This window comes from Zingiber officinale, chromosome 7B (genome assembly GCF_018446385.1).
Source record: "Zingiber officinale cultivar Zhangliang chromosome 7B, Zo_v1.1, whole genome shotgun sequence".
Lineage (NCBI taxonomy): Eukaryota > Viridiplantae > Streptophyta > Magnoliopsida > Zingiberales > Zingiberaceae > Zingiber > Zingiber officinale.
The window spans coordinates 23,522,113-23,594,201 of NC_055999.1; the positions used below are offsets into that span (position 1 = coordinate 23,522,113).

Sequence of the window (72,089 nt, forward strand, 5' to 3'; positions counted from 1 at the left end):
GATCTGGAAGAAGAAAGCCACAGAATACCTCCTTGTACAAAGACCCAAGGGCGGAAGGAAGAATCTCCTGAAGAATACCAGGACCTAGAGCTTTACGACCTCCTGCGCACAAGAGACCAGCCAACACTATTGTCAGCGACCTAAGACCGGGGTGGGAATCCCTGGCCAGGCCCTCCGACGCTCAAGTTAGTGATTTCACTTGGTGGGGAAGAAGGAAGAAGGAAGAAGATGAACAATAACTCTAAATTAGGGGTTGTAATAGATGACTATGTGTGTTGTGAGCATGAGCATACCTGGCCAATGGAGAGGATTCTCCTTTTTATACCACTTCACCTAACCTCCATAGTTATAAAGTGGATCCCGATTTGTTAGAGTTTGTTATGAGATGACATAAGTCATGTACTTACAGAAAATAATTTTTACGGAATCTTTCTTGTACCCCAGATGTACCCTCTTTGTCACTTAGTACATGCAGAAGAGTCTAGAAACATCCTTCCAACCAAATTAATCAACCTGTTATACAATCACATGTTGCAGATATTTTCATAAGCTATTTATGAATATTCCTGAAATATTTGTTCTCCCCCTGTTTTATAAGTCATGTTAAGGTATATTTATCGCCTATGCCTGCTTACCCTGTTTTTACTATGTTATGGACAACCCGATATTATAGTATGATTTGTATCGGACGGAATTGAACCTACGTTATGTCTGAGCGGGTTATTATTACTATTCAACATATGTCCTATTCGTCCAATAATATACTATAAATTCTGTAAGGCTTTGTTTCTTTATATACCCAAACGATCATATACATCCGACCCATACTAGTCTATATCCAGATGTACTAATTTAGACAATCCCGACCATCTATCTTAAAGTGCAAACCCAGCCGACATTGACCAATTTTTCTTAAGGTATTATCCCGGCCAATATTCATGCTTGCTTAATTCTGCTATCTCCTTTCTCCTTTCCACCGGAGACCTACTAAACCTAACTCATATCAGCTGCAAAGGCATATGCAACTTCAGAAGCAGAAGTCACCACAGTGCATGAGCTTCCAAAGACACCATCTTTCCATAAATTTGTAGGTAGTATTTTAACTTCATTCTCCTTGTCTTGAACAGAACCTATGGATGAAGGTTCTTTCTCTTTAACTTTTCCATTGCTTTCAATAGGGAAATTATCAGTGCTCGAAACCTGCAACATGATGTCACCAACTTCATTGACAACCTCATCCACTTCATCATCGTCATAAATTGGATCATCGAATAATTCGATCTTGTCATCGTCTTCGCTGCCTCCAGCCATCAGACGATCGAGAGAGTAGGGCTGGTCGTACTCGATGTTGTTGAGGTCCGCATCCTCATGGTTGTCTCTGAGGCCATGAGAGGAAGGAGGGATGTAGAGGCGCTGCAGAGTCTACATTATCTCGAAGTTGTAGGTGGTGGGGTGATTGATCCCGTATTTCTTGAAACCAAACTTGTGCTTGGACATCTCTTCTTAATTGTAAATTAAAGATTTTTCAAAAAAGGAAAAAAGTAACTTATGATCTTTACGATTTTGTGCTGCTAGATGCCGAGATAACTTTGTGACTTGTCTCTGTAGATATTGAATCTCATCTTGGGTGCTACGACCATGGTATGAGGCTTCCTAAGCCAGAACCTGCCTTTCATAACCATGACCACATCCACGATGACCCTCCATTGGATCGTAATGAGCTCTGATACTAACTAACGCAAAGCATAATATGTATATTATTCTGGGGCGTGAAGTTGTAGAGGGATTAATAAGAAAATAAGAGAGAAGTAATACAAAAAAAGGAATAGCCAAAATTAGGCTTAACCTGTCACGCCCCAGAGGAGTCCCTGTCCGAAGAAATTTCGACAGCATCTCCCCTATACGGCGGACAATCTGAAACTTCTACATAACCCATATACCTCAGCCACAGACGGCTGGAATAATAACAATAAATAAAAACAATCACCACGCAGTTTATATATATATTCAACCTCTGGCTGTCACGACCACGCAGTTAATAATAGTAATCACAATACTACACTGACTCAAAATCCACCCTACTCCACTACACTCGTAAAACTCAAATCCGACGAAACTCACCTCTTCTGCCGTCCAGGCAGGCATGTAGTAAAAACATATCGAATAGAACATCCATCAATATCAAAAGAAAAACATACGATGTCCAAGTATCCAAATAACCAAGTACACACATAAGCAAATAAAAACCAAACCAAATGGTAAATAAATCCTCGAGGTCTGCAGGGATCTAGCACTACGTGCAGTGAGGACTAGCGACTGGAACTCCCTCCGGACAGCATCAACCTGAAAATAACAACAATGGAGGCGGGGTGAGTCCAACACTCAGCAGGTACAATTGATATACAAAGTAGGGAAACAACACCTAACACTAATCATGCGTACAATCTCCTGATAAGAAAGATAAAAATGCATCTGAAGTAAACAGGAGAATACTGTACTAACCAGGTCCTGAGTATAAGGTCAAACAGTCCGAGGGATAAGGAAATCCTGTATGCATGTCAAACATAGGTATCCAAACAATATGCAGCATATAAATGCAGCAAACACAAGCACAAGCAATAAATGCATCATGCATATGATGCCCATGATGCGTCCTGGTCACCCCTGACGCCAGTCGATCATCTCACACAATAGTGAGGCCGAGTGGGTAGGGCTGTGACAACCGTGCACTCTGTCGTCACTACTCCTGATGAGTGACCGAGTGGACGGGATGCTGTCGGAGTACACCTATCCTCCTACCCCAAATCATAAATGGGGGAGCGCAATGCTCTCAACTCCCGGTACACAGTGACGGGGAGGAATCCCTGCCGGATAACACGTTGTGTCTCACTACCCATGAGTGGACCAACGGTGCCTAACAGAGTCCCTGCTGCAACACACTCTGCCTGAATCGACCACTAACCCATGAGTGGTGGTGTGTGCAGATCCATGTAACTGGCGATGTGCTCAACAATAATGGAGCGGACTATCGCACAGCATGCAATCATGCAAATGGTGCATGGCACTAACCACAAAATATCCTGACCTAATCCATATATATATAAAAGTGCATCATAGGTCAACGAATCAAATCAAATCAAAGGTACACAGAAGGTATAAAAACCTAGGTCCTGAACATGGTGAAGCATGGTATATCACTACCCCCTATAAGCATGTATAAACAAATAAAGTATACATGGGATGCAAATCAAGCAATCAATCAATCATGTATCAGATAATGGGTAGTGACTAACCGAAAGAAATAAAGGACATAATTAATGTAACTTGTTAAATTCACTACTATGTATATCAAATGACATAAGTCAAAATTACCCGCCTCCAATAGGAAAAGTCCAATCAGTCCAAATCCGACGTCGAGATACTCGTCTTGCGTCAAGGTCCTGTATAGCAAACATAATGTCTAGTTTAGCTATTTCTATAACACCACAATTAGCCAAACTACATTCTAATCCAATTAAAGAAACTCTAAATTGGATCCCACTAATCCTTCCAACACAATTAATGAACCTTAATCAAATTGAACTCAAAATCAATTAGGATTAGCTCCATTAACCCTAACCATTCCACTATTCGATTTCAATTTCATTTCCTAACCTTTAAATCTGTATACGCTACAACAAGATCAAATTCCTAAATTCCTAAAATCAATACCTCACCTGCTGGAAATTCACCTCGCTGCTCGGATCAAGAAAAGACCAACAATTCACCACTACCAGATTGAGATTCAACACTGGTTACCCCTGGTGAGCAAGAGACAAAAATGCTCAGTCACTCAACATCCATATAGAACACGAAATTAATCTAGTACCTACCAAACCTTACCAAAACCAAATTCGTAAGCTCCTTTCCAACGCTACTGTGGTGATGAACCAAAGCAACGAGCAACAGCGAGAGAAGACCAACTGGTGCTGTGATCAAGTGGACCCAAAAATCTAGGGCACGTGAGTTCGGCGGCTGCTGGGAGGGACTCGGGCTGCCGGCGGTGGTGCTCGGGTCAAGAGTCGGCGGTAGTCTGAGGGCTCTCGGTGGCTGGCGGTTAGGGCACAGGGAGTTAGCCGGCGACGAGAGCTCGGGTGGCTAGCGACCGGCCGCGACGCTGTGGCGTCGGAAATGGGGCGTCGACGCTAGGGCACAGCGCATAGAAGAGGGGCTGGCGATTAAGGCAAGGATCGGGCGCAGGGGGGGAAGGAAGGCGCGGGCGTGGGTTTCGGCAGGGGAGAAAAACAAATTTAGAAATAATAAAAAGAAAAAGAAACGAAAAAAGCAATTGTAAATGTAAACATTTCCTCGCTTAAATGGGAAATCTAAACAGGCTTTCCCAACCCCGTTTTTATCCCCGTTAACTCGTCCGTACGAGCTCCGAAAAATTTCTGAAAAATTTCCAAAAATTCCGAAAAATTCCCTTATTAATATTCGCCTATTTTTCGGTATTTTACATTCTCCCCCACTAATAAAAATTTGGTCCCCAAATTTCGTTATCTACCATCAGCAAGTACTAACAATAGACAGAAGTATAATTGCTGAACAGTAAATTAAATCACATACCTCAAGTGAAAAGATGGGGATATCGAGCTCGGATCGTATCCTCAAGCTCCCAAGTAGCCTCCTCGTCCGAATGATGCTGCCATCTGACTTTAACCAGCCGAATAGTCTTGTTCCGCAACTGACGTTCTTTCCGGTCTAGAATCCATACTGGAACCTCCTCATAGGTGACGTCAGGCTGAAAGGAGAACTGAGATTATCTATCAACACATGTATCAGATCAGGTACGTATCTCCTGCCAAGGAAGACAATAGTGCCAACCGATAAGCTATCGCCCAATACTTTCCGAGATCCGAAAGGTCTAATTTATCGCGAGCTAGCTTACCGAGGCCAATCTCTTCACCCCTTTCGTGGGTGAAACTCAGAAATGGTCGCAAATGGAGAACTCTAAGGGTCTCCGACTCCGATCAGCATAACACTTCTTATGCCTCGACATCCTCTGCTGATAAAATGGACCACTTTGCCTCACGCTCCATGAGGTCTCAACAATCGGGTCTCTCGGATTCTCTTCTGACGACTGAGCAACCATCGTAACAAGAATACCCTGCTCTGCGTCCTGCGCCTCAATGTCTAACTCAGAAAAATCCTAAATCAAATCAGTGACCATAGGTGGCAAGCTAAAGTCCCTCTGGACCTCTAGCTAAGTGCATCGGCAACCACATTAGCTTTTCCCTGATAGCTAATGGTACAATCATAATCCTTTAGGAACTCCATCTATGTCCTCCGAAGATTAAGTTCCTTCCGAGTGAACAGATATTTGAGACTCCGATGGTCGGTGAGAATCTCAATGTAATATCATACAGGTACTGCCGCCAAATCTTGAGGGCAAAATAGCCAACTCCAGATCATGTACTGAGTATTTTCTTCTCAGGCTCCCTCAACTATCGAGAATCATATAAGAACGCTCTACCGTTCTACCTCAGAACAGCACCCATACCCTGTAGAGACGTGTCGGTGTAGAGGACAAATTCATCCTCTTCCGAAGGTAAAAACCAAAAATCAAAGCCGACACTAGTCTCCGCTTCAGCTCCTAGAAGCTGGTCTTGCAATCCTCAGTCCAAGTAAACTTCACGCCTTTCATGGTCATGCGTGAAAGTAGCATAGCTATGCGGAAGAAACCCTCGACGAAAAAAGACTGTGGATCTCCTACACTGATTTCGGCTGCTCCCAACGGTAACAACCTCTATCTCCTGTGGAACCACGGTACACTCCTACTAGTGACCGTGTGTCCCAAACATCATAACAAAAGACAATCCAAACCAGCACTACTGATAATCACATATAGATGTTCTCACCGAATCATCTCTAGATCTATGCAAAGGTAGTGTACGTGACTCACCTCGGATCCGTAATAGATCACAACATCGTCCACAAAGATAATGGAAACTTATCCAAACATCCTCGACATACCAGGATCATCGAGTCCCTGAAAACATCTAAGGTACTGTAAGCCTATATGGAAAAAACCAAGACACATAATGTCTGTATCACAAACATTCCTATCCATAAGATCTCTGACAATAAGTCTGAAATATGATCACCAACGATAAAAATCACCTAAGCATAGATCCTCCAGTGAAATACCACATATGGGGGAGCAACGCTCTACCACAAGAAATCCTCAATATGTAGGAGTAACACTCCACTACAAATAATCCATAACATGTATCTGCAATAGATATGGGAGCAATGCTCCGCTACAAGCAATCCGAAATATGTATATGTGGGAGCTCCGCTCCACCACAAACGATCCATAAGTGTCCAAGGCACCTAACTATCCAACTAGAGGCTGCACGAGATCACTCAACCACATATCACTGTGGGCAGCCAAAGGTATAAACAACCTAGTAAACAAATCAAATCCATAGTCAACTCTATCATCATCCTAGTGGGTTGGTCACCCACTAATAGGAGAATTAGTTGACAGGGTTATACAACCAATAACATAATGTAGACACTCAGCATTCTACATTCAACATAGGTAGAATCATCATGATGCTACCCACCATACACCTGGCACACATGCACACACAACATATGTATGATCGACATAATTCTCCAATTAGTACACACCAAACATACTCACAACATAGGCATAAATCATCGTGCTACCTCCAACAATGCATACCGAACCCGTGTGCATATATCAACATAGGTATAATCGACAATACACCTCAAACAACCTCACATGACATATATACACCTATGCCAAGAGTATAACCAACATATACTTCCAATAAAGCATACTAAACCCAGGTGCACTCACATATCAAACATAATCAAAAAGATACCTCAGATACCACACCAAACACATATGTACATATCACAACTCAGATTAAATCGACAAAATGCCTCCATCAAAACACCACCGATGTACTTATACTACATCTCGGATTTAATCAACAAGATATCTTCAATAATACCTCCAGATACATACACCCAACTACATATCTATGATCCACAAGGAACCTTCAAACCATATCAGAACATGGGTACATATACTACTTGCAAATGGACAGTCTACCACAGGACTCCTACAACCCAAAACAATCATGATATACATGCAAAATCAGCATACCAGCTCAATCAAAGAGACCAACCTTATGCTACCAACACTCATGGGTTACCGGTATATCTAAACAAAATTCATGCATATGTATCAAGCATGAATACATCAATCAAAGGCAACCCAAAATAAAGCAGCCTAATCATCCAGTAACAACCCTGCTCTAGGTTCAAAGGAACTGGTATCGGACAAGAAAAATATACACACCGTGGTATAACATTGCCAGTCAATGTCATACACTACCAAGACTATATCCCATGGGAAAAATTTTATCATCATAAATCCAAATGTACTCTCCCAGTTTACACAAGTAACGATTGTATCACATAAGTGTTAAGCAATTAGCTCTACACTTCCTTACACCAGCGGGGTCACATATCCCAACACACCCTCTAAGTTATCCCACCAGGTATATACAGTCCACGGTCAAAGTCTTCATGGAATAGGATACATCGATCCTTTATAAACTATCCAAGCTGAAAATGATTTCTGACTAAATCAGTCCTTCCCACGTCAGTACAAAACATGTACTCAAAGGTGCTCTAGATACATAACTAAGCACAAATAACCTAAAGGTTCAAACCTCTAAAAATATAGTATGGCAATCCTCTACTGATCAACCAACAAAACTAAATCATTCATCTATTAACTAATCAAGAATACCTTAATCCTCCACAAGCAACTAAGGTATATCCAACCACATAATATTGTTAGTTAGAGCCCTAGAGCCAATCATTTGATGATTGTATGGACTCATGTATATCATATTCTTGTATATTAATAAAGGCTTTTGTTTGGTTATTATACTTATTTATATTAGTGCCAAATAGACTAAGTATAATAGCGTCCTTGAGTAGAAGGTTCATACCTATATCAATCGATTAGTTGAATCGATAGTGAGATGATATAGGGAACACTACTCTAAATCATTCCTAGTCGAGTATTAGCATTCAGGGACAATGTTAATACAATAAGACTAGCATGTAGGTCAGCTCGATGACTTGATCTCACAAGTCATGGATATAGAGATATCAAGCTGACACATGGGTATGCATTAGAGAATGTATACTGAATGACCCGCCATGAGAAAGTATCATGGATCGTTATATGAGTGTCATATACTTTCTCATGTGGCTATTAGTATGACTATTAGTCCTTAGACCTGAAGTCACCATGGATCCCTACATAAGGAGTTATGTACTTTAGTTTCGTCAAACGTCACCCGTAACTGGGTGGACTATAAAGGCGATTACTGGGTATATAACGAATTATGTAGAGGGATGTGAGTGATGTAGATGGGATCTATCCCTCCCATATGACAGGAGCGACATCGGTATTCTTGATAGAGTGAGACCACTAAGTGCATGGCTATGCCCAAATGAGTCAACATTAGATGTTGAGCTCATTTGATCGAGTGAGTCTAATTGGAGTTCAAGATTTAGATTGATTAGAGGATGACACGGTCTATGCCTCACATTGATCAATCTAGATGTCTAGGATAGAAGGACACTTGTCATTATTTTGTGAGTAGTCACAATTGGTAGTCACAAGGTGATGTCGGATCTTGACATTCTTGTAACTTGGGTAGTAATGATGTGTTGCTAGATACCGCTCATTACTTATGCTCCTAAATGGGTTTAGGGCATTGCCAACGTTACAAGAACCTATAGGGTCACACACTTAGGACAATTAGGTGGAGATTATGTTCATTTGATGAACCAAGAGGATTAGATTCATTTGATGAATCAAATTGGATTAAGAGTAATCCTAATTGGGCTAACTTGAGTTCGACTCAAGTTGATTCATGTGTTAAATGAGTCTAATTTAGATTTTGACTCATTGAATCAATTCAATTTAATGAATTAGATTCATTATATTAAGTTGGCTCGAATCAAATGGTTGGATTAGATCCACCATGGTAGAGATTGAGTCAAGTTTGACTTGACTTGAGAAGGAAGACCAAAGGTCAATTTTGACTTGACCTTTGCCACCTCATTGGTGAGTTGGCATTAGGTGGACCAATAATGATGTTCCACATCATCATGGGTGCCACCTCATGGAAGTTACAAAGCCACTCTCTTAATGGTTTCATATTAATTGCAATTAATGCAATTAATTGGTAATGGTTTCATATTAATTGCAATTAATGCAATTAATTGGTGAGTTTTTGAAAGTGGCCGGCCACTTGGTTTTTGGGGGTGAATTTCATTTTTCCCATTCAAGTGGTGTAACTTCTTCTTCTTCCTTGTGTTCTTCCTCTCAAGCTCTCCCTCTCCCTCTCCTCCTCCCTTGGCCGAACCACATAGGTGCTAGCACACCTTGGTTTTTGGTCATCTCCATCTAGTGTGCCCGTGTGGATACTTCTAGAGGACCGGCGTTTGACGGTCTTGAGATCCGGCATCATTTGGACGAGCGGGAACGCGAAGGGCATCGCTACAAGGGTAAACATTTTTCTCGTAGATCTAAGTAGTAGATCAGTTTTTGAACTCGTACAAGAAATAGTTTTTCGAATTTTGTATACGAATCTTTGCACGGATCTACGGCTTTGGGTCCTTCGGGGTTTCCGCGACGCGAAAAACCCAACAGTGGTATCAGAGCCACGTGCAAAGACTTGTACGAGTTAGTTTTTGGTTTTTGGAAAACAAAACTTCTGTGATTTTCTGTAAAAATTCAATTTGTATGTTTTTATGGGTAATTTTTCCTTATAGGCGAAGCACAAGTGTCTCGGCACTTGTAGGCTTCGGCTACCGGTAAGAATTTTCCCAAATGGCTTCGTTTCGACCCAAAATCTTTTGGGACAGCGGACTCGGGTGCCTTTAGATCGCAACGGAGCAACTCATGATGGTTAGATCATGGGTAGGGGCGCTGCCCCTAACCCCGCAAGGGGATTTGCTCCGCGATCGCACCCGAAATCGCTAAAAACGAACCCGTCGGGAAGATTTTTCCGAAATGGTAATGTCTCGGCCCAAATCGTTTTGGGACAGCGGGTTTGGGCGCTGTTGGATCGCAATGGGACCCTCGCGATGGTTAGATCGCGGGTAGGGGCGCTGCCCCTGGCCCCGCAAGGGGATCCGTTCCGCGATTGTGCCCGAAATCGCTAACCGGGACCGCCGGGAAATTTTACTTGTAAAATTGTAAAAAATTATTTTTAAAATTACAAAAAATAAGAAAATATATAATTTTGAATTATATATTAATTTTGTGATAGTCATGGCCCAAAACCCAATATGATTGGTTGTGTTGTAATTCATAATACGGCCTGCGTGCCGTGATGTGTTTATTTTATTATTCGCGACCTGCGCGTCGTGCCTCGTCTTTTATTCTTGTTGTAAATTAGATTTAGACTCGAATGTAACTCGAGTTTCAAATTATAATGTATAAATTGGAGCAGTGGAGGGTCCACACGAGACGGAGTTCCGAGGCGGGCACGAGCAACACAAGGTGGTCATTGGGAGGAGCTTGGAGAAGCTGTTGACCCTAGGTTGACCATTCGATCTTCTCATTGGCTTGAGAAGATCGTAGTAGGGTCATGACTAAATCACAAATAGATTAATTAATTAATTATTATGTATTTGATGCATGTTTAATAGTTAATTAATTAATTAGTGCCTTAACGATTAGATTAGATCTAAGTCGTGCACATGATGCACCCTTGCGATTAGATTAGATCTAAGTCGTGCACAAGATGCATCCTTCTCGATTAGATTAGATCTAGATCGAACCAACTCTAAATGCCTAACCGTGCCGTGATACTTATCACTACCTCGATCACATGTATTGTTGAATCAGCAGAGCAATACATATTATCTTGGTAGGGTACGGAGGGACAATCTTGGTCCCGCCTATCAACGCATGGGTGAATACAAACTCAATTAGATTGAGTATTCCTAGTTACTCGGTTGGATCGAGTCAACTATAGGCATTATTCCAACGGTTGGAAAAGATAGGTCAAAATCACATCTATATTAACTCTCGGGCGTATTAGCCAAAGCTAACTCGAGTTTTAATATAAATGCGGATATTGATTCTATAAACAAGAGTTGCATAGAGATGTAATTGGTAATCGTTACCTACCGATCATACTAAGCCTTGGGCGTATTAGCCAAAGCTAACTCAAGGGTTAGTATGATAAGGATCTTGTCCCACAAGAATTAAGGTATTCAGTGGGAGCATCATTTAGTTAAAGTCCTAATTAAATGATTTTAAAAGAATATGATATTTATTTCTGCAAATTTTTCTGTTGTAGATAACCATGACGTCAAATACGAACATTTTCTCTCTGCGATCTGTCCTTAAGAAGGACAAGCTCAACGGAGCAAATTTCCTGGACTGGTACAGGAATCTGAGAATAGTTCTCACCCAAGAACGTAAACTGTACGTTCTGGAGCAGCCCTGCCACTGCCACGCGAGCAGACCGAGATGCTTACAAGAAGCATCGAGATGACGCATTAGATGTGTCTTGTCTTATGCTCGCAACTATGAACTTTGAGCTTCAGAAGCAACATGAGTTTATGAGCGCTTATGATATGGTTGAACATCTTTGTCACCTATATCAAGGGCAAGCAAGGCACTGGAAGAGGAACTCCAAAGAATACCTGGAAGATCTTAAGAAGAAGAGAAATAAGATTTCTACTTCAGGTATAAACGTTATAGAAGTCAACCTCTCTATTTCTTCATCGTGGGTATTAGATACCGGATGTGCTTCGCACATTTGTACTAATGTACAAGCGCTGAGGAATAGCAGAGCATTGACGAAGGGTGAGATAGACCTACGAGTAGGCAATGGAGCACGAGTTGCTGCTATTGCTGTAGGAACTTATCATCTATCTCTGCCCTCTGGGCTAGTACTAAAATTAGACGATTGTTGTTATGTGCCTGCCTTGACAAAGAACATAATATCAGTTTCTTGTTTGGACAAGAGAGGATACTCATTTATAATAAAGAACAAATGTTGTTCCGTCTTTTTAAACGATATGTTCTATTGTAGTGCACCTCTGATAAACGGACTCTACATTCTAGACCTAGAGAGCCCTGTCTATAACATAAATACCAAGAGGATCAAGTCAAATGACTTGAACTAAACTTACCTCTGGCACTGTCGCTTAGGTCATATAAATGACAAGCGCTTATCCCAGCTCCATAAGGATGGTTTGCTGGACTCATTTGATTTTGAATCATATGAGATATGCGAGTCATGCCTATGAGGCAAGATGACCAAGACTCCCTTTAGTGGGCACGGCGAGAGAGCGACTGATTTGTTAGGACTCATACATAGTGATGTATGTGGCCCTTTCAATGTCGCTGCTAGAGGCGGTTATAGATACTTCATCACATTTACTGATGACTTCAGTAGATACGGTTATGTGTACCTGATGACACATAAATCTGAATCCTTTGAAAAGTTCAAAGAATTCAAGAATGAAGTACAGAACCAGCTTGACAAGAGTATTAAAATACTTCGATCCGATCGAGGTGGAGAATACTTAAGCCATGAGTTTCGTGACTATTTAGCTGAGTGTGGAATTCTATCCCAACTCACTCCTCCTGGAACACCACAGTGGAATGGTGTATCCGAAAGGAGGAATCGTACCCTATTAGATATGGTACGATCTATGATGAGTCACACAGATCTTCCGACATATCTATGGGGATATGCTCTAGACACGGCAGCTTTCATTCTCAACCGAGTTCCATCCAAGGCCATGATAAAGACACCATATAGGATATGGACTGGGAGAGATGCCCAGGTGTCTTTCATGAGGATTTGGGGTTGTGAGGCTTACGTACGACGTCAAGTCTCAGACAAATTAGGACCTAAATCCGACAAGTGCTATTTCATCGGATATCCCAAGGAAACTAAGGGATATTACTTCTACATTCCCAGTCAGCACAAGGTAGTTGTGGCAAAGACTGGGTCTTTCTAGAAAGGGACTTTGTTTCTAGAAAGACTAGTGGGAGCGCGTTCGATCTTGAAGAAATTCAAGATGCGAACAATAGCACTGATGCCTCGATGGAAGTTGAACTAGAACCACAAAGTGTTGTGGATGATGTTGTTCCACAAAGAGTTGAGGAACAACAACCAGTTCAAGTAGACATACCTCTTCGCAGGTCTGATAGGGTACGTCGTCAGCCTGAGAGATACTCATTTCTCTTGTCTGACCATGATGACGTTGTGCTCATAGAGGATGAGCCTACCACCTATCAAGAAGCTGTGATGAGACCAGATTCTGAGAAATGGCTAGAAGCCATGAGATCTGAAATAGAATCCATGTACACCAACCAAGTATGGACTTTGGTTGATCCACCTGAAGGGGTAAAACCCATTGGGTGCAAGTGGGTCTTTAAGAGAAAGACTGACATGGATGGACTTATCTATAAGGGTCGCTTGGTAGCTAAAGGTTTCAAGCAGATTCATGGTATTGACTATGATGAAACCTTTTCTCCAGTGGCGATGTTTAAGTCCATTCGGATCATGCTTGCTATTGCAGCCTACCATGACTATGAGATATGGCAGATGGATGTCAAAACCGTGTTTCTGAATGGAAACCTACTCGAGGATGTGTACATGACACAACCTGAGGGTTTTGTAGATCCACAGCATACTAGCAGAGTATGCAAGCTGCATAGGTCCATTTATGGACTAAAGCAAGCTTCTCGGAGCTGGAATCTTCGATTCGATGATGCGATCAAACAGTTTGGTTTCATCAAGAACGAAGATGAGCCTTGTGTCTACAAGAAGGTTGTAGGGGACATAGTTGTCTTCCTCATATTATATGTGGATGACATACTACTCATTGGGAAGGACATCCCTATGCTTCAGTTTGTCAAGACCTGGCTAGGGAGTTGCTTCTCAATGAAGGACTTAGGTGAGGCATCCCGCATTCTAGGGATACAGATCTATAGAGATAGATCTAAGAGATTGCTTGGCCTAAGTCAGAGTACATATATTGACAAGGTACTCCTTCGGTTTGCCATGCAGAACTCCAAGAAGGGATTTCTGCCGATGTCACATGGCGTGAGTCTTTCGAAGACTCAAGGTCCCTCTTCTAGAGAGGAGAGAGACCGCATGGATCAGATCCCTTATGCCTCAGCCATAGGATCGATCATGTACGCTATGCTATGTACTCGATGTTTTGAGCATGACGAGCAGATACCATCGATCCAGGTGAAAGTCATCGATAGCGGTCAAGAATATTCTTAAGTACTTACGAAGGACTAAAGAATATTTCTTGATATATGGAGGCAATGATGAGCTAACCGTAGGGTTACGTGATGCCTTTCGACCGATCGTGATGATTACCGATCGCATGTGGTTCGATTTTGCATTAATGGTGGCCACCGGAAGAGTTCAAGCAGGATACATGAGTGATTCTACAAGAGTATATTGTCGCATCGAGGCGAAAGGAGGCGGTTGATCCGCAAGTTCATCATCGAACTTGGGGTGGTTCCTAGCATCGCTGACCCATTGAGCTCTATTGTGACAACAATGGAGCTATAGCACAAGCGAAGGAACCTCGCCACACCAGCGGACCAAGCACATACTACGGCGCTCCATCTCATTCGAGAGATTATCGATAGAGGAGATGTGAAGATTTGCAGAGTACCGACAGAGGCTAACATCGCAGATCCCTTGACCAAGGCTTTGGCACAGGAAGCATGATGGTCACACTAGGTCTTTAGGCCTTAGAGCCTATACTGATTGGCACTAGTGCTAGTGGGAGATTGTTAGTTAGAGCCCTAGAGCCAATCATTTGATGATTGTATGGACTCATGTATATCATATTCTTGTATATTAATAAAGGCTTTTGTTTGGTTATTATACTTATTTATATTAGTGCCAAATAGACTAAGTATAATAGCGTCCTTGAGTAGAAGGTTCATACCTATATCAATCGATTAGTTGAATCGATAGTGAGATGATATAGGGAACACTACTCTAAATCATTCCTAGTCGAGTATTAGCATTCAGGGACAATGTTAATACAATAAGACTAGCATGTAGGTCAGCTCGATGACTTGATCTCACAAGTCATGGATATAGAGATATCAAGCTGACACATGGGTATGCATTAGAGAATGTATACTGAATGACCCGCCATGAGAAAGTATCATGGATCGTTATATGAGTGTCATATACTTTCTCATGTGGCTATTAGTATGACTATTAGTCCTTAGACCTGAAGTCACCATGGATCCCTACATAAGGAGTTATGTACTTTGGTTTCGTCAAACGTCACCCGTAACTGGGTGGAATATAAAGGCGATTACTGGGTATATAACGAATTATGTAGAGGGATGTGAGTGATGTAGATGGGATCTATCCCTCCCATATGACGGGAGCGACATCGGTATTCTTGATAGAGTGAGACCACTAAGTGCATGGCCATGCCCAAATGAGTCAACATTAGATGTTGAGCTCATTTGATCGAGTGAGTCTACTTGGAGTTCAAGATTTAGATTGATTAGAGGATGACACGGTCTATGCCTCACATTGATCAATCTAGATGTCTAGGATAGAAGGACACTTGTCATTATTTTGTGAGTAGTCACAATTGGTAGTCACAAGGTGATGTCGGATCTCGACATTGTTGTAACTTGGGTAGTAATGATGTGTTGCTAGATACCGCTCATTACTTATGCTCCTAAATGAGTTTAGGGCATTGCCAACGTTACAAGAACCTATAGGGTCACACACTTAGGACAATTAGGTGGAGATTAGGTTCATTTGATGAACCAAGAGGATTAGATTCATTTGATGAATCAAATTGGATTAAGAGTAATCCTAATTGGGCTAACTTGAGTTTGACTCAAGTTGATTCATGTGTTAAATGAGTCTAATTTAGATTTTGACTCATTGAATCAATTCAATTTAATGAATTAGATTCATTATATTAAGTTGGCTCGAATCAAATGGTTGGATTAGATCCACCATGGTAGAGATTGAGTCAAGTTTGACTTGACTTGAGAAGGAAGACCAAAGGTCAATTTTGACTTGACCTTTTGCCACCTCATTGGTGAGTTGGCATTAGGTGGACCAATAATGATGTTCCACATCATCATGGGTGCCACCTCATGGAAGTTACAAAGCCACTCTCTTAATGGTTTCATATTAATTGCAATTAATGCAATTAATTGGTAATGGTTTCATATTAATTGCAATTAATGCAATTAATTGGTGAGTTTTTGAAAGTGGCCGACCACTTGGTTTTTGGGGGTGAATTTCATTTTTCCCATTCAAGTGGTGTAACTTCTTCTTCTTCCTTGTGTTCTTCCTCTCAAGCTCTCCCTCTCCCTCTCCTCCTCCCTTGGCCGAACCACATAGGTGCTAGCACACCTTGGTTTTTGGTCATCTCCATCTAGTGTGTCCGTGTGGATACTTCTAGAGGACCGGCGCTTGACGGTCTTGAGATCCGGCATCATTTGGACGAGCGGGAACGCGAAGGGCATCGCTACAAGGGTAAACATTTTTCTCGTAGATCTAAGTAGTAGATCAGTTTTTGAACTCGTACAAGAAATAGTTTTTCGAATTTTGTATACGAATCTTTGCACGGATCTACGGCTTTGGGTCCTTCGGGGTTTCCGCGACGCGAAAAAGTGGTTTTCGTGGCCCGAAGTACCCAACAAATATCATATGTATAAATGTGTATGACCCAAAAGAAAAAGTCAGAATTTAAAAACATCAAGACACTCTCATCTTCATCCTCAAAAACATCAGCCCACACTATATCAGATGAATAAATCTCTACTCCCCATGAGGGCAAGTTAGCATTCAAAACATCAATCATTATTTATCCACATTGTCCCATATCAGAGGAAACATATATAAAATTTTTTTTTCATCCTGTTAACTATCCATAACCGACCAGATTTATTAAAATCTCATAGGCACATTCAACCGTAAACTCTCCAGCACCCAATTTATAATCTGATCACCAACCATAATCATCAAACCTGTGAATATCATAAATGACACTCACTATGTCACCATCAATGACAACCCAAATATAAATCATCAAAATAGTTATCCACTAATAGATCATCAAAACAAATATCTAGTAATTGATCATCAGACAACCACATAACATTTACTCTCATAAATCATTAGAAATCAACATATCATAATATCTTATCTCATAATATCCCTCAACCTCAAACCATTCTCAACAATGACCAAACATGGTAACCCCCAATGACCAATTTCCATCGTACCTAGTACCCTAATATCCAAAAGATATGAGTATAAAACTCTCCTGGCTAAGTCAACAGAAATATGTAGGTATCATCCACTACCCAGCTAACAATAGCAGAGGCTGGTATGTGCCTCCATCTCCTACGAGTAGTAACAGAAGCTAATACTACTGATGGTATGATAAGAAAAATCACCAGAGATTATAATCCTTTATCTCTATTAAGGTCAACCATCCTCAATGGTTAACTCATCACAAGTAATATGTGCTACAGCAACCAGACAGGTACTAAATAAAGAATGCTAATACCTGTCATAAACTATAAAATTAAACATCATACCTATATGCCGTCTGGAGATGTTCCGTCGCTGTCCAGTCCCCAACTTGACCTCAAAATTTTCGATCATAAAAATCACCGGAAATCCATATAAATCCGAAACGGAAATCCAAACACAATCGTAATGGAAAAATCCATGTCACTCAAACAACTACCCAGTTTGACTTGCAAACTTGGGCTAATCCAAAAATCCAGAATACCTAAAGCAGGTGTCATAACCCACTCTGATACCAATAAATTGGTATCAGCCAAATCTCAAAAATCCGTAACACGAAAATAAATCAAACAAGTAACGCCAACCTCGACACTCTGATACCAAATAAATTGGTATCAGGTTATCCCAAATGTCCAAAATACGAAATCAAAGAATCGTATAACCTCGCTCTGATACCACTAAATTGGTATCAGATAAATCTCGAAAATCCGAAACCCGAAGGTCAACAAGTATCACCAACCTGGCTCTGATACCACTAAATTGTCACGCCCCAGAGGAGTCCCTGTCCGAAGAAATTTCGGCAGCATCTCCCCTGTACGGCGGACAATCTGAAACTTCTACATAACCCATATACCTCAGCCACAGACGGCTGGAATAATAACAATAAATAAAAACAATCACCACGCAGTTTATATAGATATTCAGCCTCTGGCTGTCACGACCACACAGTTAATAATAGTAATCACAATACTACACTGACTCGAAATCCACCCTACTCCACTACACTCGTAAAACTCAAATCCGACGAAACTCACCTCTTCTGCCGTCCAGGCAGGCATGTAGTAAAAACATATCGAATAGAACATCCATCAATATCAAAAGAAAAACATACGATGTCCAAGTATCCAAATAACCAAGTACACACATAAGCAAATAAAAACCAAACCAAATGGTAAATAAATCCTCGAGGTCTGCAGTGATCTAACACTACGTGCAGTGAGGACTAGCGACTGGAACTCCCTCCGGACAGCATCAACTTGAAAATAACAACAATGGAGGCGGGGTGAGTCCAACACTCAGCAGGTACAATTGATATACAAAGTAGGGAAACAACACCTAACACTAATCATGCGTACAGTCTCCTGATAAGAAAGATAAAAATGCATCTGAAGTAAACAGGAGAATACTGTACTAACCAGGTCCTGAGTATAAGGTTAAACAGTCCGAGGGATAAGGAAATCCTGTATGCATGTCAAACATAGGTATCCAAACAATATGCAGCATATAAATGCAGCAAACACAAGCACAAGCAATAAATGCATCATGCATATGATGCCCATAATGCGTCCTGGTCACCCCTCACGCCAGTCGATCATCTCACACAATAGTGAGGCCGAGTGGGTAGGGCTGTGACAACCGTGCACTCTGTCGTCACTACTACTGATGAGTGACCGAGTGGACCTCTCAACTCCCGGTACACAGTGACGGGGAGGAATCCCTGCCGGATAACACGTTGTGTCTCACTACCCATGAGTGGACCAACGGTACCTAACAGAGTCCCTGCTGCAACACACTCTGCCTGAATCGACCACTAACCCATGAGTGGTGGTGTGTGCAGATCCATGTAACTCACAATGTGCTCAACAATAATGGAGCGGACTATCGCACAGCATGCAATCATGCAAATGGTGCATGGCAATAACCATAAAAACATCCTGACCTAATCCATATATATAGAAAAGTGCACCCTAGGTCAACGGATCATATCGAATCAAAGGTACACAGAAGGTATAAAAACCTAGGTCCTGAACATGGTGAAGCATGGTATATCACTACCCCCTATAAGCATGTATAAACAAATAAAGTATACATGGGATGCAAATCAAGCAATCAATCAATCATGTATCAGATAATGGGTAGTGACTAACCGAAAGAAATAAAGGACATAATTAATGCAACTTGTTAAATTCACTACTATGTATATCAAATGACATAAGTCAAAAGTACCCGCCTCCAATAGGAAAAGTCCAATCAGTCCAAATCCGACGTCGAGATACTCGTCTCGCGTCAAGGTCCTGTATAGCAAACATAATGTCTAGTTTAGCTATTTCTATAACACCACAATTAGCCAAACTACATTCTAATCCAATTAAAGAAACTCTAAATTGGATCCCACTAATCCTTCCAACACAATTAATGAACCCTAATCAAATTGAACTCAAAATCAATTAGGATTAGCTCCATTAACCCTAACCATTCCACTATTCGATTTCAATTTCATTTCCTAACCTTTAAATCTGTATACGCTACAACAAGATCAAATTCCTAAATTCCTAAAATCAATACCTCACCTGCTGGAAATTCACCCCGCTGCTCGGATCAAGAAAAGACCAACAATTCACCACTACCAGATTGAGATTCAACACTGGTTACCCCTGATGAGCAAGAGACAAAAATGCTCAGTCACTCAACATCCATATAGAACACGAAATTAATCTAGTACCTACCAAACCTTACCAAAACCAAATTCGTAAGCTCCTTTCCAACGCTACTGTGGTGATGAACCAAAGCAACGAGCAACGGCGAGAGAAGACCAACTGGTGCTGTGATCAAGTGGACCCAAAAATCTAGGGCACGTGAGTTCGGCACCTGCTGGGCTCGGGCTGCCGGCGGTGGTGCTCGGGTCAAGAGTCGGCGGTGGTCCGAGGGCTCTCGGTAGCTGGCGGTTAGGGCACAGGGAGTTAGCTGGCGCTAGATCGGACCAGTGGCCGGCACGGGGTGGCCGGCGGTGGCGTCGGGCTGAGGGGAGGGAGGCAGTGGGGTTTGCGGCGCCGATTAGGGCAAGGATCGGGCGCAAGGGGGGAAGGAAGGCGCGGGCGTGGGTTTCGGCAGGGGAGAAAAACAAACGAATAAATAATAAAAAGAAAAAGAAACGGAAAAAGCAATTGTAAATATAAACATTTCCTCGCTTAAATGGGAAATCTAAACAGGCTTTCCCAACCCCGTTTTTATCCCCGTTAACTCGTCCGTACGAGCTCCGAAAAATTCCTGAAAAAATTTCAAAAATTCCGGAAAATTCCCTTATTAATATTCGCCTATTTTTCGGTATTTTACATAACCTATTATAAAATTAAGAGAGCAAAGAAAAAGAGATGTAGCCGTAATGTGACTTAAACAAAACTAATTAATTTAATATCAAAATAACTTGTCCTAAACATCATCTAAGTATAGGTTTATATAACTCTCAAAACCCTCAAAAATATCTAAACGGAAAACTAATCAACTAGACTTATTTCCTAAGATTTAGGATAAATGAACTAATAAGACTACTTCATTCCCTAATATTTAGGACAAAATTAAATATAATTAAAAAATAAACTAAACTTAATTAACAGATAACTACTTAAAAACTTAATTTGGATCCCCTCCTGCATCAAGAAGCATCAAGGACACAAACTCTAGGAAATAAGTGGTTTGACACAGCTCCATGAAAAATTGTGAATCTCTAATCTCAAAAATGTTGGGGATAAAGAAGAAGCAAATGCGGGTAAACTACACAACAAAGTCTTTATTGATAGATTGACATTAAACTGGATGCCCAACCAGGATGGTAACTTGGAGAGCAATCATTTTTTGATCTTGAAGGAGCTGCTTAAAGATATGAAATGGCGTCCCACTCTGAAAGAAATGAAAATTTGTGGGTACTCTTGGGAAGCATGCGACGAGACTTACAGTTGGGCCAAGGACATAAAGTTGTTTCCATCCATCTTGCATGAACTTTGGGTCTCCGATTGTCCCAAACTTAAGAGGTTACCTCCCCTCTCTCCTCCCCTTGTAAATTTAGAGCTACACCGATCCGGGTTGATGAAACTTCCAAATATATGGGAAGAAATCGATGGAAGTGACAATTGCAAGGCTACAACTCTTTCAGGTTTGTATGTAAATTACCCAAATCTTATGAGTTTCGAAAAGGGTTGTTGTCACTGAATCTTCCGTGCCTTAAGACCATCATATTATAGGATTGTGAAGAACTGATGTGGCTTCCCATAGAGAAGTTTATGTTTGTTATTATCTCTAATTGGTCAACTTAATTATAAGTTATGCATATGAGTACAAACCAAATTTATTAAAGTGATCTAACTGAAACTTCTTGAGTTTTGAGTTATCGGATGCAGGTTGAATGTGTAGAAATCTTTATCTTGATCCGTTATCATCTATGAGCTGATAATAGATTGGTTTCCTATATAAGGGGAGGTCCCCAAGGGTTTAGGTTAATCTTGACAGAGCTTTTGATTCTCTATTGACCTAGAATTTTTTGGCGTCATCATCCCTAAGCCCCTTGGAAGATCTCTTTATTTTGCTTCCACTTCTTCTTCTTCCTTAGGGAGATTATTTCTGGATGACGCTAAAGACAAAGATGACTCTTCAATCAGGTTCCTTGTCTTTGTGTTTATATATTACTTTCTTATGCTATGTTTAATTGATGAAACTAGATCTTCATGTCTTGTGTTTTCTATGTTCGAGTTCTTATCTTGTTCCTAGAATTTATACAGTTAGGAGAAACTCAAGTTACATCAATTGGTATCAGAGCTGAGACTTTGTTTCTTCTATTTTATGGTAATACGATTTAGGGGTTTTTTTTTCAATTTGTTGTGTTCATGCTAGATAAAGTTTTTTTTGCATGAACCATGTTTGATCATCAAAATTTTTTGATAAGAAAACCTAAGAAAGGCTTGATCTTCCATGTTATTTATGTATTTCATGAACAACACGAAGAACAGTGGTGAACCACTGTCGTCTTCAGGAAGAACTACCATAACTAGCCTAATTTTAGGTCAAATCGCGATGGTTCAATCAATTGGCTTAGTCGGCCAATCAATTATTGGCCAAGTCTAAAATTGCAAATAGAATGGAGCCAAATCGATTGTGAATCGATTTAGTTGACACCAATCGATTGGTGAATTTTACCAATCGATTGGCATGATTGAATCGACTACAGGAGAGATTTTAATCGATTAGATCAATTGATTTGATGTTATCAATCAATTGGCAATTACTGTCAATCGATTAACAACTTAAAATCATGACAAAAATGATTAGATTCTATCAATCAATTGATTAAAGCTATTCTGACCGATTGAGAATTTTTTTCAATCAATAAATCACCTTAAACTCGTAACAGAATGTTTCCAATCGATTAAAAGCATTCAATAATCGATTAAAAGCATTCAATAATCGATTAAAAGCTTTATCAATCGGTTCCATTGATTTTAATTGATTAAATAATTTCTAATCGGATTTATCTACACAACGCGCTACTAAGTTAAACTATTATGTCGGCCTAAAGGAAGTCACCTTAGATAGGTTTAGTGCATTTTATGTTGGTAGACGTATATCTATGTTAAGAGTAATCAATCCAAAAGAAGGTTACTTTTATGCCAAATATATGCTAAAGGTAGCTTACAACTCTGAAATAAAATATTATTTTATTAAAATCATGCACAAAATATATTGGCTCAAAGGAAGACATATTATGTGGATGATTAATGTTGTTGTGAACTATGAACCAATATATAACTCATATAAAGTATCATATTATATACACAATGAGTCAGCTTGAAGAAAGATATATTGTGTGGTCAATTAAAGTTTAATTTATATCCGAGAGTACTGCTAGCCAATTATATTTTAGTCCACAACTGGGTTGTTAAAGGCACTCCTTAGGTGCGCCCGAGGTGCGAGGTTCACAAGACACAATAGCTAATGCCTTTGGGAAAGCGAGGCGAGCGCTGTTATTCAAGCGCATGCCTGGGAGTGTCTTTGCGCCTCACTTGAGGCATGAATGAGGTGCGCTTGTTGAACATCTTCTGGATTCTTCTTTTTTTTCCATTGAAAAAATATTTTTAATGTATTTTTCTTTGCCCAAAAAGCTTTTCATATGGTTTAGAATTAGGGCAGTTTCTGGTATCTTCTTTTCTTCTTCTTCTTTTCTTCTTTTTCTTCTGGTATCTTCTTTTTCTTCTTCTTCTTCCTGAGTTGTTGGTATGTGTTCTTGTTGTTATCTTATTTTTTGTCCTATTTTTCTTTTTTTTTGTCCTGTTTTTCTTCTTTTTCTTGTTTTCTTCTTCTTCTTGCTAAGTTGCTGGTAAGTGTTCTTCTTACTACTGTCCTTTTTTTTTTTTCCTATTTTTTCTTTTTTTTTGTCTTGTTTTAATTTTTTTGTGTTCTTCTTGCATAATAATTTCTTTTTACACATTGAAGTATATTATAAACATATTGGTTTTATTTTGTTTTTTGATTTTTCAGACTATTTTCTTATTTAATTATCATGAAAGGTAGTAGTGGTGCTCTAATATATGCATCAAAAATATGATATGGAATTATTTTTAAAGAGTTAATCCGGATAACAAAAATGATTTGATTTATAACTTTTTTAAAAAAGTTACAAAAGGGGGTATCTATCATGCAAAACAACATCTTATTGGGGGGTTTTAAAATACTACAACTTGCAAAAGATGTCCGCCTCATGTAGGGGTGTAAACGAATCAAATCGAGCCGAATATGCTGAAAAATTTAAGGCTCGAATTCGGTTCGAAATAGGTATATTCGAGTTCGAGCTCGATTCGAAGCTCGAAAAATTTAAAATGTTTGGTTCGAGTTCGGTTCGAATTAGGGTTCGGGTTCAAATTCGGCTCGAAATATTCGAACATGTTCGCGAACTATTCGAATTATTACTCGAAAATAGGTTCGAAAGGCTCAAAATTTATTTATTTAATATATATTTAACTTATATTAATAAATATTAAGGCTCGTGAGCGGCTCAAACAATATAATTTGGGTTCGAGTTCGGCTCTAAAAAAAGTTCTAACATGTTCGAGTTCGGCTCGAATTCGATAAATTCGAATACGAATCGAATATTTTTCGAGCCGGCTCGAAAAGCTCGCGAGCCGGCTCGATTCTTTTGCAGCCCTAGCCTCATGTATGTTAAGAAATTAAAATTTTCATTGAGAAAAAGATGGAAAAAAGTATCTTTCTAAACTTGTGGCATTGGACTTTAAGGATGTAGATCCTCTTGGTGATGATATTGATATAGATAATATTGGAGCTAAAGCTACGCCACCTACAAGTACAAGTACAAGTTCTAGATCAGTAAATATATAAAAAAGGCCAAGATAAATAGATCCAATGGATATGTATTTAACTCCTAATGTGCAAAAAAATGTTGAAAGTAGAAAGGGTAAAGGGAGGCATACAAGAAAGAATTGATGGAAAAAGCTTATATGGTCATAATTGAGTGAATATATGATGCAACAATTCCTGTTAATATTGTTAACTATTCAAGTTTCAAAAGGATGTTGGACTTGTTGGCCAATATGGTGTAGGTCTAAAAGGACCTAGTTATCATGAGGTGCGGGTTCCTTTTCTAAAAAAGGTCGTTGATAGTGTGACAAATGATTACATTAGGTCATGTGAAATAGAATGAGCCAAGTATGGTTGCAGTTTGATGGCAAAATTTAAGAAAATGTGTATTTCAAAGGATTGGATAGAGAGTACTTAATGGGAAAAAGAAGTTACGAGGAAGTGTAGGATTGAAAGCGCTAGAGGGGGGGTTGAATAGCGCTTGTGGCTTTCACATTTTTCACGTAAAATAATCATATAGAGTCGTGTAGCGAAAAATAGAAATAAGAACACAAACAACAAAAATTTATTTGGTTCAGAACCTATGATGACTCCTGCTCTAAGGCTCGTGATCGTTGATAGTTGTCATTGGGCAATCACTATAGTTTCAAAAAATATTTACAAATAGAGTACAAATGAAGTAGAAGAACAATACAATTAAAGTACTATAATCAAAATTAGACCGACGACTTTGGAATTTTGAGAGGTGTGCTTTCAGTTGTCGGAGTAGCGTTACGGCTTTGTTGGATCATCTTTGGAGTAGCACATAAGAGTGTAGATGTTAATTGAATTAAGTTGTGTTCAATGTACTGCTCAAAGAAGACTTTTATAAACTGCTGAAGGGCCTTCAACCTCATAGAAGGCACCTCTAGTTGTATACTTTATCCCCACAACATCGGAGTCAATAACTTCAGCAATCTGCAAAGTTCATCCACCCGAACGTGCCTTCAACCACATGGAAGACACCTCCAACACTACTCATCGGAGGTTCCTTCAGCCACATGGAAAGCGCCTTCCAACGCTGTTCATCCGAGCTCTTTTGTGCATTTCTCTTCTTACAAAACATGTTAGTTTAAGATACCAAACATATCCTGCAAAACAAAGTTAGCACAATAAAATAATATGGAAATAAAATGGTTGACAGTCTCTGAACTGTTCGATTTTGACTTTTAGATTTTTTGTGAAATCCTAGGTCGAATCGACGCCTACTATTCCCTCTTTGGGGAACACGTCCTTACTTACTCCTCTCAGGAGAGATTACATTTTTCCAAACCTGTCCTCCAGACCATCTGGACTTTTGCTCAATGTCTGAAACATCAAGACTTCATGTTGGACGTCTGATCTCAGACTCGTCCAGTCGTCCACCTGGTGTCTACGACTCCCAAGATTTTCACCCAGCGTTCTCAACTCTAGGATTTTGCCTAACGTCGCTGACCCACTAAGACTTTGCCCAGTCCCCAGGACCGAGACTTCTTTGCCTAGCGACAGCTAGGAATTTCCACCTGCCTAGCCTTAACTAGGACTTTCTTTTGCCTAAGATCACTTAGGACTTTTCTGCACACTCAGTTCAACTTGTTAGATAATAAGAAATCTTAACTTTGAACCCTTTGCTATAATCAAAACTTAGGTTTGATCATCTGGTGCTTTCTGCACCAACAATCTTCCCCTTTTTATTATAACAACACAATTCAAAGTTAAGTTAAGCATAAGAAGAAATAATGTAACATAAGTATTTGAGCATAAATAAAATAATTTGACAAATTAATAAAGTAAAGATGCTCTCCTTAATTTAATCCTCAATCTTTTGAAAAAAAAACTTATTTATTAAGTTTTGTTTGACTTAACTTTTAACATTTATCTCCCCTTTGACATATATAAAAAACAATACTTAGAAGAGTTACTTTAACATGTAAAGATAGTACTTAATTTTTGAAAAAACTAATTTTTAATTTTTTTCAAAAAATGTAACTTTAAGCTTCCCCGAAATCATCACTTTAACTTTCTTTTAAAAAAAAACTTAACTTTTAAAAGGAGTTTCTTTGCTAAACTTTTAGTTAATTACTTAAAAAGAATTTCATTAACTTAGCTAAATGCTTGGCTTCGAAAAGGATTTCTTACTTAGCTTAAAAAAATAACTTCCTTGTAAAAATACTTAGCTAAATTTATAGCTTTAAAATAATTTTCTTAAAAAACTTAGTTAAATACTTACTTTTGAAAAGAATTTCTTTAAAATTCTAAAGAAGTAATTGATTTTGAAAGAGCTTAACTTATAAACCTTCTTTTGAAAAAAAAAAAACTTAACTTTTAAAAATATTTTATTTTTGAAAATATTTTTCTCCTCAAAAAATTTTAAGTAAGTTTTTAGGTTGTAGGGGACAGTGAGCTTAATGCCGTGATTGATGACTATAACCCTAGAGTCCAAGCATGAAAAGCATAAGTTAAAAAGTAATTGTCTATTTTCTGATTTCCCATTTCAACCTTTCTAAGTTTTCAAGCATGTTAAACTTATGAGTTTGTGAAAGATAAAGTTAATTTTGAAGTAGATTATCTCTGAATTATTTAAGTTTAGACTTCAAAATATCTAAGTTTTAATTTTAAATTATTTAATTTTAAATTTAAGTTTGAATTTAAAATATTTAAGTTTAAATTTTAAAATATTTAAGTTTGAATTTTAAAAATATTTAAGAATGAATTTCAAAAATATTTAAGATTCAATTTAAGTTTGAATTTTAAAAATATTTAAGTTTGAATTTCAAAAATATTTAAGATTGAATTTTAAAAATATTTATGATTAAATTTCAAAATATTTAAGCTTAAATTTTAAAAATATTTAAGATTGAATTTCAAAAATATTTATGATTGAATTTTAAAAAAATATTTAAGATTGAATTTAAGTTTGAATTTCAAAAATATTTAAGTTTAAATTTTGAAATATTTAAGTTTGAATTAGATTTGCTTTGATTTAAAGATTAAGTTTGATTAGGTTTATGTTTTAATTAATTAATTTTAAACTTAAATCCATCTTACTCTTTTTCTAGATTGTAATCAGGAAACTTTATCTGTTTTATGAGATGGTTAATTTTATCTTCAATTTAAATTAAAATCTAAGGATTGATTTGTATTTGAATTAGACTAAGGTTTTAACAGTTAGTGAATTAAACATCCATTTCAATAATTGGCTTCCAGGTTATGGCACGGCACTAGGTTTTCTTGGGTATTAGAGTAACAACCACTTATAGATAAAATTTTTTAAAGAAATTAAATATTTAATTTTCTTTCTAAGAATCCTTAGTGTAACTAATCAAGTGTCAATCAAGCTTAAATCCTTTTCTACCCTAATCTAAGTATGAATAAGAAAAGCAATAAATCAAACATCAAGCAGGTCTATTTAAATCAAAATTATTTTTCATATTTACTTACTTCTGATAATACTATTTATCAAAACTCGTGTATAGATACTCTTGAACAAAATGGTGTGGCTGAACGGAAACATAGTCATCTTGTTGAAACAACCCATTCATTTTTGTTGTCTGTCAGTATTTCTAGTGCCTTTTAGGGGGAAGCAATCCTTACCGTTGCTCATGTGAGTAATAGAATTCCAACCTCACACAATTCAGGTTTATCACCTTTTGAAAAATTGTATGGGCATGCTCCTGTCTATTCCTATTTACGTGTTTTTGGTTGTACTTGCTTCGTCCTTCGTCCACATGTCGATCGTAATAAGTTAGCATCTCGCTCTGCTCTTTGTGTCTTTTTAGGTTATGGTGTTAGTAAAAAAGGATATCGTTGCTTTGATCCCGTTAGTCAAAAATTGCATATCTCTCATCATGTTGTATTTCTTAAGCATATTCCATTCTTTTCTATTTAGACTAGTTCGCATAATATGACAAAGTTAAATCTGCTTTGCATTGATCCTTTCAATACAGACACTAAGGAAGCTTCACCCACAGCTCCTACTAGTAGTTCAACTGAATTTGGTACTTTGGTTCCCGAGACATCTGCTCCACATGCTCCTCATTCTTCTACTATCCAATCATCTCCTGATGTTGTGGATGATCCTTCTCTCCACCGTTGTCAATCCACTCATGTTTGTAAATCTATAAAATTATCAGATTTTGCTTACTCTTGTTATTATTGTTCTTTTGCTTCATTTATTGCATCTATTCATTATCTTTCTAAGTTTGTATCCTATAGAGAAGTTGTTTGTAACCCACTTTGACAGAGTGCTATGACAGAGAAACTAATTACTTTACATCAGACTCATATATGAGATTTGGTATCGTTACCACCAGGAAAACACATTATTGATTCTTGTTGGGTATATAAGATCAAAACTAAATCTGATTAATCTGTTGAATGATACAAAGTTTGTCTTGTTGCTAAAAGTTATTCTCAAGAGTATGATATGGATTATGAGGAAACATTTACTCCCGTTACAAAAATGATGACTGTTCATACTTTGATTGCTTTACTTTTGTTTATCGATGGAGAATATCTCAAATAGATGTCAAGAATGCATTTCTAAATGGTGATATTCATGAAGAAATCTATATGATACATCCTCCTAATATTTCACACCAACCTAGTGAAGTTTGTACGCTTCGTAAAGCGCTTTATGGTTTCAAACAAGTACCTTGTGCTTGGTTTAAAAACTTTTCTACAATGATTACTTCACTTATTTTCATCCTAGTAATCATGATTCAGCATTATTTGTCAGATGTACAAGTGCAGGTTGTATTCTTTTATCATATATGTTGATGACATGATTATTACTGGTGATGATTATGATGAAATTACTTCCTTGAAATCTGAGTTGGTTTTTTGTTTTGCTATGAAAGACTTGAGTATACTACACTACTTTCTAGGCATTGAGATCACTTATTTCCCAAAAAGTTATCTTTTATCCCAATTAAAGAATATAGTTGATTTGTTTAAGTATGCTCGTCTTACTGATAATAGAGTCATTAATACTCCTATTGAGACTAATACTTGATATTATCCATCTGATGACTCACCTTTGTCGGATCCTAGTTTGTACAAAACTATTTTTGGAAGCTTGGTTTATCTCACCGTGACTCGTACAAATATTAAGTATGTTGTTCATGTGGTTAGTCAATTTGTCGCTGCACCAACTACAATTCATTGAGCTGCTATTCTTAGTATTCCTAGGTATGTTCAGGCTACTCAATTTCAAAATCTTTTATTTTCTTCTATTTCATCTCTGAAGTTGCGTGCATACTCTGATACAGATTGAGCTGGTGATCCTACGGATCGCAAATCTACCACTGACTTTTGTGTTTTTTTTGACGACTCCCTCATTTTTTGGAAGAGTAAAAAATAAGATGTTATTTCTAGATCTTCCACAAAAGCTGAATATCATGTCATGACCTCAACTACTTATGAGATAGTTTGGTTGCGTTGATTACTTGCGGATATGGGTATTTCTTTTCTTCAACCTATTCCGTTATATTGTGATAATCAGAGTGCTATTCAAATTGCGCATAATTCAGTTTTTCATGAGTAGACGAAATATATTGAAATTGATTGTCACATTACTCGTCATCATCTTCAGATTGACACTATCACATTATCTTTTGTTCATTCAAATATACAAATTGCTGATATGTTTACTAAGACACATTCCATTTCACGTTTTCGTTTTTTGTCTGACAAACTCTCAATGTTTCTAGTTATAGTATTGTGAGTTTAAGGGAGATGTTAAATTATATTTATTTATTTATTTATAACTTTTAAGATAATTTAGTCTTTTTCCCTTTTTTATTTAGGGTTTAGGATTTCTTAACCTAACTGTATAAAGATTTATATTCTGTATTTCTATTTATCATTTTTGGATTCAATAATATAGCTAATTTTTTCTGTTATTAGTTTTTCTAGTAGGAGATAGAGTTTTATGGCGTAAAAGATTAATAAAGTCGACCCCACCTAATGGGATAAAACTTAATTTATTGTTGTTGTTGTTTCATGTAAATATGATGCTACGGCAACAAATTTAGGAGAAGTGGGATGAATTGGCAAGCTCCGGTCGATATCTTCATGTAAATGAATCCTAATGTTTTGTCGTTGCAGAAAACTACCATTCCTACCAAAGGAGTTGTATGCCCTTCCCTCCCTTGAGCTTTTATTCATTTCAGATTGTCCAGTCACTACCGGAGGCAGGGCTGGGCACCTCCCTCAATGATTTAAGATGTGTGCATGGAAATACAATGCCACGGTGAAAAATTTTGGAGAAGGTGGAGGAATTGAGAAGCTCCGGTCGATATCGTCCTATACATGAACGGCCAAAAGCAGTATTTTTCAACAATATATCATTTTTTGAAATCTAACAGTGAAGTTTGGGTGCTTTTGTTGCCATGTGGCCATAAGGTTTCTTAGATATTGGAGATGTCAACTCTTTTGGAATTTTAGGTGCTGCTAAGCTGAAAGTGTTCGACACTGTCATTTCTAAAGCTTTTGGATTCAAGGTTCGCAGCCAAGTTCGATTGCTCTGAGGTGCAGACCCGTCCTCTCTATTATAAAGAGTTAGTTTCTGTCTCAACTCTGTAGGCTGGACTGGTTGTATTAAGGGAGATGAGTTTTTCTATTGTTTTGGAGCGATCTCACTGTGCCAAATTAGTTTCCTTGAGACACCATGGCTGAAGTGCAGCAATTTCTTCCTTTAGATCGATATTGCTTTTGCTGTAGTAGGCTGTTTTGTAGTCTCTGACATGATTCTATCTGTTCCAGGGGCATAGCTAGGATTTTGAAATAGGGGGGCTGGAAAATTAAATCTTAAACTAGAAGTCACTATATCATTTTCAACATAATATAAAAATTTAAGTGCAAAACACGCATTTCTCCATAAAATTATCAAATCTAGATAAATGCTTGCCAAAAGTTCAAGCGTCAATAATAATATAAAATGCATAAACAAAAAGGTACAATTTTTGCCAAAAGAGATGTAACTTCAATAAAATACTATTTTAGTTGCAACCTTCTATTTTTCAAGAGATCAAACATATCAATTATATACTCTATATCAATTTCACAAGCTATCTCTTTCTCAATATACAAGATCATTGCATTGTTCAAATATTCTTGCTCCATTTTGTTGCAAAGTGGTGTTTTGAGAAGTTTCATCCCTGAAAATGCTCGTTCTGTTGTAGCCGTTGAAACCGGAAGAGTTAAGACCAGACGAATCAACTTATCAATAACGAAATAAATCCTTGACTTCTTTGTTTCAACCAATAGTTGACATAATTTAGGAAGAGAATCGACATCTTTAAACCTCGGGTCCTCAAATACATCGAGCTTGTAATGATCCAATTGAGTCTTCAAATGTTTCATGTCATCTTTGGAAAAATCACTTGGATAAAATTTCTCAATTAAGGAATAAATTGCACTTTCAGAGAATGATTTGAAACCATCACTTGGATTCAAGGCTTCACATAGAATAAGAAGCTCTATTGATTCCTCAGTAAATCTTGTATTCAACTTCATCAACTGTTTGTCAATAACAACATTAAATACATGAAAATGATAGAATTCCTCCACTGTAAACTGATTTTTTTGCTGACAAGAACGCTTAGTACCTTCAATATAACGATCAGTCAAATCAGGCACTACAATATCATGAGTATCACAAAAATTATTCACACTCCATAGAAAATCATCCCATTCATCATCTCGCATTTTCTGGAAAAGCAATTTTGTAGTAGCGACTAAACTCATTGCATTCAAAATGTCTTGATTTTTTCGTTGCAATGCTTGGCACAACATATCAGATGTTTCTAAAACTCTATGCATCAACAATAACATAAACACAAAATCAAATGTCATCATCACTTTAAGCAAACCTTTAGCCTCCGCACGAATACCAAAGGTCAACTTCCCTCCTATGAGATCTTCTAAAAGTGTACAAATTGAACCAAATAATTCAATAACTCGAATAATAGAAGTGTAATGTGAACTCCAATGAGTAGATGCGGGTCGTTGCAAAGTACTAGCTTGATTGACTCTGGTACCAGTCCCAAGTTCTCCAGATTTTATCAAATCAATGATTTCATTTCCTCGAATTGATTTCAATTGAGAATGTCGCTTTGAAGAAGAACCAACAAAATTGACAATTGAACTCAATTTGGAAAAAAAATAGCCATACATCTGATACTTCTTTAGCTGCTGCAACTAAAGTAAGTTGTAGTCGATGAGCAAAACAATGAATATAATATGCAAATGGACAATCTTTGAGGAATAGTGCTTGTAATCCATTCCATTCTCCCCGCATATTGCTAGCACCATCATATCCTTGACCTCGCATATTTTCAATCAAAAGCTTATGTTGTGTCAAGATGTTACATATATGTGTTTTCAAAGTCAAAGCATTAGTGTCATCAACACCAACAAGTTCAAAAAATCTCTCTCTAACAAACCCATCACAATCTACATACGTCAAAACAATAGTCATTTGTGATCTATGAGATTTATCAACTGCTTCATCAACAAGAATACAAAATTTAGCATCCTCCACTTCATCACGGATTTTAATTCGCACATGATCAGTAATAATTTTTAGTATCTCTTGTTGAATTGGTAGTGATATATACTTGGCATTTTTAGCAGCTCTATCTAATATAATATCACCAATTTCTTTACACAATTCTCCTTGAAATTTGACCAATTTAATAAAATTTCCACGGTTATGAGAATCGACGGTTTCATCATGTCCTCTAATGCACACCCTTGCAATGCTAGCCACCTCACAGCTCTAATTGATGTTTTTAGAAGCAATCTATTTTGTTTAATAATATTTTCGGATTGTATATTCATCCTTCTATCAATATGTTGAGTTACATTTTTCAAGCCCTCCCATTTTTGCATAGCAGTACTATGTAGTGAATTGCAAAATTCTTGATTCCTTCAATTGTAAATTTTGTATGATGTGATGAAGGAATATCAAAAAGATAACATGGAAAACAAAATGCACTTTCCTTTACTTTAGAAAACTCGAGCCATGGAAACTTTATGAACCAAGAAGACTGGAAACTGCGCTTTTGATGCTTAAAATCAACAAGTGGATATTCATAAATTGGTTGATACGGTCCCATGCCAACATATTCTCTCCGAACCTCATCTTGTTTATCACATGGATATTCCCAAATTGCAATTCGTTTCCCAGGGTCTCTCTCATAATATGTATTAGTTCCTTCTAACGGATCAAGAGCAACTTCATTGTCAAGTTTGAGTTTTTTTGTTTCTAATGTTGATCTTGAACTTGACTGAGGAGGATTATCTGTAGTATTTGAATTTTTTTGATAATTGCTCACTGTTTTTTTGAATGAAATAATCCGTGATACTTCTTTTTGACATTTTGATTCACCTGTAAATAGACAATTCCTAACTCATCATTTATTTCACATATAAACATAATATTAATGGTAAAAAATCAAAAGGATTTAATAAAAGATGCATTTATAAATTTTAAATTATGATTTTGATTTATGAAGCATTATTTACTACTAGAACAAATTAAAGTTTCAAATCTTACAAACACAAATTGTAAAAAAGCAATATAAATTTTAATCACAAATTCACAACCAAAATATGGAATATTAATTATCAAATACCATAGTTAATAATAAAAATCAGTAAATAAGTGCATTCAAAGAATTAACTCACCGAATGACTCCAATAAATTAGTGTAGGGTTGTAGGCTGCAAAGATGAGTGAGACGATAAGATGAATCAACTCACGGTCAAGGCAGAGAGCACCAACAAATAACAGCGCAACAGCCGTACGGTGGAGTTTCAAAAGAGGAGGTGTGTCGGCGTATCGCCTTTGCAGATCCTCTTGTTGTTCGGCAGGAGCAAGCGCTGTTGCAGAGGCAAAGCTCGGTGATGAAGGAGGAGGAGGAGGAGGAGGAGGAGGAGGAAAATAAGAAGAAAATTAGTGAACGATTGAATTTTTTTTACCTCTTTGGCTCTTTTTGCTCTTCTCGGCTTCTCGCTTTTTGTCGTCCTTTCTTTTTTCGTTCTCTTGATTTGCTTTGGGAGAAGAGAATGACAATAGGGTTTTAGTAGTGCCGATTTATTTTCAGAGAAGGGAATTGTAATATACTAATATATATACCTATATTATATATAATAATATAAAGCAACCTATGGGTCTTGGTTGGGCTTGAGCCCAGCCAAGCCCCTATTTAAAATACGCCCCTGATCTGTTCTGTGCAACCGAAGTTTGAGTCTGCAGCTGCTATTGATGTAGCTACACTTTGCTGTATATGTTACTGCTGCAACTCCTCCTAATTGATGAAATATATTCTGGTGAATCTAGGGTGGATCCATTTTGTCGACGGTGGAATCCTTAGTATTATGGGATTCTATTGTTGGAGATGGAGGATACCGTCCTTTGTTCATCGTGATCGCCCCTCCATACTTGAATTCCTGCATCCATCATTAAGTGAATCCCCATTCATCCGTTATCATTTTCGCGAAAACATGATTATCTAGCATTTTGTTGAGCTTTTAGGCAATGTTATATGGATGAATATCATAACTTAATTTTATTATGGTAAAAAAAATAAAGTTATAGATAATGAATTGATAATTTAATGGAGAAATCAAAATCTGGTGAGATCTATACATAAGTCAGTCGCATTACTTAAATGTTGCGAGTTCATAACTTGTAAAACAGAGAGGATAAATTAGACAAAATTATCATTTCGAGCTTTCAGAACAAATTAAATATTTATAAATTTTACATCCATGCCATAATTAAATTTCTTACTTCTCAAATATCTCAAATTCCATAATTAAATATTTTTCTAACTAAATATTTATAAATATTACCTATCAAATGTCTCATTTTTAAATATATTAAATTTCATAATTAAATATCTTATCAATTATTTTATGAATCTCACTTATTAAATACTCCACTCCCAAATATCTTAAATTTTACATAAAAAAATAAAAAAAAATATTAATCATTGCCCACTTTACAATAAAGTGGGCCCAGCTACATAGTCACCACCCACGCTACACTGAAATTTTTAAGTAAGTTTTTTAATATAAAGGATAAAGTGGACTTTTTATGTTTTTTTAAATAGAAATCACCTAGTGCCTCGTAACTTCTATTTCCTCAACCTTCAAAATATTTAAAAAAAAATATTCTCTTCAAATACTCGCTGTAGAGGCTTTTATATAAAATTTCAAATGTTAAATTACTTAAATACATCTCAATAAAGCTTACAATTGTTATTTAGGAAAAAATAAGTTTATTTGTTTTTTAATTTGATTTGATTTACAAATAATCAAGCATAAATTTAGTTTTATATAAGCAGTAGGTTTACAAAATCCTAATCCTGATCTGATGTGGCCGTAGGTAATGACCTCATAGAACAAGTTGACTATTAATCCCACTTGACAATGAGAAACCAAATCTGCAAACGCTTACGACACATCCAATAGAACACGCCAAACTTGCAAAAATTAGTTTAAGGCAGCTACAGAGAGTAATCGATCCCAAACCGCATGTCCACATCCTTCGAAAGTCAACTCTCCTTGTTGCCGCTGCCAGTTTCTCTCTGCCATGGGATCTCTCTAATCTCCGTTTGGGAACTGAGGCATCAGCCATTCAATGACGCTGTTGTTCACGCTTTCGGATTTGGGGCGGCTCGTGGTGAGTCTCATCGACAGCTTAGTTGAAAAGCTCCGGAGGGATGAAGTCCATAGGTTGCAAATGCTGCCTGAAGTTGGAGTTGTACTCAGAGACCTGGAGACTCGTGTGATCCAGATTCGGCACATCATCAGCCCCGCCGAGAATTCATTCGCGATTGCGACTGACCAACAGATCAAACTTGAATTGAAGGGATTGCTAATGCAACTTAAGAACACGGTTTATGATGGTGAAGATTTAGTGGAAGAGATCGAGCACGATGTTCTGCATCATGGGGTGGATCAGCATCAATATGAGGCAAGTAGCCAATCATCATCCTCTTTCAATTCCTCCGCAACAAAAAGGACGAGTGCATCTTCTCCTGTTAAACTTCACGGTTTGATTAAAGCTGCGGACAGCAGTGTTTATAAACTGAGGGAAATTAATTTAAGGTTGGGCAGAATTGCAACTGCAATTGCAGAGATCATCCAAGTTACGAATTCAGTAGGTGCAGATGGCGGACAGAAAATACAAAATGCAGACTCCGTAAGCAGTGACGCAACGTCCTTCTCGGTCGATGGTAAAGTGTATGGACGAGACGGAGAATTCAATACGCTCAGAAAACTATTATTGAAACCTTCTGTTGGTTCGGGATCCGGCAGCCTGTCGGCCGTAGAAATTTTTGGGGTTGGAGGCGTCAGAAAGACCACTCTTGCTCAGCATGTATACAGAGATACTAGCATAACGGAATATCAGAAAACTTCACTGTGAAAAGACTCATCAAAAAGATATTGCAGTCTGCAAATATCGACTTTCCCGACCATATAAATTTGGATATGCTTCAGGTTGTGGTCAAGAAGAAGATAGCATCAAAAAGATTTTTGCTATTCATCGATGACCTGTGGAATGCCGGATGGGACATGCATAAATGGGACATGCTTTTTGCAATGCTGAGGCCTGGAGTGCCCAGCAGCAAGGTGCTCCTGACAACTCGCTTTCGAAGGCCCCCAACTGTAGCTTCCAATGTATGTGCATTCCACATAAATAGAATGGGCGAAGAAGAGTTCTGGGAATTTTTCAAATTATGTGCATTTGCTCTCAAAGCTCTCAAGAAAAACCACCACTAACTGACATTGCAAAGAAGATGATTAGCAGACTCAACGGATTGCCACTTGCAGCAAGAATGGTTGGAGGTTTGTTGAACACCAATATGGATGTAAATCACTGGAACAATATATTGAATAATGAAATATGGCAAATACCGGAGTATGGACTACTCCCAGTTTCACAAATTAGCTATCATTATCTTCCTGTACCTCTTAAGCAATGTATTGCATTTTGTTCCTTATTCCCTAGAGGTTAGTGGTTTACCGAAGAAAAGTTGATCAGAATTTGGAATGCTGAAGGAATGATTGTACCTCAAGCAAATAGAAGGATGAGGATGGAGGATGTAGGTAAAAGCTATTTGCTAGAGTTAGTTAATAGGTCTTTCTTTCAAAGACTACCACACAAGTCCTCTCAGGCAGCACAGACAATTTTTTATGTGATGCATGACCTCATACATGTTCTTGCATAATGGATCTCTATAAGAGATACTTACAGGGTACATGTGCAGGTTCCCTACTTACAGGACCTCCATAAAATCCTGCGTCATCTATCAGTATTTGGGGAGTATGTTAAGCCAGAAAGGTTAATGGACATTTTGACATCAATGGAAGATTGAGAACCTTGATTTTTTCAAGGATGAAAGAACCATGGTTTGAGACAAAAATATCGGCCAATCACCTGTTTAACAGACTAAAATGTATCCGTGTGTTGATTTTGCACGACTATGGAATGATTGAGTTGCCTTGGACCATCAATCACTTAATACACCTCCCGTATCTTGACGTCTCCAACAACTTTGGCATTCAGCGACTTCTAGAGTTATAAGAAAAAAAATAATAATAATTCCAGTTAGTTTTATTGACTATATCTGGAGGTGACCGATTCGGTTCCATGGAAATTTTTCACCGGCCACTAGGATAAATCGGGAAGCGCACATGGTGGTCAGCCTAGAAGCCCAGCATCCTTTGATTACGCCCCCCATTTGGAGAAAAAATTTCTACCAATACGCCGTAGCTAGGGTTCGAACTACAGGTGCCTAGGAGACAACCTGAATGTCCTACCACAGCACCATAGCCCCGGGGACTCTAGAGTCATAAGAACATTTCCAATGAAAATATTTGGAAGGCATATTTATTTAAATATCCCTCCTCTCAAATATCCCCCATTGTGGGGGATATTTGATGAGTGATTAAAAATCACCAAGTATAAATTTATGCCCGGTGCTTTCCATCTTATGGGGCCCATCAAAATGGTGACCTGCCATTATTTTTGTCTTTTTATTATTTTTAATTTAATTAAATCTGGTGGGACTGCCATTGTTTCTATTTTTTTAATTTAATCAAATCAAAAAAATTAAAAAACAAACAACAAATCAAACGTTGGAAAAAATAAACGTCAGAAAGGAACGTTCATTTTTTTGAACGTTAGGTAACGTTTAATTTCTCTCTATATATATATCCTTTCTTTCATCTATTTTCATCACTTCCATACTCATTGTCTACTAAAATTTAGTGATAGTAGATTCAGAGAAGAAAAGCATCATCTCAAGAGAACATAAATAGAACAATACTATTATATCTTCCTCTTTCGCTTCCATTGTCTTTAAAATTTGCACATACTCTCTAATCTCAAGCCCTAATTTATAAAAGTCATGGCAAAAGAAAGATTGAAGAGAAAAACTGGATGCACATGTTATCAGAACAATTAGAGTCGAGATGCAGAGTTTCACATATATTGTTAAGTTGGAAACACAGAAAAATAAGCAAGATGCCATTGAAAGTTCAATGTCTATATATTAATTATGAAAATTGTTAATTTACATGTGATGAAGATAGTAATTTTCATCAAATGACTTGCAAATCAAACCATTCATAAATAGTATTTATATTTGTCATTGTTCTTATGTTTAGGCAACCTGTCTTCCTTTTCCAATAGCAGTACCAAAGTATCTATGTAGGTTAACATTCAACAAGTCGAAGCTTTAGGTACTTCAATAAATTTGGCAATGTTGAACAATATCAGTAATGTATTCACACAGAATCACTCAAAAGAAAAACTATTAGAAATATGAAAAAAGCATTAGTTAACATATAGCATGAGAATTTTCATAAAAGGATTGTGGAGAAATTTATAATCCGTAATTGAATGTAAGACTCAAATTAAGACTAATATACAACTATGAGAACTCACATATGATATTCCAGAGGATTCAATCATATATATGATATTCCAGAGGATTCAATCATATATAACTGAGGTCTCTCTCTGTCACAACCACCAAGAATAATCCCACAGCCAAAAGGCCTGAATAAAACATAGTCCTATTATATGGAATTGGATAAATGGAAGGAAGTATTTCCATTAATCTTAGATAAGGACCACGGACCACCAAACACAAAGCACCGCAATCCTACCTAAGCCACTAATAGAGTGTACAAAGATGAACATAACTCGCAACATGATCTGCTAGCTCCTTGACAGGGATGGGTTCCCCATACACTTTGTACATCACAAAACATAGAATATATGCCAAACTAGTAAAAAAAAAAGTTGTTTTGTTGGGCTTCTGATTAGCCAACATCGATTAATACAATCTATTTATGTTTTAAGGAGCATCTAACTATTCAAAATTAGAACAAGATCATGCTGTAAAGTATAACCTACAGGTTAGAGATAGCATCTAACTATTCAAAAGAAGTAATAAGAGAACAAGATCATGCTACAGGTTAATGCAGTACCTATGTGCACAAAATGAACAAAAAGGAAAATTTTAGGGTTTTGAGAAATTTTCTTCCAAGCATAGCACAAGTTCGGCAAGGACACAACTCACCGGTCTAAGAAGCAAGAGAGGAGATGATCAAAAACAGTGCAAGCGATTAAGTAACTGCAACTCAGATCGCCTGTCACCACTAGAATCTTTGATCGGGGCAAACTGCAACAATAGGGGGAGGCCGGAGGGGGAGCCAAGCCGTCGAGGTGAGCGGAAGAAGGCGAATCAGCAGTCGCTGAGTCGCCGATGGGAGCAGGAGAGGCTTGCAGCACTTCTATCGTTGGCCCGTTGCGGAGGGGTGAGATGCGGTATGCAGAGAGGAGAAGCAGCAACGTTTAGGGCAAAAAAAAAAAAACATTAAAACAGTATATATATATATATATATATATATATATATATATATTTTGGTGTCCCTAAAATTTGTGGGCCCGAGGCACTTGCCTCACAAATTACATTAAAAGTTCGGGTATGATCTATAGATCAAGTCAGTCGCATTACTTAAACGTGGCGAGATCACAACTTGAAAAAAGAGAGGATAAATTAGATAAAATTATCGGACCAAGAATTAATTATTTGGGTAACATTCGTCAGACTCATGCAATAATGCAAGGATGACGCTAAAGAATCCCAGCAACAAACTATTGTAACAGGTTTCCCTATGCAAAAAACTATTTTAATTTAATATTATACTTATCTTAGTAAAAAAAACTAAGAAAAGTATATTTTTTAACATCGTCGGCCTAAAATATTTATAGAAACTTCTTTGATCATAATGTTATCATTCTAAGATGTGGGATTAAAGAGAACTATATTTTTTTATATAAAACAATTAGAGAAAATTAATGATGAAAAAAATTCATAATAATACGCTGTAGCTGAGTCTCGAACTCTAGATCACTGATTGTTTCGCTTGTGGAATTACTAATAAAGCTTGGAATTATTTTTAGTGTGAATAGAGAAAAAGACAGTAACGTAAATTCATTTTAGGTTTCACCAAAGTTAGTTAGTAAAGGAGGAAGATTTTTAACAAAATAATAAGATTCTTCTAACTAAATATTTATGAATTTTATTGGTCAAATATCCTACTCCTAAATATCTCAAATTTTATAATTAAATATTTCACTAATCAAATATTTATAATCTCACCTATCAAATATCCTACTCCTAAATATCTCAAATTTTATAATTAAATATTTCACTAATCAAATATTTATAATCTTACTCATCAAAAATTCTGACTTTCAAATAATTTATCCTAATCCCAAATATTTTAAAATTTATAATTAAATATTTATGGTCCTACTCATTAAATATTCGGATTCCAAATATTTCAAAATAAAAAAAAATAATTAATCGTTACCCACTTTACAATACAATGGGCCCGGCTACAGAGCCACCCAAGCTGCATCTTTTAAGTATGGTGATTTCTGTTATCCTCAACCTTTGGGATATGTCGAGAAATATTCTCTTCAAAATCCCCACTTATAGATGACCTTACATGTCGAGAAAGTATGGTGATTCTGATTCGGATGACCTGCCGCTGGCTCAGAGACGTCGACGCCGAGCCCCTCATCCGGTGTCCGACTCAGGCCCGTCGTCTATCCCTTCTCCTCCTCCAGCTGCAGTTATCTCTCCTCCGCCTCCTGTTGTGCCTCAGCCTCCAATCCCAAGCCATGCACATGATCCCCCTATTTCATCCAATACCCAGGTCGAACCCCTGCTGGCTCAACCTTCTACGGCTCAACCTTCCACCCCGCAGCAACCTCAGGGCGGTGAAGCTGGCCCCTCAGAACGCTCTTCGGCTACCCCACCCGCAGTACACCCTCAGGGGCCTTCTTCAGCTCCTTCTATCTCAACTGCTGGTCCTTCAGCTCCTCTTGGCTCAGCCACGGGTCCTTCAGACCCCTCCCCGCTCACTTATCACAACTACAGTACTAGCGTCCCTTCTGAGGGGAGGTTATGGTCCCGAACAGATGTTCCCACCAGCTCCCTTAAAATGAAAGGTCGTCTGGCCACTTTATGGGAAGAAAGCATACAACGTATGGATTCCTTGCCTCCCTTGGCCCAGATGGACAAATTCGCTGAGTTGTATGTCAAGGTGAACTTTGAAGCTTTCCAAACTGTTGTTTTTTCCATCTCTTATCAGATATTTCCTGTATGCCCCAGGCTTGTGCAGAGTCTTTAGCAGTGAACAACTCCTTCCATGCTATTCATCATCAGAATAAGGTGTTGCGGGACCAAGTTGCTGAACTGGAATTGCAATTGAATGATCCGGCCCAGGCCAGCCATGCTTTGCGGGTGGAGATAAAAGACTTGACCAGAAAGAAGAACAATCTGGAAGTATCTTTAACGCAGGCCCGCCATGAACTTAAAGATCTCCAGGAAAAGCAAAGTCAAGCTGATACTGTACACCAGCAAAGTATAAATCAGCAAGCTTTAGAGCATCATCAATTGGCTCAGAAACTGCGTGCTGCCGAGACTTTGGCGAAGGATCAAGACCAGAAGTTAAAATCGCATGAGGCCCTTTTGAAATCTCAAGAGACCCAGCTGACTTCCCAAGCAACAGAACTAGCCGCCGCCCGAAGTGAACTGGCTCAGGCTCGGGCCACCACAGAGGGCGTGTCAATAGCTTTGGCTATCTACAGAGATGGAGAGAACGATCGAGTCTGCAGAACCGTGCCATGTATCTGCGTTCTCCCGAATTTTATGCGCAAGTCGGACAGCGTTTCTCTACGTCTATTATCTATGGAGCTGGCGGGGCTCTGCGACAACTTCATGAGCAAGACTACATAAAGTCACTTCCGCCTCCTGAATTCTTGGACCATGACCAGATCCTCAAAGAGATCCTGGATGAAATTTTTACTCCTTTCGAGTGATATTTCTTGGCTACTTGTATATAATGACTTACTACTTGAGAATTTCTTGTAAAGTACTTTGCTATTTCTTTGTTTGCCTTCTAAGGCTCGCTTTTACTAAAATTGCTTAGCTTTTGTCATAAAAAGTATTAGGGCATACAATTTCTGCTTTCACATCTTCTGCTCTTTCCACTCTATTTCTTCTCAGTCTACTGTCCTGGTTTGTGGGATAAGTAACAGCCCGGCTTACCATCCAGCTGGCACTTCTCGACCCTCTTCTTCACACTCGATAAGGTCGCAGGTAATTAGCACTCCAGGGTCAATCTAGCCTCTTTCCCCGTTCATCTTGTAGATAATAAGCTCCAGATGCTAACTTTTTAATAACTTTGTAAGGTCCATCACATTGAGGTGCTAGCTTAGTCACGTCTCCCATCGGCTTGATTTGCTTCCAGACTAGATCGCCTTCTCCGAAGAACCGAGGAATTACTCTTCTGTTGTAATTTTGTCTCATTCTTTGTCGATAAGCCTCCAACCGAGCCGCCGTTCTGTCCCGAGTTTCACTAATAAGATCCAGCTCAGCTAACCGCCGCTCTATATTCCCTTCATCATATAGCGTCCTCCTGACCGATGGCACTCCAATTTCTATGGGTATCACTGCTTCATTGCCATAAACCAGGTGGAAGGGTGTCAGACCTGTACTTTCTCGAGGTGTTGTACGATAGGCCCATAGAATGCTTGGCAGCTCTTCCACCCAATTTCCTCCGACATGATCCAGCTTCACCTTCAGACCTCGTACTATTTCTCTGTTGATTACCTCGGTCTGACCATTGCTTTGAGGATATGCTACTGAAGTGAAGACTTGCGTTATATCAAATCTCTTGCACCAGGGTTGGATTCTTTGTCCTTGAAATTGTCTTCCATTGTTAGACACCAGTTTTTGAGGAATATCAAATCTGCAAAGAATGTTCTTCCATAGGAATTGAACGACGGCATCTTCTGTGATCCGGGCCAAGGCCTCTGCTTCCACCCACTTAGAAAAATAGTCCACTGCTACTAATAAGAAACGCCTCTGACCTGGCGCCATTGGAAATGGTCCCACGATATCCATGCCCCATTAATCAAAAGGACATGAAACTATAGAAGTTCTTAACAAGGTCGTAGGTCGATGTGTCAAATTTTGATGTTTCTGGCAGGATAAGCATGTGTTCACCAACTTGTGAGCATCCCTTTGTAAAGTAGGCCAGAAATATCCAGCTAGGAGCACCTTGCGAGATAACGTCCGATCGCCTACATGATTGTCACAGCATCCCAGGTGTATTTCTCGCAAGGCTTGATCTGCTTCCTCTACCCCCAAGCATTTGAGTAAAGGTCGAGAAAAGGACCTCTTGTAGAGCTGATCTCCAATCATTACATAAGCATGTGCTTGCTTCCTAATTAGCCATGACTCTTCTGGATCGGTTGGTAAGATACCCTGCCTGAGATAACTGATCATGGGTGTCCGCCAATCAATAGTTACTTCTGCATTATTTTGCAAATCTATCTGGGCTATCAGAAAAGTTCGTGTCGTTGACCGATCCAGCACCCAAGTGGTTAGGGAATTGACCATCTTTGCGAGCTCATCTGCTCTTTCATTATCTGACCTGGGAATTTTGGTCACGGTGACTTCTGTGAATTCCCCTTTCATCTTTTCATATGCTTCCTGATATACTTGTAATTTGTCGTAATTTATCATAAAGTTACCATTCACCTGCTGAGTTACCAGCTGCGAATCTGAATAAATGATCACCCGGGTGGGCCCTACATGCTGGGCTGCCTGTAGTCCGGCCAACAAAGCCTCGTACTCTGCTTTGTTGTTCGTGGCTCGGAAATTTAATCGAACCGCCAGTTGGAGTATATCTCCTTGAGGAGATATTACCAGGACCCCAACCCCGCTTCCCTGATGATTAGCAGACCCATCCACATAGATCTTTCATGTTTCTTCAGAGTTGGTTTGATGCACCTTGGTTAGGAAATCTGCTAAGGCATGTACCTTAATAGCGGTGTGCGGCTGGTACTGTATGTCATATTCTCCCAACTTTGTGGCCCATTTGATAAGTTGACCTGCAACTTCTACATTAGTTAGCACTCTTCCCATAGTGCTGTTGGTTAGGACGGTGATAGGATGCGACAAGAAATGGGGTCTTAACCGTCGAACCATAAGGACCAATCCATAAACCAACTTTTCGAGAGCCGTGTATCGGGACTCGGATCCTTTCAATAAATGGCTGAAGAAATACACTGGTCGTTGTATATTATCATGTTCTTTTACGAGCACGGCCCCCACAGCCTCAAGGGTGGCTGACAAGTAGACTCATAAGGGCTCTCCTACAACTGGCTTAAATAGGGATGGGAGAGTCTCCAGATACTTCTTCAGCTCTTCGAAAGCTCTGGTGCATTCTTCATCCCATTGGAATTTGGAGGCCTTCCTTAGTACCTTGAAAAAAGGAGCAGCTCGGTCTGCAGATCTGGAAATGAATCTTGACAGGGCTGTTATTCTGCCGACCAGCTTCTGGGTTTCTTTTAAATTCTGAGGAGGCTGCATATCCTTGAGCACTTGAACCTTTTCAGGATTGACTTCTATTCCTCGCTCAATCACCAGGTAACCCAAGAATTTTCCTCCTTTAACTCCAAATAAGCATTTCAAGGGATTGAGCTTCAGCCCATATTGCCGAAGAGAATCCTGCATGTTTCCTCCACATCTTTGATCAAGTTTTCGGCCAACGGGGATTTGATGAGTATATCATCTACATAGACCTCCACATTTCGCCTGATCTGCTCCCGGAAGATTTTATCCATCATTCGCTGGTATGTGGCTCCGACGTTCTTGAGGCCAAAAGGCATGACAGTATAACAGAAAGTACCGTCAGCCATAATAAAGCTAATCTTTTCTTGATCCTCCCATGCTAGAGGTATCTGATGATACCCCTGGTAGGTATTCATCATACATATTCTCTCGCAGCCGACCGTTGAGTTCACCATTTGATCAATCCGGGGCAGGGGATAACAATCTTTAGGGTTGGCCCGGTTGAGGTCCCGGAAGTCTATGCATACTCTCCACTTATTGTTGGGCTTCTTTACCAAGACTACATTGGAGAGTCATGATGGGAATTGAACCTCCCGCACATGTCCTGCCTTTTTGAGCTGATCCACCTCGGCTCTTATTATTTTATTCTGGTCAGCTGAGAAATTTCTTTTCTTTTGCTTTATAGGCCAGGAATAAGGTAATAGATGCAGCTTGTGCTCAGCCACTTCCGGCTTGACCCCAGGAAGTTCCTCAGTAGACCAGGCAAAGACATCCCGGTTGCGGATCAAACACTGAATTAATTCTTCTTTGAGGGGAGAGGGAAGGTCGCTCATCACCCGAGTCAGACTTTTAGGTCGCTCGGCGTGTAATTGTACTTCTTCCCAAGGGATGGGTTCTTCAGCTATAGGTAGAGGCTCCTCTTGAACAACATGAACACCTCCATCTTGTATCCTTTGATTTTTCCGAGCCTCAACTCGGACCATGTCAATATAGCACCGACGAGAAACCTTCTGTTCTCCTTTAACTTCCCCGACCTGCTCGCCCACAGGAAATTTGATTTTTTGATGGAAGGTCGAGACAGCATCCCTAAATTCATGCAGGGCTGACCTTCCGAGGATGACATTATAAGAAGAAGGGGAGTCCACCACTATAAAAGTGCTCCTCCTCGTGCGCACCAACGGCTCGGTGCCCAAAGATATGGCCAGCTTAATCTGACCCATAGACTTCACTTCATTGCCTGTAAATCCGTACAGAGATGTGGCCACCGGTTGGAGTTCAGCAGCATCAATTTGCATTTCTTCGAATACGGTCCTGAATAGAATGTTGACTGAGCTCCCGGTATCGACGAAAACTCAAGCCACTCGGCTATTGGCAATGATGGCCTTGATGATGAGTGCATCGTCATGAGGCAACTCCAGACCCTCCAAGTCTGCTGGCCCGAAGCTAATAACAGGGCCAGTAGCTTGCTCCTGACTGCATCCGACGGCATGAACCTCCAAGTGACGGCCATGAGACTTACGGGCTCTCCCTGAATCTCTGTCAGTTGGCCCTCCAGAGATCATTCCGATCTCTCTGACAACAGCATTACTTCTGTTCTCAACCTCCCGTGATCCTTTTGGCTCTTTTCCCCGGCCGGGCTGATGAGTACTGGGTCCGGCGAGGTCGGGGCGAGATTGCCCGGCCTATCCAATTGCCCCCCTTTGCTCTTCCATCATCTTGATCAATTGAGGAGCTAGCTCGGGCGGAGGTAAGCCCATCTCGGCAGCCCGCTTGGAGTCTCGAGCGAACTGAAAGCAACGGTTAGTATCATGCGTATGTGACCAATGATAGGTACAATACCGATTATTCCATGGCCCTGGTTGGGGAACATGCACAGCAGCAACTCGAGGAGCGAGTCGAATCTCCGGCCCAGAGTGAAATGCAGGTCTGGCCTCCCTGGCTCGCGGCAAAGGTTGAGGGGGTGGTTGAGGTACCCTTCTTTCTTGCTTGTTGGTGGAAGGAGGTGGTCTTTCAGCTTTCCTCTGAGCTACTTGCGCTTCTTCCACTTTAATGTAGGAAGCAGCTTTTTCTACCATCTCATCAAAATTCTGAGCGAGATTTTTGATGAGATCTCTGAAGAATTCTCCCTCTCCCAATCCATGAGAGAAGGCGCTCATCAAAATCTCTAAAGTGACAGTGGGGACATCTTGAGCCACTTGATTAAAGCGGTTGATATAACTTCTCAGGAGCTCAATCGGCTCCTGCTTCAGAGCGAAAAAACAATGATTTGTCTTCTGATACTTCTTGCTACTAGCAAATCGGCACAGAAAAGTCGTTTTGAAGTCCAGAAAACAGGTAATGGACCCTTGAGGTAGCCCATCGAATCACTTTAAGGCTGAGCCAACTAAAGTGTTCAAGAAAACTCTGCATTTGACAGCATCGCTGTATTGGTGCAGCAGGGCTGCATTTTTGAATTTTCGCAAGTGCTCTTCGTGGTCCTTGCTCCCGTCATATTCTCCGATCGACGGGGCTCTGTAACCTTTAGGCAGTCTTTCATTTAGAATCCTAGCCGAGAAAGGTACTTTCTCGTCCGGATCTTCGGGGAACACCTCAGGTGCGACAAAGGTCTTCCCCTTCTTTGAATCTCGCTGCAAAGAACTTTCAGCCATAGAGGCTTGAGGTTGTTCCTTCTTAAGGCTCTGCCCTTGGGGCTCTGGCTGATAATATCCCCCACCAGGCTCGCGATAAGGAATTTGAGGAAATACCTCAGGCTGCTTTCTTTTAGAACCCCGATCTGAAACAGGGAGAGGTTCCTTGGAAGCTTCAGCAGGGGTTTGTCGTGGTCGTGAAACAGTTGCCTGTCTCTCGGAAGTCGCCAACCTTTTGGCCTCCTTGAAGAGCTCGTACTCTCCGGCGGTCATAGTAATATGAATACGGCCAGACCCCTCCATCGTCACGTTCCAGAACAGGTTGTTGTTTTCCCACAGACTGTGCCAAATTTGATCCCGTGCGGAAGCTGAGTCGGATGAAGGCGGGTTTTGTTGTGTGGAAAGTTGACGGAGAGTCGTCGAAGCGCTGGACGTACCGGGTACCCCCCTGAAAAGGTTTCCACGGGTGGCTGACAGAGAGGGGTGATCAGGATGATGACGCTGTCACTCTGCACACACTCAGACGAGTCCCACATGTTGGGGTTGCAAGATTGCAAACATAGTCCCATATTGGAAACACATGGAAAAGATCATGGGTTTATAAGAGAAAAGATATCTCCATTAGAATGAGGCCTTTTGGGGAGAGCCCAAGAGTAAAACCATGAGGACTTAGGCCCAAAGTGGACAATATCATGCCATTGTGGAGATATCTAAATTCTTTTCGATCCTACAATTGGTATCAGAGCCCGGACTGCCAGAAGGTTTAATCGCTGACTGTGCACAAGAGCTATGGTCTGATTGAGCCATGTGGGTACAATATTGACCTCGAACAAACAAAGTGGGGGCTCCTATGTTCGGATCAAGAGGACCAGACACCAGGCAGGAAGTCCTAGTTGCGACTAGGCAAGGAAGTCCTAGTAGGTCGGGTGGACCGAGGGGCAGGAAGACTTGGTGGGTCGAGGATCGGATGTGGGAAGCCTATGGTCCTTTGTTTGAGGGGGGGATTGTTGGGGTTGCAAGATTGCAAACATAGTCCCATATTGGAAACACATGGAAAAGATCATGGGTTTATAAGAGAAAAGATATCTCCATTAGAATGAGGCCTTTTGGGGAGAGCCCAAGAGCAAAACCATGAGGACTTAGGCCCAAAGTGGACAATATCATGCCATTGTGGAGATATCTAAATTCTTTTCGATCCTACACCACAGACGTTAGAGACCAGAAACCAGGGAAAAAGTCCCGGGTTAGGCCCTCCGACGCTCAAGTCAGGTACTTTTTCCCCAGAAAATGCAGAGAAAGGACGAAAAGTAAAGACTAGTGAGAAATGGCGAGTGAGCGTACCTGCATAAGGGACAAGGCATCCCTTTTTATACTGCAACGAAGATTCCTGGGTCTGACGAGTGTCAGGGAATGTCGGCTGTCAGACTTTGTCTGGCGGTGGTTGACACGTGGCTCGCCCTAATAGGCTAGCGGCAAAACCGAAGGTGTATTGAGCCCCGACTGTTGGCATATTCTCTGACACCTTGATTATTCCATCTGACAAGCGGTTACAATTCCTTAGCTGATTTGTCCTGTAGCGTCTGATTGATCCAGGATCTGGACTTGCCCTGTTTTTATATACTGTTGCCTTCGACTTGTATGTCCCGATCTGTGTTAAGCTCGTGTCCGGATCCGCCATTGTTGTCTGCTATCTCGATCTGCCTTCTAGGTCTGTGTCCAAACCGGTGATCTTTGGCCTGGTTGTCCCGACCTGCACCCTGGGTCTGGTTCCTGACCCGCCTGTCTACTGCTGTCTGCTATTATCCAAAGCATGTACGTCTCGACCTGCACGCTGGGTCAGCTTCCCGACCCTCATCTGTCTGTTTATCCAAGGCATGTACGTCCCGACCTGCACGCTGGGTCAGCTTCCCGACCCTCATCTGCTTACTGCTATCCAAGGCATGTTCGTCCCGACCTGCACGTTGGGTCGGCTTCCCGACCCTCATCTGCTTACTGCTATCCAAGGCATGTTCGTCTCGACCTGCTGTAAAATACCGAAAATAGGCGAATATGAATAAGGAATTTTTTCGGAAATTTTGGAAATTTTTCGGAAATTTTTCGGAGCTCGTACAGACGAGTTAACGGGGACAAAAACGGGGTTCGGAAAAGCCTGTTTGGGCTACCCCATTTAAGCGAGGAAATGTTTGTTTCTTAAATTTCTTTTACTTTTTATTTTTGTTTTCTATTTTTCTTTATTTTCCTAAATTCCTTCGTTACTCTCCCTCGCGCACCCGAGCCCCATCCCGACGCCGCCTCCTTTCTCCTCCTTGCCCTAACCGTCGGCGGCGGTTTCTTCCTCGCCGAAGCTCTAAACCCCTCGCCAAGCTTCGCTTTCTTCTTCCTCATCCTCTGCCCCTCACGGCGACAGCATTCTCTGATCCGACAAGCCACTGCCGACCGAAGTCTTCTTCCTCTTCCTCCCTGTCCAAGCGGCAGCGACGCACGGAGCACCGCCTTTTCCCTGTGCCCTAGCGCCGGCCCGCTACCGAGCCTAGTTCTTCCTCTGCGGGCCACTGTCGAGGTTCTTCATCACCAGCATAGAGTCATTACAGCCATATCCGAGACCCTCACCGGTGCCCTAGATCATCGCCGTGGAGAGGGTGGGTAGGCAACTGAGGTAGGTTGTTTGAACCTTGTCTTTGCTTTTCTACCCTTTTTGCTTATCTCTCTTGTGCTTGGTCTTCTCCACAGAGAAGACATCGATTCGGAGCAAGAGATTTCTGGGTGTCGCTCCTCCTCAGCCAAGCGTCGACAATTTACCCTCTGCCCTAGTTCTCGCCGCCACAGCCACCTAGCTTCTGTGCTGTTTGCTGCCACAGAAGAGGTAATTCTTTCGGAATATGGATGCTTCAAACGCTGCATGATACCTGTTTGTTCAAATGTCAATTAGAACTACCGATTGGTGATTTGCTTTGGAATTTAAATAGTGCAGTGTGTGTGTTGTCTCCATTATTGATACTGTTTATTGGAGATTTAAAGCTGTTGGAAATTGGTAGATTGGATTAACTTAGATTTTTAATCTAATGTTATGATTAGGGTTAAAGGCAATTAACCCTAGTTAATTGTTGGATTTAATTTTGGTAGGATTAATGCTATATGATTAGGGTTTTGCCCTAATTTAGTGTTAGAGATTTTTATTTAGCTATTTATATGAGTGTAGCTAAATAAAAATGTATATATATTGGTGACACAGGACTTTGACGCGAGAACGGGTATCTCGGAGTCAGATTTGGACTTTTCTTATCGGAGGCGGGTACTTTTGACTTATTGTCTTTGATATGCTTAGTAATGAAAATAATATGTTGCATTAATTGTGTTTCCTATTTATTTCGGTTAATCACTGCCCAATACATGTTACCTGTTTGATTGATTGTTTGATTGCATCTAGTATTGGTCTTGTACCTGATCTATCATGCTCATGGGTAGTGATATAACCACGTTTCACATGTTCAGGACCTAGGTTTGATACCTTATTGATCAGTATATCTTGATATGATTCATTCGCTTTTGTGCACATTATGATATGTCCAGAGGTTGGATTAGTATATTACCATGCTTAGTGACATGCACCATTTGCATGATCGCATGCTGTGCGATAGATTGCTCCATTATTGTCGAGCACATTGCCAGTTTCATCACTGTTCGGTGCTCCGTTGTGACGCTCATGGGTAGCGAGATACAGCGTGGTAGCACGTCAGTTTGACTCTTCCGGTGCTCCGTTGATCCGCTCAGGGGTAGTGTGACGCAGCGTGTAGCACGTTAGAGATTCCTCCCCGTCACAGTGTACCGGGAGTTGAGAGCATTGCGCTCCCCCATTTATGATTTGGGGTAGGAGTACGTATGTACTCCGACAGCATCCCGTCCACTCGAACACTCATCAGGAGTAGTGTTGCAGAGTGCACGGTTGTCATAGCCCTACCCACTCGGTCCCACTGTTGTTGTGAGTCGGCTGACTGGCGTCAGGGGTGACCATGACATTGGCATCATATGCATGATGCATTTATTGTTTGTGTTTGTGTTTGTTGTACTTATATGCTGCACATTCCTTGGATACCTTGATTGACATACATACAGGTCTTCTATACCTTTCGGATTGTTTGTCCTTTAACCGGGTCCTGGTTAGTACAGATCTCTCCTGTCTTCTTCGGTTTGTAGTTACCTTTATCTTTATCAGGAGACTGTACGCATGATTAGTGCTAGGTGTTATTTCTTTACTTTGCATATCAATTGTACCTGCTGAGTGTTGGACTCACCCCGCCTCCATTGTTGTTATTTTCAGGTTGATGCTGTCAGGAGGGAGTTCCAGTCGCTAGTCCTCACTGCACGTAGTGCTGGTCCTGCAGACCTCCAGGATATGTTTGGTTTCCTTGGGTTTCTTTTTGTTCTAGACGGTTTGAACTCGTTATGTTCTGGGTTTATTTGTTTATGGACATGTTATAGATTTTTATTATATCGATGGATTTGGATTTGGTTTTTATTCTACTACATGCCTGCCTGGATGGCAGAAGAGGTGAGTTCGTCGGTTTTGAGCTTTACGAGTGTAGTTGAGTAGGGTGGATTTCGAGTCAGAGTACTATTGTTGTTTACTATTATATACTGCGTGGTTGTGACAGCCAGAGGCTGAATATAAATATAAACTGCGTGGTGATTGTTTTTATTTCTTGTTATTATTCCAGCCGCCTGTGGCTGAGGTATATGAGATGTAGAAAAGTTTCAGATTGTCCACCGTACAGGGTAGATGCTGCCGAAATTTTTTCGGACAGGGTCTCCTCTGGGGGCGTGACAATTTAGTGGTATCAGAGCACAGTTTTACGATCTTTGTTTTTGTATTTTGGATTTTGAATTTATCCGATACCAATTTATTTGGTATCAAAGCGGGTTATGATACCTGCTTTTGGTGTTCTGGAGATTTATCGGATACCGGTTGTTGGTATTCCGGATATTTGGGTTAGCCGGGTTTGTGAGTCAAACTGGGCATTATCGGATTTCGATATGGTTATGTTTCAGATTTCCGTTTGGATTTTCGACGATATGTACGTTCGGAATTTTGAGGTCAAATTGGGGACTGGACAGTGACGGAACATCTCCAGACGACAAATAGGTATGTTGTTATTTTATGTTTGTTATATTGGTATTGATATCCGTAATTTAATTTAACAGATATGAGGCGATCTACTCGTATTGCTGCGAGGCGTGGTGCTGGTCGATCACGTGCGAGGACCACGGGATCTCGGATATGCCGAGATACCCATGTTAGTGAGCACCGTCGATCGGGGCGGACTCGGGATGCAGGAGCATCGGGCCTCAAATCCCGATAGCTCTGTAGAGATACCTATTTTGGCCACACCGACGGTATCCACGCCTACCATGTTTACAAGTACCTCGGGAGTACCATTGGTACCCGACATCCGCCGGTCACCACGACGTATTGATGCCACCACCACTTGGATCTCGATGTTATCCTATACCAAAGGCTTTGTACCCCAGTGCTCTGATGGCAATGATTGCTCCCCATCGGTACCTTTTCCCTACCTCCATTGCCTCCACTTTTGTTCCCAGGCGGTACCACCACGTATGCTCCGGTATATCTGACAAAGAAGGGAGTTCCTCCTCCGGTTTATTCAGCGGTACCACCAGTATCGGTTCGGTGCCGCGGTTCTGCGGTAGTCACACGGATCATCGATATTGTATTTGCCGAGCTAGATTCGACCGAGTCGATGAAGACTCGTTTCACTTTTCAGCGGGGATCTCGATCCGAGTATGGCTTTGTCGTGGATAGAGACTATGGAGCGACTTTCTTCTATATGGCTTGCTCAGAGTGGGAGCTGGCTGCTTACCATTTGCGGGATGAAGCTAACGCCTGGTGGGTTACTCAGCGTTCTATTATTGGTGAGCGCAACGTCACATGGACCAGGTTCAGAGAGGCTTTTGAGAGCCGTTTCTTTCCACTGTCCTATCAGATGGCTCGCCGACAGGATTTTATGGGTCTGAGGCAGAATAATCGCTCAGTGACCGAGTATAATACTGAATTCCTCCGGTTGGCTCAGTTTTGTCCAGAGTTAGTTGCGGAGGACAGAATTCGCATGATGCAGTTTATACAGGGATTGGATGGTTATCTGCATGTACAGCTTGCCGGATTAGGGATTACATCTTACTCTGATGCATTGAATCGAGCTTTGATGATAGAGTTAGCTCGGCAGACAGCATATCCGGACAGGAAAAGAAAGCATACGGGTCAGACTTCAGGGCAGGTCCAGCAGACACAGGCGACAGGACAGCCTCAGAGCAGTCACAGACGGGCAGGTCAGGGTACTTCTGGGGCGTCTCGTAGGCCTCAGAAATCAGGGCGGTCTTCTTCAGGACGTTCCCGGTTTCCTCAGCAGAACCGGCAACCACCTTCCGGTGATACTCAGTGTTTCCGATGTGGTTCCAGAGACCACATCACTTCAGCCTGCACTCTGGAACAGTCAGTTTGCTTTTATTGCATGCACAGACCTGAGCCGAGATTGTCGGTGAAGGCTCGGCCCTGGAGGTCGAGGCGAGGGGCAGTCTAGTCGATCGGTGTCTCGACGAGGAGCGCGGAGATTCACACCCTCACAGCGTCAGCAGCTCCCTGCAGCGGCATTTGGCATGCTTGGGCGGAGTACTCGGTGCTTAGCACCCAGTTTTGTTCGTGATCTTATTATCCGACTCGGGCGATGTCGGACTCGGTCCCGACGATGCTCACCATCCTCTCGGTCTTATCGGCACATAGTCCAAGCGGCGCCTCGATGGCGAGCTTACGCCCGGGCGTTGGCAGCGTTACCACCTCCTCCTCCGCCAGAGACTGGTCGTGTTCATGCTATTACCAGAGAGGATGCTCAGCGGGCCGACGGATCCGTTTTCCGCGGTACGATTTCTATTTATGCATTTACTGCTGATATTTTGATTGATACTGGTAGTTCGCACTCTTTTATATCCCGTACCTTTATGCGGGAGATTGGTAGATTACCTACTGTTAGGTTGCGACGATTGACTGTCTCCCTACCGTCCGGTGATACTTTAGACGTCACCCAGGAGATCAGAGGTTGCCCGTTAGACTTTGGCAACATGATACTTACGGTAGATCTTTTAGTATTGGAGATGGTCGAGTTTGATATCATTCTTGGTATGGATTGGCTGTCAATATATCATGCTACCGTTGATTGCCAGACGAGGGTGGTCACCTTCCGGCCTCCGAACCAACCCTCGTGGAGTTTCACTGGCATCAGAGACGACGGCATCTCGATTATTTCGGCGATTCAGCATGACTGCTCACTACCGTTATGGTTTTGTTATCGTTGATCGATAGCGAGGACAGCGATGGTTCGCACTCTCCGATGTTCTGTAGTCCGGAGTACCGGATGTATTTCCGGAGGAGCTGCGGTTTGCCTCCCGAAGGCGGTGGAGTTCGCTATTGAGTCGATTGGAACCGCCGACATCAGCTCCGTATCGTATGGCACCGAAAGAGTTGAACAGCTGAAGGTTCAACTCCGGGAGCTTTTAGACAGGATTTATTCGCCTAGTGTTTCACCATGGGGTTCTCCATTCTGTTTGTCAAGAAAAGGATGGTACTATGAGGTTGTGTATTGACTACAGGCAGTTGATGACCATCGAAATAAATATCCATTACCGCGGATCGAGGATTTGTTTGATCAGCTCAGAGGTCATTGTATTCTAAGATTGATCTGCGATCCGGATATCATCACGAGTAGTCGAGATTACGATATTCAAGACGACTTTTCGTACGGATCGGTCATTATGAGTTTTGTAATGCCATTTGGCTTCAATGCTCCAGCGATGTTTATGGATTTGATGAACCGCATCTTTCTATCTGGATCAGTTTGTTATCGTTTTCATTGACATATTGGTCTACTCGCTCAGGAGCAGCATCTTCGCACAATCTTGGAGATTCTTCGACGACATCATCTGTATGCGAAGTTCGGCAAGTGTGCATTTTGGCTATCTTCATCGGTTTTGGGACACGTGGTTTCTAGCGGTATTTGATCCTCGAAGATCGAGGACATCACCGGTTGGGGCGGAAGTCGATTCAGAGATCCGAGGATTGGCGGATATTACCGACGTTTTGTCGAGGATTCTCGCGTATTGCTATGCCACGTCTTACGGAAAGGCGTGAAGTTCATATGGTCCGAGGATTTCAGGAGGTGAAGCGGAGATTAGTGTCGGCTTTGGTTTTACCTTCGGAGAGGATGGATTTGTACTTTACACCGACGCATCTCTTGAGGGTTTGGGTGTGATGCGCAGAGTAGTCTCTTATGCTTCGCGGTTGAAGGAGCATGAGAAGAACTACCAGTTCATGACTTGGAGTTAGCGCCATCATCTTTGCTCAGAAGCTTTGCGTCATCATTTATACTGTATCACATTTGAGATTCTCATTGATCATAAGAGTCTCAAATATATTTTCACTCGAAGGAGCTTAATCTTGACAGAGGAGATGGATGGAGTTCTGAAGGACTACGATTGTACCATTAGCTACCACCGGGAAAGCTAATGTGGTTGCGAATACTTTCGGCGGGAAGTCCAGAGGGACTTTGGCTTGCCGGACTTGATCACGGACTTGATTGAGTTTCTCGAGTTAGATCTTGAGGCGGGACCAGGCGGTATTCTTGTTACCATGGTTGCTCACCGTCGATCGAGACGAGGATCAGAGGCACATGCGATGATCGGCATTTGCGGTTTATTAGCGATCGAGATAGCTTAGAGTTTACGAGAGGAGGGTATCATATACCGAGGTAGATTATGCGTACCTCGGTCTCATCCGGTCTTACAGGAGCTATTCGGTTTACGATCCATCCGGCGGAACCCGTATGTATCGAGACTTGAGGCGTTCCGGTGGAACGGCATGAAGAAAGACATCGCGATTCGTAGCTAGATGTCCGTGGCCAGTGAAGGTGAACACGAGACTGCGGATTACTTGATGATTCCTATTCACGAGTGGAAGTGGGATCACATTACCATGGACTTTGTGGTAGGGTTGCCGACCACGACGCGATTTGGGTAATCGTTGATCGATTAACCAAATCCGCGCACTTGATTGGATCGATTGATCGATTTGTATTGTCGGAGATTATCGGACTACATGGTGTTCGTTGAGTATTATTTCGGATAGAGATCCACGGTTTACGTCTCGTTTTGCAGCCGGCCTTGGGCACACAGCTCCGTTTGATCAGCTTTCCATCCACAGACGGATGACCGAGCGGACCATTCAGACTTTAGAGGACCTGCCGAGGTCATGTGTTATGGATTTCGGAGGCGCTGGGAGGACCATCTGCCGTTGGTAGAGTTGCCTACAACAACTTCCATTCGGCTATCCGGATGGCACCGTTTGGCGTTGTATGGTAGACCTTATCGGACACCGTCCTTTGGGATGAGGTTGGAGAGGCTCAGTTGTTGGGACCTCGTAGAGTTCAGCAGGATCGAGTTGGTCCGTACTATCGACGGAGGATGTCGAGGCGAGATCGTCGAAGAGTTATCTTGATCGGAGACGCAGACCACTGAGTTCTCCGGCGACCATGTATTTCTCTGAGTTTCACCCACAAAAGGGGTGAAGATTGGCCTCAAGGTAAGCTAGCTCCACGGTACATTGGTCCTTCGAGATCTTGGAGAGGATCGGGGCGGTAGCTTACCGATTAGCACTACCAGGCGTTCACGATGTATTTCACGTATCGATGCTGAGGAGATACGTGCCTGATCCGACACATGTGCTGGCAGATATCCCAGTTCCAGTTCAGCCTGACATTACATATGAGGAGGTTCCGGTACGGATACTCGACCGGAAAGAGCGTCAGTTGCGGAACAAGACTATCCGGCTGGTTAAAGTCGGATGGCAGCATCATTCAGACGAGGAGGCTACTTGGGAGCTTGAGGATACGATCCGAGCTCGATATCCTCATCTTTTCACTTGAGGTATGTGATTCAGTTTGCCGTTCAGCATTTATACTTCCTGTTTATTGTTAGTACTTGCTGATGGTAGATAACGAAATTTGGGGACCAAATTTTTATAAGTGGGGGAGAATGTAAAATACCGAAAATAGGCGAATATGAATAAGGAATTTTTTCGGAATTTTTGGAAATTTTTCGGGAATTTTTCGGAGCTCGTACAGACGAGTTAACGGGGACAAAAACGGGGTTCGGAAAAGCCTGTTTGGGCTACCCCATTTAAGCGAGGAAATGTTTGTTTCTTAAATTTCTTTTACTTTTTATTTTTGTTTTCTATTTTTCTTTATTTTCCTAAATTCCTTCGTTACTCTCCCTCGCGCACCCGAGCCCCATCCCGACGCCGCCTCCTTTCTCCTCCTTGCCCTAACCGTCGGCGGCGGTTTCTTCCTCGCCGAAGCTCTAAACCCCTCGCCAAGCTTCGCTTTCTTCTTCCTCATCCTCTGCCCCTCACGGCGACAGCATTCTCTGATCCGACAAGCCACTGCCGACCGAAGTCTTCTTCCTCTTCCTCCCTGTCCAAGCGGCAGCGACGCACGGAGCACCGCCTTTTCCCTGTGCCCTAGCGCCGGCCCGCTACCGAGCCTAGTTCTTCCTCTGCGGGCCACTGTCGAGGTTCTTCATCACCGGCATAGAGTCATTACAGCCATATCCGAGACTCCACTTGGCTGTGCCCTAGATCATCGCCGCGGAGAGGGTGGGTAGGCAACTGAGGTAGGTTGTTTGAACCTTGTCTTTGCTTTTCTACCCTTTTTGCTTATCTCTCTTGTGCTTGGTCTTCTCCACAGAGAAGACATCGATTCGGAGCAAGAGATTTCTGGGTGTCGCTCCTCCTCAGCCAAGCGTCGACAATTTACCCTCTGCCCTAGTTCTCGCCGCCACAGCCACCTAGCTTTTGTGCTGTTTGCTGCCACAGAAGAGGTAATTCTTTCGGAATATGGATGCTTCAAACGCTGCATGATACCTGTTTGTTCAAATGTCAATTAGAACTACCGATTGGTGATTTGCTTTGGAATTTAAATAGTGCAGTGTGTGTGTTGTCTCCATTATTGATACTGTTTATTGGAGATTTAAAGCTGTTGGAAATTGGTAGATTGGATTAACTTAGATTTTTAATCTAATGTTATGATTAGGGTTAAAGGCAATTAACCCTAGTTAATTGTTGGATTTAATTTTGGTAGGATTAATGCTATATGATTAGGGTTTTGCCCTAATTTAGTGTTAGAGATTTTTATTTAGCTATTTATATGAGTGTAGCTAAATAAAAAATGTATATATATTGGTGACACAGGACTTTGACGCGAGAACGGGTATCTAGGAGTCAGATTTGGACTTTTCTTATCGGAGGCGGGTACTTTTGACTTATTGTCTTTGATATGCTTAGTAATGAAAATAATATGTTGCATTAATTGTGTTTCCTATTTATTTCGGTTAATCACTGCCCAATACATGTTACCTGTTTGATTGATTGTTTGATTGCATCTAGTATTGGTCTTGTACCTGATCTATCATGCTCATGGGTAGTGATATAACCACGTTTCACATGTTCAGGACCTAGGTTTGATACCTTATTGATCAGTATATCTTGATATGATTCATTCGCTTTTGTGCACATTATGATATGTCCAGAGGTTGGATTAGTATATTACCATGCTTAGTGACATGCACCATTTGCATGATCGCATGCTGTGCGATAGATTGCTCCATTATTGTCGAGCACATTGCAGTTTCATCACTGTTCGGTGCTCCGTTGTGACGCTCATGGGTAGCGAGACACACGTGGTAGCACGTCAGTTTGACTCTTCCGGTGATCCGCTCAGGGGTAGTGTGACGCAGCTGTAGCACGTTAGAGATTCCTCCCGTCATAGCGTACCGGGAGTTGAGAGCATTGCGCTCCCCCATTTATGATTTGGGGTAGGAGTGCGTATGTACTCGACAGCATCCGTCCACTCGAACACTCATCGGGAGTAGTGTTGCGAGTGCACGGTTGTCACAGCCCTACCCACTCGGTCCCACTGTTGTTGTGAGTCGGTTGATGGCGTCGGGGTGACCATGACATTGGCATCATATGCATGATGCATTTATTGTTTGTGTTTGTGTTTGTTGTACTTATATGCTGCACATTCCTTGGATACCTTGATTGACATACATACAGGTCTTCTATACCTTTCGGATTGTTTGTCCTTTAACCGGGTCCTGGTTAGTACAGATCTCTCCTGTCTTCTTCGGTTTGTAGTTACCTTTATCTTTATCAGGAGACTGTACGCATGATTAGTGCTAGGTGTTATTTCTTTACTTTGCATATCAATTGTACCTGCTGAGTGTTGGACTCACCCCGCCTCCATTGTTGTTATTTTCAGGTTGATGCTGTCAGGAGGGAGTTCCAGTCGCTAGTCCTCACTGCACGTAGTGCTGGTCCTGCAGACCTCCAGGATATGTTTGGTTTCCTTGGGTTTCTTTTTGTTCTAGACGGTTTGAACTCGTTATGTTCTGGGTTTATTTGTTTATGGACATGTTATAGATTTTTATTATATCGATGGATTTGGATTTGGTTTTTATTCTACTACATGCCTGCCTGGATGGCAGAAGAGGTGAGTTCGTCGGTTTTGAGCTTTACGAGTGTAGTTGAGTAGGGTGGATTTCGAGTCAGAGTACTATTGTTGTTTACTATTATATACTGCGTGGTTGTGACAGCCAGAGGCTGAATATAAATATAAACTGCGTGGTGATTGTTTTTATTTCTTGTTATTATTCCAGCCGCCTGTGGCTGAGGTATATGAGATGTAGAAAAGTTTCAGATTGTCCACCGTACAGGGGAGATGCTGCCGAAATTTTCTCGGACAGGGACTCCTCTGGGGGCGTGACACCTGCACGTTGGGTCGGCTTCCCGACCCTCATCTATCTGTTTATCCAAGGCATGTACGTCCCGACCTGCACGCTGGGTCGGCTTCTCGACCCTCATCTGCTTACTGCTATCCAAGGCATGTTCGTCCCGACCTGCACGTTGGGTCGGCTTCCCGACCCTCATCTGCTTACTGCTATCCAAGGCATGTTCGTCTCGACCTGCATGTTAGGTCGGCTTCACGACCCTCATATGTTTACTGCTATCCAAGGCATGTTCATCTCGACCTGCACGTTGGGTCGGCTTCCCGACCCTCATCTGTCTGTTGTTATCCAAGACATATACGTCCCGACCTGCACGCTGGGTCTGTAACCAGACCTGTGATCCTTTGCTTGAATGTCCTGACCTGAACATCAGGTCTGTAACCAGACCCGTTTATTTGCAATCTCCATCCTTAGTTGTACTTGGCCCACGGGCCCGTTTATTAATCACTATCAGGGTTGGTCTTATAATCCCCTCTGACCACTCTGTCTGCTGAGACTTTGACTTTGGCCACGTAACCTGGACTTTTGACCCCCTTGATCTCCACATCGGCTTGACTGCTGACCTACCACGGGGGCTTGACTCTTGACTTTCCTGTCCGCCACGTCGACTTAACTGTTGACCCTCTTGTAGTCTTGACTCATAACCACATCATCCTACCGACCCCACAAAATACGCACCGTATCAATAATAATAATAATAATAATAATAATTCAAAAATACATGATTAATTTTTTTTTAAAAAAAAATAAAATCAAAGAAGACTACAATGGAAAGATTTATTTATCTTTGACTGAGTGAATAACCAACCCAGGTGTCATAAATTAAATAGAATATCAAAGTTGTTTTAGCCTTATAAAATTGCTGGAAATAAATTAACCGCGTGTGGCTTCACTAGGCTCGATGACCAGAATTTATTTCCTAATTTGATTATAATTTGATTTTGTACGTAATCATAATTACATTATAAAATCACAGTCATTCCAATCACAATTAATTATACCAAATAAAACCGTTTATTTTCAATAATTTTAAATCTCAATCGAATTCCCATTCTATTCCAATCGGTTCCAACTTATTTCCAATTATTCCAACTCAAAAAATCTATAAATAACAAGCCATCCTAATCTGCTTTGAGCTGCTCGACACCACCATGACGGCGAAGAGCGAGTCTTCCAGCGGCAACGGCGAGGCCACCCCCACTGTTCCGGAGTGGGTGGCCACCTTGGCGAGGCAGCAGTACTTCACCAGCGGCGGCGACGACGACGGCGAAGCCATTGGGGTGCCGGTGTGGTTCATCGCCTCGAAGAGGGTGGAGAACTCCGACCTCGACACGCAGCAGAACCGCCTCTACCTTCCCACCGACTCCGTCGGGGCCAATCTCGTCGGCCTCCTCTCCCTGGAGGAGCGCACCATGGCCAGCCTCGTCGGCGACATCGGCCAGCCTAGTAAGCGGTGCCGCACGGAGGCAGCGGAAGAGGAGATGAGGGAGAAGCAGAAGGCGGCGGGGCGGGCGCACGGAGGGCTGCCAGTGCGGGTGTACGCACGGTGCGGGTTCGTGTTCTACCTTTGGCTGACTCTATGGGACGGAAGCGGTGACACCGTGATCCAGGGCCACGAGCTCAAGTTGTTCCGGTCATTCAGTTCGCTGAAGAAGGGTGAGGACATTGACGTTTGGGCCTTCCGCCGCCGCGGGGAACTTTGCTTCGCCATCGGGAGGCCATGAACTGCTAGCTGGACCAATTTCTCAAGTCAAATTGAGGAGTCACGGAGTCGTCTCAATCATTCTTAGGCATGGAAAAAAAATTTTAATATTTTTTAAATAAATATTAGAAATATTTAATTTTATTAGTTATATTAAAAGGTGAAATTTATCATTCTAGCAACACAACACGATCGATCCTACGACCAAGGAGGTAAATCGAGAAGCTGCAATTGGCTATTGTGGGGAGAGCATTTTTATTGACTTTGTCGAAATACATCTTATCCATTGTAACAATATTTACCTTGTATTAGCCAACTCAATTATGTCCCAGGGCCACATTTAATTTTGTTAGTAAAATTTAAAAAGGTAATTTCATATATTATCAATGATTATTTATATAATTAGAAGCAATGACCAACTAGGTCACGCAATAATAACTTTATCTTATGTCAAACCTCACTTTATTAGTAAAATTTTAAAAATAAAAAATATTTTAGGTTTTCTAATTTAGAAACAGCAATAAATTATTGTAATACTATGAATATACATTTTAATTATATATATATATTTTTAAAAAATATCAATCATTTTTAATTTTGAGGAAGGAAAGTCTCAACACAATAGTAAAATTATTGTGTAACCTACATAAAATAAGTTCGAGTACTAGATATAGTCACTACGTATAATAGACTCTTCCTCGGAATCCCTCATTGACGAAAGCTTCGTGAACTAAACTATATTTTTATCAATTTTAATTTTGATAAATTATTAATAAAATTTATTTATCCAAAAATATTTAACTAGAAAATATTCAGGGTGAATTATTAAAAAAAGTGTGAAAGAAAACTAAAATTAAAAAAAAAATATTACTACATTATTGAATATGTTTTTAACTATTTTTATCAAATATATATATATATATATAATTTTTATCATTAAAAAAATTAAAATTACTAATTAAATTTTAATAAAAAAATTACCAACTAAAATCTAATTTTAAAAATTAACAATTAAATCTAACACAAGTAGAAAAAATAAAAATGTTCTAAATTTAATCTATAAAAAATTTAAAATTTTTTATCAATTATAATTTAGTTAGTAAAAAATTAAAATTACCGATAAAACTCAACTAAAATTTATTTGAACCATAATTTTTAATATTTAATATCCCTATTCATATGTTTTTAAATTAATATTTATATTAAATTTATATAAATATATATATGTAAATTTTATGGACCTAATATAACAAGGGCCTTAATCGTCTGTGCCTTGAGCCCGCCCTGAGGTAATGACCTCCTAGAACAAGTTGACTATTAATGCAACTTAAGGACACGCCCTGATGAAACTTGAATTGGAGGGATTGTTAATGCATCTTAAGGACACGGTTTATGATGGTGAGGATTTAGTGGAAAAGATCGAGCACGATGTTCTGCATCATGGAGTGGATCAGCATCAATACGAGGCACGTAGCCGATCATCATCCTCTTTCAATTCCTCTGCAACAAAAAGTAAAAAATGCATCTTCTCCTGTTAAAGTTCACACTGTGGTTGAAATTGAGGATAGCCGTGTTTATAAATTAAGGAAAATTTATCTAAGTTTAGACAAAATTGCAACTGCACTTGTAAAGATCATCAAAGTTGTGAATTCGACTCCATAGGTCATCCGAGTTAGTACGTGGTGGGATGCTTGCTACATGAGGTCGTGGGGTCGAAATTCGGGATAGTCAGGACATAAATTCCCGGTCCCTGTGCAACTCACCCCACCTATCACATACTCGCTCAGGATGTTATGATTTACCTCCCTCGTGATGACCTTGGGTCGGATACGGCGGGGACGCTGAGGCGAACGATTTCACCTTTTACCACATCAAAGTTGTGAATTCAGTAGATGCAGATGACAGACAGAACATACATACTGCAGACTCCATAAGCAGTAACGCAACTTCCTTCTTGGTCAATGGTAAAGTGTATGGACGAGACATAGAGTTCAATACACTCAGACAACTGTTGTTGAAACCTTCTCTTGGTTCGGGATTCAGCAATGGCAGCCTGTCTTTCATAAGAATTTTGGGGGATGAAGGCGTCGGAAAGACAACTCTGGCTCAGCGACTATACAGCGATACGAGCATAACGGAATATTTTCAGTTGAAGATCTGGGTCTATCCATCAGAAAACTTCAACGGGAAAAGACTCACCAAAAAGATATTGCAGTCTGCAAATATCGACACTCCTGATTGTATGAATTTGGATATGCTTAGTTATGGTTAAGAAGAAGATAGCATCAAAAAGATTTTTGATTGTCCTCGATGACCTATGGAATAAGGACCGACACGGATGGGACATGCATGGATGGGACAGGCTTTGTGCATCACTAAGCTCCGGAGTGCCTGGCAGCAAGGTGCTCCTGACAACTCGCTTTCCAAGGCTCCCAACTGTGGCTTCCAATGAATGTGCATTCCACTTAAATAAAATGGACGAAGAAGAGTTCTGGGGATTTTTTAAATTATGTGCCTGTGGCTCTCAAAGCTCTCAAGAAAAACCACCTCTAACTTGTTAAGTTTCGTTTTAAATTTAAAATAATTTTTGTAATATTTTTTAGTCCCACATTGCTAAGTGGAGAAGCTTGGAAGGGCTTATATATGAAGTTCTTCCATCCTTGCTTAGCAATAATAAGAAGACCTACACGCATGCGCGGGCCAAACCCAAATCGAGTGGATTTGGGGGGTTCGAGCCGGAAATCCATAAACCGAGCGTCACGTGCGCGATTAACGCGCGCAGGGGGGGTGCAAATCCCCAGCCCGTGGGCCTTGCGCTCACGGGCGGCCCGGCCTTTTGCTTCTTCTTCTCTCCCCTTGTTCTGAGGCTTGGTTTGCGATTTGAGGTTGAGTCCGAGTGCGGTGCTCGTTTTGGAGTGTACCTACGAGCGACGCGAGCGGTTGTCGGATCTTGGGAGGATTTTGCCGGAGAGCATTTGCACCGTGGGCGGTAATCAATTCTCTAAAGACAGTCGGCACGTCCGACGCTTCGACCGGAGATACACAATTTCTTAACCCTTTGCTGTTATTAAAGTTTATTGCATGCTCGTCGTTTATTAGTGCAATTAAATATTACTGTTTTAGCATAATTAGTTCTATTACAGTTATTACAATTTTAGAGAATTGATTGTAGCATCAATAAACATGATGAACGATAGGGTAACGGGATCTGATGAGGCTAGTGCCCGACCCGAAAAATTTTACGGGCAAAACTTCAGACGTTGGCAACAACGAATGAAATTTTGGCTTACTACGCTAGGGCTATTCTCCGTTATAGAAACAGACCCTCCTTCACCTAATGAAGAGGAACCTGCCCGTAGTGCTACCTTAGAGAGGTTTAAGCAAAGGGATTATCTCTGCCATGGGAGAATCCTATCTGCCCTCTCAGACGCACTATTTGATGTATACTGCTCAACCTCTTCAGCTAAAGAGCTGTGGAAATCTTTGGATAAAAAATACAACTCCGAAGATTCTGGTTTAGAAAAGTATACTGTGGCAAAATTCCTGAACTTCAAAATGGTTGAAGGTAAATCTGTAGTTGAGCAGACACATGAATTCCAAGTTCAAATTCATGGTCTTGCTGAAGGAGATATGCCATTACCTGAAAAATTTCAGGTCTTGTCTATCATCGAAAAATTACCTCCGAGTTGGGAAGATTTTGGCATGACTCTTAAACATCGGAGAGGTAAAATCTCTCTCGAAGATTTGATGATTACCTTAAATATCGAAGAAGAACATCGGAAGCAACATAAAAATGATGATACAAGAATGCCTATGGATTTTATTCCAAAGGCAAATGTAGTAGTCTCATCTGACAAAAAGAAATTCAAAAATCAGAAAATGAAGAACAAGATGAAACCCAACCCAAAGGTTCAAAAGAAAACTGGAACTAAACCTAAGCCTTGCTGGGCATGTGGACAGGTTGGACATTATGCCAAATTCTGCCCTAAGCGAAAGGACAAGAACCAAAGCAATACGTCCAACACCAAGGCACAAGTAAATGTCGTGACTGCTAATGACGACACCAGCGATAGGTTTGTTACCTTCAAACCTGAACTAAACTTGATCTATCAACCCAATGAATGGTTAGTTGATACAGGTGCTAATGTACACTGTTGTGCTGATCGCTCTGCCTTCCTTACTTATCAGGTAATTGAAGGCACTTCCGTGACCATGGGGAACCATTCTGTAGCCAGGGTGTTTGGGATAGGACAAGTTGACCTGAGGTTCACCTCTGGAAAAGTCCTATCACTGCATGAGGTGCATCATGTTCCAGCGGTCCGTCGGAATTTGATTAGCGGATCAAAGTTAGTTCGTGCTGGTTATGAGTTGAACTTCAAATGTAATAAAGTTGTAATATTACATTTAGGAACCTTTATTGGAAAAGGTTACCTTAATGAAGGTTTATTTAAACTCAATGTAGAAAATGCTACTTTAAATAAAACTTCTAATTGTTGGTGCAACATCCCTCAGGTCAAGGTTGACCTGGTTGACCAAGCTGAGTCTTGGTTTGAGTTTAGATGTTTGACAATAAGATGTTAATTGAAGAAGAGTCAAGTAGGTCAAGGTTGACCGAATACTTGACTGGGAAGTCCTAACTGGGATGTTAGGCAGAAGGAAAACCCTAGTGAGTGAAGCTAGGTGAAAGTCCTGGTGAGTGAAGCCAGGCAGAAGGAAAACCCTAGTGAGTGAAGCTAGGTGAAAGTCCTGGTGAGTGAAGCCAGGCAAGGGAAAATCCAGATGGATCAAGGATGATCGGACATCTGGTGTTGGGGAGTCCAAGTAGGTCAAAGGATTGACTGGATACACGAGGAAATACAGATAGGTCAAAGGGATTGACCAGACATCTGAATAGGAAAGTCCAAGTAGGTCAAGGGAGTGACCAGATACTTGGCATGACGAGAAAAGTCCAAGTGGGTCAAAGGAATTGACCGGACACTTGGTGGGAAGTCCTGGCAGGTCAAGGGAGTGACCAGATGCTAGGCATGATGTACCAACAGGTCAAGAATGACCGGATGTTGGTTTGGGAGTCTTGGAACTTGGTTTTGGGCAAAAACCAAGTGCTGGATCGATCAGGGGATCGATCCAGGAGCTGGATCGATCAAGAATGACCGGATGTTGGTTTGGGAGTCTTGGAACTTGGTTTTGGGCAAAAACCAAGTCGGATCGATCGTGATCGATCCGAGCCGATCGATCCTGCCAGTGACGAAGCCTCTGGATCGATCCGTGATCGATCCAGATGTCCCAATCGATCGCTGGATCGATTGGGGCGCTCGCTTCGCGATAGCCCGGATCGATCCGTGATCGATCCAGCGTTTCCAGAGCAGGCGCCTGCGGATCGATCCGTGGATCGATCCAAAGCCTCTCGATCGATTGGGAACATTTGAATCGATCGGTGGGTTGGCGTCGATTTAAGCCGCAGGCGATTCGGCATCTCTTCACCGATTCACTCCAGATCTCTCCAACTCCTCCATCGCTCTCTTGAAGCTAAGATCGCCAGTTCTTGAAGGATCTTGGAGGTTTTCCAAGTCAAGAGGCGGATCAACAACAAGAAGAGAAGTTAGGGTTAGGGTTTTCCTGCACATCTTGTAAGCTTTTGCTTATCTTGTATTTACCTTTCTTCTTCTTGTATTGAGAGTGTTGTAAGGCTTCTCCGCCTTTGGTAGTTACCATAAAGGAGTGTTATTCATAGTGGAGGGTGTGTGGGTGGTGGATCCTGATTAGTCACCTCCTTTGGAGGTGGATACCAAGTAAAATCCTAGTGTTAGCGTGAGTGTTTTGTTTCGTATTTTCCGCTGCATATTCTTGAAGAAACAAACAACGCCAAGCAACGCCAGCAACGTCGAGCAACGCCAAGCGAGCTAACCCCTCTAGCTACTTTTGGTCCTAACAAGTGGTATCAGAGCGAGGCCGCTCTTCACCGGAATCATCGCCGGAAGGGTCAAGCACATCAAGAAAAGCTAGAGGGTGAAGAAGTTGGAGCAAATTCTTCAAGTTCAAGACTTTATCAAGCTCAACTTCAAGATGCAATTCCAAGATGGACTTGGATTTGACACAAGGGTGGCTCCACCATACACTTCTACGAGTTTCGATTCTTGGAAATCAAGAATCGAAAATTTTCTTATGATGGAGATAGAGCAATGGTTTGCTCTAATGGAAGGCTTCAAGGCTCCAAGAAATTCAAAGGGCAAAGTTCTCAAGAGGAGCAAGTGGAGCCAAGAGCAAGTCCAAAGGTGCGATGCTAATGACAAAGTGACCAAGCTTTTGGTCAATTTATTGCCAAGCACCATCCTTTGCAAAATTGGAGAATTTGAAGATGCAAAGGAATTATGGAGCAAATTGGACAAGCTTCATGAAGAGATCCCCTCCACTGTACAAGATCATGAAGAATCCAGAGAGGGTGACTCTTTGGAACAAGACCAAGAGGAGGACTCCGAGGTTGAGAGATGCTCAACCTCCGAAGAAGAGGAAATCCAAGAAGCTTCATCCTCAAGGGAATGCAACGAAGGGAACAAGGAGGGAGCATACTCCTTGTTTCATGTTCAAGATGATGAAGCCTCCACCTCTAGGATTGAGGGGGAGCAATCCTTGGTGACGCCGGATCAAGAAGAAGGAGAAGCTTCGACATCCGGGTCAAGTGAAGAAGAAGAAGGTGGTGCCACCTCTGAAATTCAAGAAATAGCAAATGGAGGAGGAAGTGCCAACCCTACACAAGAAGGTATAAATGTTTCAATTAAAAATAAAAATCATATAATATGTTTTGAGTGTAGGGAAAGTGGGCACTACAAGAGCAAGTGTCCCAACTTGGCCAAGAAGAAGGACCAAGTGGCACAAAAGGGCAAGGAGAAGCCCAAGGAGACCATCCCCGGAACAAAAAGGAGCAAGGAGCACATTGTGTGCTTTTCTTGCAACCAAAAAGGGCATTACCGAAGTCAATGCCCCAAGGGGAAGAAGATGGTCAAGGCTCAAGGAGGCATTAGTCAAGGGGGAGCCTCCAAGGTAAAGAAGAAGGTAACATTTATTGAGCCTACCCCTTTACATTATGGTAAAAAGCATGATAGTTCTAATTTTTATCATTTTAATGCGATTTACCATAAGAATAGGAAGCATGAGGGCTTTAAGGAAAAGCATGTGGCCCTACATGCCAAAACTACTACACCTAAGGCTAGGAATGTAGGTAAAAGTCTAGGCAAGAACTCTAAGGATTGTAGCTACAAGCCTAGAAACAAAAATGCTCATGGACTTAATGGAAAACCAAAAACTAAGGACTTAGTGATGGAAAATCAAGTCTTGAGGTCAAGACTTGATAAAATGGAAAAGACCCTAAAAAGGATGGAAAATATCCTATTAGGGCAAAATGAGCATAACCTAGGTTTAGGGGTACAAAAGTCATCCAATGGCCATAGAGGTTTGGGATACAAACCAAAGGCTAAGAAGGATGTGCCCTCTTACCATAGAGTTCCATATAGTTATGGAACAAACCCTAGGTCTAGTGGTCAAGCCAAAAATACTAGGGAAGTCATCCCTAAGAGTATTTTTGCAATAAATGTGACTAAGGCTTCTAAGAAGTCTAAGAAAGTCACAAACAAGGTCACAAGGGAGGCTATCCCTAGAGTTGACCTAGAAAGTGTGACCAAGGCCTCCAAGAAGCCAAACAAGGTCACTAGGAAGGTATCTAGGGAAGTTATCCCTAGTGAGTATCTAGAGCATCCAAGGAGCACCAATAGGTGTTGGGTTCCTAGGAGCATCTTCTCTACCCCATAAATGGGTTAGAGAGTGTCAACTCCGATTAGAAGGGTAGTTAACCCAACTTTGAGGAAATTAACACTCAAGGAGCATTTTCAAGGTTTTTGTTAACCTTTGAAAATGAAATGGAAGTATTATTTACTCCTTGAAAGAGTAGAATGTGCCTAATGGTGGAAAATTGATTTTATCTTAAAAAGGCATAAATTGGGAAAACCTAGAGAAATACCAAGTTGGGATTTTGGTATTCTCTTATAAATTTTAAGGCACTCCGGGCCTTGATTTATGTGATTACTCTTGAGGAAAAATGGAATATGCCAACATTTGAGGATAAGCTTAATTTCAATTGGCATAAATTAATCAAGAGAATTAGAAATGCCCATTTAGGTTTTGGCACTCTCTTGAAGCACTTTGGGCAATCTAGGATTTAAGTTTTAGGATTAGCTAAGATTAACGATACTTAGATAGGTAATCTAGGTATATTTTATTTATGCTAAACCTTGCCATGATTGTTTGCTCATAATATGCCATGACATCATATTTTATCTTATTTGTATTTTGCATTCACGACTTATCATGAAAAATACAAAAATACCATGTCATGCCATACATACATCATGTAGTTATAGGAATCTTTCTTTTGAAAGCTATTTTATTTTGATGTATGTCATAACATTATCATGCATTATGTTTATTTCCTTAAAAATTAAGGACATATGGCATTAGTTAAACAAGTGGCATTTGTTTACAACAAGTGGAATAAACAAGTGACATTTGTTTAACAAGTAAATCAACAAGTAACATCCTTTGTGGATGTATACCTCTCAAAATGCCTAGATAGATATGCATGATCCCTAGAATAGGGCAAAACCAAAATCTTACATCTCACAAAGACCTATAAGATGACTTGTATGTGTTTCAGTGCACATTAGATACAAGTGAGATGTTAGGATGATGAACAAAACTCAAGATGTTGATTTAGTGCATTCTTTTGAGTTTTAAGTTCATCAAAACACATAGTTATGTGTTTTCCCATCATTGGGAAAGCTAATGTACAAGACATGTGCATTATGCCCAAGGAACATGATGGGATATTGGTTTTGAAAATGTTTTTAAAATGTTTTTGGAAAACCTTGGTGGAGGCTGTCTTTTGATAGTAATCACCATTGAATAGTTAGACACAAACTTGAAGAAAACACTAAAGTTTTTGCAAGTTTTCAAGTTTATGTCAATCTTTGAAAATATGATGTATTTTAATAGAAAACTATTTTTCCATGATTAAGTATGCCCTAAATAATGTCTACACAAAATTTCATGATTTTTGGATT

General features: G+C 40.7%; 2 protein-coding genes across 2 annotated transcripts; one reads left to right on the forward strand and one right to left on the reverse strand.

Annotated features, from left to right (window-relative positions):
* Positions 1-31,781: 31,781 nt before the first annotated feature.
* On the reverse strand, positions 31,782-32,963 carry LOC122004246 (zinc finger MYM-type protein 1-like). The gene has a single exon (XM_042559166.1). The coding sequence runs from the start codon at positions 32,961-32,963 to the stop codon at positions 31,782-31,784; it is 1,182 nt and encodes a 393-aa protein (XP_042415100.1).
* An 8,867-nt stretch (positions 32,964-41,830) lies between these two features.
* On the forward strand, positions 41,831-43,125 carry LOC122004247 (formin-1-like). The gene is made up of 2 exons (XM_042559167.1): positions 41,831-42,430; positions 42,499-43,125. Exons 1-2 carry the CDS (start codon positions 41,831-41,833, stop codon positions 43,123-43,125), a joined length of 1,227 nt encoding a protein of 408 aa, XP_042415101.1.
* The last annotated feature ends 28,964 nt before the right edge of the window (positions 43,126-72,089 follow it).

Bases quoted from the DNA above. Each gene is read 5' to 3' on its own strand.
- LOC122004246 (XM_042559166.1), bottom strand. From the start codon at position 32,963: ATGTATGGCTATTTTTTTTCCAAATTGAGTTCAATTGTCAATTTTGTT.
- LOC122004247 (XM_042559167.1), top strand. From the start codon at position 41,831: ATGTCGAGAAAGTATGGTGATTCTGATTCGGATGACCTGCCGCTGGCT. The intron at 42,431-42,498 runs GTGAACTTTGAA...TGTATGCCCCAG, and splicing joins TCGCTGAGTTGTATGTCAAG to GCTTGTGCAGAGTCTTTAGC.